The sequence below is a fragment of the Anomaloglossus baeobatrachus genome, chromosome 3 (genome assembly GCF_048569485.1).
Source record: "Anomaloglossus baeobatrachus isolate aAnoBae1 chromosome 3, aAnoBae1.hap1, whole genome shotgun sequence".
In the NCBI taxonomy this organism is placed as follows: Eukaryota; Metazoa; Chordata; class Amphibia; order Anura; family Aromobatidae; genus Anomaloglossus; species Anomaloglossus baeobatrachus.
The window spans coordinates 451992441-452064529 of record NC_134355.1 but is presented as its reverse complement, the minus strand read 5'-3'; the positions used below and the strand labels follow the sequence as shown (position 1 = coordinate 452064529).

Below are 72089 nucleotides of genomic sequence, written 5' to 3'. Positions count from 1 at the left end.
GCTGATGCTGGGGGAGGCTGGAAGGAGAGAGGCTGATGCTGGGGGAGGCTGGAAGAAGAGAGGCTGATGCTGGGGGAGGCTGATGCTGGGGGAGGCTGGGAAGAGAGAGGCTGATGCTGGGGAAGGCTGGGAGGAGAGAGGCTGATGCTGGGGACAGAGAGGAGAGGCTGATGCTGGGAGGAGAGAGGCTGATGCTGGGATGAGAGAGGCTGATGCTGGGAGGAGAGAGGCTGATGCTGGGGGAGGCTGGGAGGGGGAAGCTGATGCTGGGGGAGGCTGGGACGAGGGAGGCTGATGCTGGTGGAGGCTGATGCTTGGGGAGGCTGATGCTGGGGGAGGCTGGAAGGAGAGAGGCTAATGCTGGTGGAGGCTGATGCTTGGGGAGGCTGATGCTGGGGGAGACTGGGAGGGGAAGGCTGATGCTGAGGGAGGCTGGGAGGGGGAGGCTGGGAGGAAGGAGGCTGGGAGGAGAGAGGCTGATCCTGGGGAAGGCTGGGAACGGGAGGCTGATGCTGAGGGAGGCTGGAAGGAGAGAGGCTGATGCTGGGGGAGGTTGGAAGGAGAGAGGCTGATGCTGGTAGAGGCTGATGCTTGGGGAGGCTGATGCTGGGGGAGACTGGGAGCGGAAGGTTGATGCTGAGGGAGGCTGGGAGGGGGAGGCTGGGAGGAAGGAGGCTGGGAGGAGAGAGGCTGATCCTGGGGAAGGCTGGGAAGGGGAGGCTGATGCTGAGGGAGGCTGGAAGGAGAGAGGCTGATGCTGGGGGAGGCTGGAAGGAGAGAGGCTGAGGCTGGGAGGAGAGAGGCTGATGCTGGGGAAGGCTGATGCTGAGGGAGGCTGGGAGGGGAAAGCTGATGCTGGGGAAGGCTGGGAGGACGGAGGCTGGGAGGAGAGAGGCTGATCCTGGGGAAGGCTGGGAGAGGGAGGCTGATGCTGGAGGAGGCTGGAAGGAGAGAGGCTGATGCTGGCGGAGGCTGATGCTGGGGGAGGCTGGAAGGAGAGAGGCTGATGCTGGTGGAGGCTGATGCTTGGGGAGGCTGGGAGAGGGAGGCTGATGCTGAGGGAGGCTGGGAGGAGGGAGGCTGGGAGAGGTAGGCTGAGAGAAGAGAGGCTGATGCACACACACACACACACACACACACACACACGCGCGCACTGCACAACACACCACACACCACACACACACACACTGGGAACCACAAACAACTGCCCTACACAGACACATACACACACAGACAACGCTGCACACACCCAACACACAAACACCGCGGCACACACAAATATACGCACATACCGCACAACACACACGTTGCACAAAACATACCTCCCCCCAAAACACACCACACACACACAAACCGCGCAACACACACACAACGCTACAGACACACAGCGCTCCACAAACAACGCAACACACGCAACACACATACACCGCTCTCACCCCCCGTCACACCCAGACAACACCCAGAACATGTACAGCGCCTACACAAACACTTGCTAACTACACACAACAACATCTATATATATATATATATATATATATATATATATATATATATATATATATATATATATATATATATATATAACAAAAATCATACATGAACTACACAATACGTAAATTCTAGAATACCCGGTGCGTAGAATCGGGCCACCTTCTAGTCTATATATATAATTGCCTTATTCTGTCTGTCTGTCTGTCTGTCTGTCTGTCATGCTCCAAAATTGTGTCCTTACGGTGACACAAAGCTGATTGGCCGCTGGGCTCGCCATGGGCCTGCCCCCCCACACGGATTGACCTCTCGCCCCGGCTCTCTGCAGGCCCCCCCCCTCACGCAATGCACGCTCGCTCTGGCCCAACTGACACGGAGCTCCGACTCCCAGGTGAGTACACACACACACATCAGATCACACTCACTCTCACACACACCTCACACATCACATCCACACATTCACAACATCCTGGGATATCGCTTGCTTCTACACCGGCTCTGTCACGATCCCAGCAGTGCCAGACATAACCTTGCGATGCTGGGATCTTGATGGAGCCCGTGAACGCTGGTAACCATTATACACATCGGGTAACTAAGGTCCCTTGGTTACCCGAAGTGTATCATAGTTACCAGTGTACACCGGCTACGTCACGATCCCAGCAGCGCCAGACATAACCTTGCGATGCTGGGATCTTGACGGAGCCCGTGAACGCTGGTAACCATTATACACATCGGGTAACTAAGGTCCCTTGGTTACCCGATGTGTATCATAGTTACCAGTGTACACCGGCTCCGTCACGATCCCAGCAGCGCCAGACATAACCTTGCGATGCTGGGATCTTGACGGAGCCCGTGAACCCTGGTAACCATTATACACATCGGGTAACTAAGGTCCCTTAGTTACCCGATGTGTATCATAGTTACCAGTGTACACCGGCTCCGTCACGATCCCAGCAGCGCCAGACATAACCTTGCGATGCTGGGATCTTGACGGAGCCCGTGAACGCTGGTAACCATTATACACATCGGGTAACTAAGGTCCCTTGGTTACCCGATGTGTATCATAGTTACCAGTGTACACCGGCTCACACTCACTCTCACTCAATTTATGTGTAATAAAATTTGTAATTTTGTAATGCGCAACTACTCCGGTGTTTCTTTGGTTCAAATATTGCAGTGGAGTTAGCATAACATTGATTTATGATGCAAATCTGGATAAATGTACTAATTGTCATATTTACTGTGTTTCACACAGCATCCAGTATTAAGAAAATGGACTACAGAGCCAGAGAGAAAGTGTGGCTCTCTAAAGTCAATGAAGTGTTCAGTGACGAACCTACATCGGTGTCTCTGGAGAGCAGTGGAGAGATGCAAAGCTGCATGTTTAGATATAAGGAACTGCTGCACAAAAGAACCAAAGTTTGGTGGAATAGGGCATTTTTAGAAAAATATTTGGAAAAGAATCTCATACCAAGAGGACTCAGAGTGCAGGTGTTTCCTGCCTTTGAGGTCCCGGATGATGTATTCAGGAGCAGGTGGGAACAGGCGGCCACCACCTGTTCTAGAGAGTTTATGGAATTACTGGTGCAAAACAATAGACAGACTGTCAATGAGATGGACACTGAAATTGAACAACTGCAGAAAAAACTCCAGGACGGTCTGTCTAGTGAAGCACTAGTTAAACTAAATTCCGAGATTGAGGAGGAATCCATTAAATGTGAAAAAGAGATCTGTGAAATTAAAACTAAAAAGTTCCAAAGAGATACCATGGACCGTAACTCTAATAATATCTATAAGTGGCGCAGAAAACAACGGGGCAAATGGAGAAATACAGGCTCTAGATCTGGATCACTCACATCCTGTACGTCCAATGAGGAGTCAAATAATCAGGAGTCGGGATCCAACAGTGGTATGACTTTAAGATCGGTAGATAGAAGACAAAACAACCCTAATAGGGGTATGCCCTCAGGAGCACATAAGAAGGGCTTTAAGAAAAATAATGCTGACAAACTTCAGGTGATTAATTTATCTGATCACCCATTGACAGTTGATCAGACGAGGTTGCTTGAGAGGGGGTTGACTTTTGTACCCACTAACAACTTTGATCTTTTTTCAGTAATCAGGGACGTCAACCTCTTCGCAAGGAAGCTCGTCTTGAAGAAGCTCCATCATAAAAACTGTGATGACCTCACTACCTTGACTGACTCCATGATAGAAGAGGATGCTCTTAGAAATTTGAATTCCTTGTTGGACGAACAGGATGGAACACCTAAAGGCAAGTATCCAGAATATCTGTATCCCAAATCCACAACTTACCCCCCTTTGTCGATGTGTCCTGCGGTGGAGATCTTCACCGAATTGGTCACTCGTGACCTAGGGGGGATCCCCACCGCACGACGTATCGACAATCTCACCAGGGCTGAACGTAAAGCCCTGAGAGAATTGCGGGCATTTGATGACATAGTCATCAAGCCCGCTGACAAGGGGGGTAATGTGGTTCTATGGCCTAAGGTTTTATATGAAAAAGAAGCACAAAAACAACTTAGGGATAGGACCACATACACCAAATTACCATCTAACCCGATAGTGGCGTTCTCAGCGGAACTGGACCTCATATTATATGATGCTCTCATTCAAGGAATTATTCCTAAGAAAATTTATGAAGGCTTAACTATCAAGTGCCCCAGGACACCAACCATTTATTTCACTCCTAAGGTCCACAAAAATGCCACTGAACCCCCCGGCAGACCCATTGTGTCGGGGATGGAAGGTTTGAACGATCCGGTGTGCAAATTTGTGGACTTCTACTTGAAGCCATTAGCGGAGGCCCTCCCTTCATACGTTCGCGATACCACCGATGTGTTGAAGAGAATTAATGGCATATCCCTGGAGGATGATATGTACCTCGTGACTGCGGACATCGAATCTCTTTATACCTGCATAGACCATCAACAGGGGTTGGAGGCGGTCCGTTTCTTCCTTGTGAACAGCAACTGGGATGGCTCCACATGTGAGTTGGTCCTGGCGCTGCTTGAGTTCATCCTCACTCATAATTTTTTTACGTTTAAAGAACAATATTATCTTCAGCGGAGGGGCACCGCCATGGGAGCGGCCTGCGCGCCTTCGTTCGCAAACCTCTTCCTTGGATTTTGGGAGAGGGGTTTGTGGGGGGATGAGGGCGCGCAGGCAGAAGATCATGTGCCCCTCTGGCTGAGATATATTGATGACATTTTGTTTATTTGGCAAGGGAGTGAGGATGGACTCCGGCAGTTCATGGGACGACTCAATGGGAATAATTATAACATCAAGCTGACCTATGTGTGCAGCAGGGTTGCGGTGGACTTCCTGGATATCAAGATTGAGGTCGATATTCATGGTCAGTTGCAGACGGATCTCTTCAGGAAGCCCACGGCAGTGAATTCCCTGCTGCATGCTGGGTCTAGCCACCATCACTCAACCATCAAAGCCATCCCAGTTGGCCAATTCATGAGGACGAAGCGGATCTGCTCCACCCCACAAAAATATGAACATCAGGCAGAGATACTTAAAAAGAGATTCCAGTCACAAGGGTACAGTAATAGAGCCATAAAACAAGGCTATAATAGGGCCAGAAATTCCACTAGGGAAACCTTACTTCAACCTTCGACACGAACCTCTGGGGATAGAGATTGTGTTAGGTTTATTACAACCTTTAATTCCCAGAGTGAGGAAATTAAGAGAATTTTGCAGCGGCACTGGTCTGTTCTCCAAACAGAGCCAACTTTGAAGAACTATCTAATGGAGTATCCCCAGATGTCTTATAAGAGAGATAAGAATCTAAAAGATCTGTTGGTCAAAAGCCATTATGTTACGACCACCAACACACCATTCGCCGCAGGCCCACCAGTTAGGGTTTTTTTTCCCTGCGGCGGATGTAAGGCTTGTGCCAATATGAGTAGAGCGAAAATGTTTAAGTCCTCTGGGGGAGACAAAGAGTTTGAAATCCGGCAGTATATAACCTGCTCCACTACGCAGGTAATATACTATGCGGTTTGCGGATGCAACCTGATTTATATCGGGCTGACATCTCGCCAACTGCGGGTCCGGACGAGAGAACATGTCCGTGACATTTTAGCTGCAAAAACGGCCCTCAACGTAGACGACCTTAAGACGATCCCACGCCATTTTAGATCTAAACACGGCTGTGACCCCCGTACCTTCAGGGTTATAGGCATTGAACGAGTGTCAGTGGGGATTCGTGGAGGTGATATTCACAAAAAACTTCTACAGCAGGAATGTAAATGGATCACCCTATTAAAGACAGAGTCACCCATAGGGCTAAATGAAACAAAGTCATTTGTATGTTTCCTTTGAGCAGATTCACCTGATAGATCATATGAATGGGGTGTCCATTTTTATCTTTGGATCTTAGCGCAGCATGCTTGTTAGAGATTTTTCAGTAACTTTAGCAGCCTTCTCTCCGCAGCTCTCCTACACTGCTTTTAATCTATTTTTTTAAATGTACAATTTTTTGTTGTCTTTTTACAGTTAACTTTTCTCCTATCACCTTGTGAAGAACACTATTTACGAATATGATCGCTATACAGTCCTGTTTACCATCTGGGGACATCTAGTCTTGTGAAGAAAATAAGCCATCACGAGTGTGGATAATTTTGGATATGCAGTGCATTCTATTGTATATGCACATTTTCTTTACATGTTGTTATTCATATGATGTTATGTGTATATGTGTCCCCTTATAAGGATTTACTGCATCCCAGGTGCATCCCTGTGCGCGTTTGCGTTGTTCTCCGCCGCTCCCCTGGGTGGCGCTGCTGTCACAGGCGACGCACGTGCGTCTGGCATCACTGCCTCAGTACGCACTTGCGTCGCTGACGAGCGGCCCTTCCCCGGGGGGCGGTGGACGGCATCGCACATGCGCCGATAAGGGATTGCAGGTGAGACCGGGCACCGACGCATGTGCGTCATGACGTCACCGCCGTGCACGCACGCACGCACGCGCGGTTGCATCGCACATGCGTCGGCGTGGGATCGCAGGTGGGATCTGATTCAGACACAACAGTTTAAAAGGTGAGGGTGCATGGATTAATGGCAGCCCCCTGAGGAAGCGTCTTTATCTGCGAAATGTACATTGGGGTAGAGGACTTACAGTGCTGATTCACCACTCTATAATGGGTAATACTATGCTGCTATGTCTAACTGTGTGAATTGGATTAAATGTGCTTAGTGTTGATTCACCCCTTTAATGGGTAACACTTTCATTGTTGTGTTATACTGCGTGGCTTGGACCACATGTGTGATAAGTCCATTGTATTTAATGATTGTGGATTCAATGTGGATACATGCTTTACCCAGTGATTTGTCCAATCTGGACACTGGTTTTTACACATGGTGATTGCATTTCACACAGTCCGTTATCTTGATTGGATATTATGGATATATTATTCTATGGATAATACAGCAACCCTTCATTGCTTAGCACTTTAACCATAGCATCTGGGTGAATCATTTCTCTGCTGCTTAATGTGGGTAGGAGGAATAGACCGACGTAGGCCCTCCTAGTGTGTTACACTAATCGTTGTAGGCAGCAGAGATTCAGCTTGTAATCTTGTCCTTTGCATCTGTGTGTGTTTTGTACACTGTGCAACACTTCATTTTTTATCTCTATGTATGGTTTTTATATATTGTCTAATTTATGTGTAATAAAATTTGTAATTTTGTAATGCGCAACTACTCCGGTGTTTCTTTGGTTCAAATAGTTACCAGTGTACACCGGCTCACACTCACTCTCACACACACCTCACACACACATCACATCGCATCCACACACTCACAGCATCCGGCGATATCGCTTGCTTCTCGGCCTCAATACTGTGCTGTTGTGACCTTCCAGGACCTGCCGGAGGATCACATGGCCAGAAGCATGTGGTATCTCCGGATGTTGTGAGTGTGAGCGTGGATGTGCGATATCGTCAGTGTGTGTGTGTGTGAGTGTATGCGATCGGGTGTGTGTGAGTGTATGCGATTGGGTGTGTGTGAGTGTATGCGATTGGGTGTGTGTGAGTGTATGCGATTGGATCTGTGAGTGTCGGCAGAGGAGCACGGCGTGCTGGAGGAGGCTGGGAGGAGAGAGGCTGATCTTGGGGAAGGCTGGGAGGGGGAGGCTGATGCTGGGGGAGACTGGGAGGGGAAGGCTGATGCTGAGGGAGGCTGTGAGGGGGAGGCTGGGAGGAGGGAGGCTGGGAGGAGAGAGGCTGATCCTGGGGAAGGCTGGGAGGGGGAGGCTGATGCTGGGGGAGGCTGGAAGGAGAGAGGCTGATGCTGGGGGAGGCTGGGAGGAGAGAGGGGAAGGCTGATGCTGAGGGAGGCTGGGAGGGGAAGGCTGATGCTGAGGGAGGCTGGGAGGGGGAGGCTGGGAGGAGGGAGGCTGGGAGGAGAGAGGCTGGGAGGAGAGAGGCTGATCCTGGGGAAGGCTGGGAGGGGGAGGCTGATGCTGGGGGAGGCTGGAAGGAGAGAGGCTGATGCTGGGGGAGGCTGAAAGGAGAGGCTGCTGCTGGGGGAGGCTGATGCTGGGGGAGGCTGGGAGGGGGAGGCTGATGCTGGGGGAGGCTGGGAGGAGAGAGGCTGATGCTGGGGGAGGCTGATGCTGGGGGAGGCTGATGCTGGGGGAGGCTGGGAGGAGGGAGGCTGGGAGGAGAGAGGCTGATGCTGGGGGAGGCTGATGCTGGGGGAGGCTGGGAGGAAAGAGGCTGATGCTGGGGGAGGCTGATGCTGGGGGAGGCTGGAAGGAGAGAGGCTGATGCTGGAGGAGGCTGATGCTGGGGGAGGCTGGGAGGAGGGAGGCTGGGAGGAGAGAGGCTGATGCTGGGGGAGGCTGATGCTGGGAGAGGCTGGGAGGAGAGAGGCTGATGCTGGGGGAGGCTGATGCTGGGGGAGGCTGGAAGGAGAGAGGCTGATGCTGGGGGAGGCTGATGCTGGGGGAGGCTGGGAGGGGGAGGCTGATGCTGGGGGAGGCTGGGAGGGGGAGGCTGATGCTGGGGGAGGCTGGGAGGAGAGAGGCTGATGCTGGGAAGGCTGATGCTGGGGGAGGCTGGAAGGGTAGAGGCTGATGCTGGAGGAGGCTGGGAGGAGAGAGGCTGATGCTTGGGGAGGCTGGGAGGAGAGAGGCTGATGCTGGAGGAGGCTGGGAGGAGAGAGGCTGATGCTGGGGGAGGTTGATGCTGGGGGAGCCTGGAAGGAGAGAGGCTGATGCTGGGGGAGGCTGATGCTGGGGGAGGCTGGGAGGAGAGAGGCTGATGCTGGGGACAGAGAGGAGAGGCTGATGCTGGGAGGAGAGAGGCTGATGCTGGGAGGAGAGAGGCTGATGCTGGGAGGAGAGAGGCTGATGCTGGGAGGAGAGAGGCTGATGCTGGGGGCAGAGAGGCTGATGCTGGGGGCACAGAGGCTGATGCTGGTGCAGCATGGGGGATGGAGCACGATGGGGGGGTGCGCAGCATGGGGGATGGAGCACGATGGGGAGTGCGCAGCATGGGGGATGGAGCACGTTTGGGAGTGCGCAGCATAGGGGATGGAGCATGATGGGGAATGCGCAGCATGGGGGTGCACACAGCTACACAGCAGGAGATCAACAAGCAAAAAATAAACCACCACTGTCGATTTGCATAGTTACCCAATTTGCACTCTGGTTAGCAGCTTAACGACTTACGCAGGTAACAATGGTATACAATCCTGTAACTATGGAAAGCATTTTCAAAAACGAAGGAACTTCAGCTCTCCCCTCTTCACTCCCAAATCTTACCTCCAGTGCACGGAGACACCCTGACCTGGGTGAGAACACATGAAGAAAAGGAGAAATTCCAGCAACTTCAGGAGAAAGTAGAATTTTCTTTAAAAATGGATTATTTATTGATAATAAAAATATTCCATCCAAGCAAGACAAAAAAAATTTTAGTGAGGCAAGACAGAGGAGCCGTTTCCTACGCGTTTCAACCTAGATAGGTCTTAATCATGGAATGCCATGATTCCAACCTATCTAGGTTGAAACGCGTAGGAAACGGCTCCTCTGTCTTGCCTCACTAAAATTTTTTTTGTCTTGCTTGGATTGAATACTTTTTATTATGAATAAATAATCCATTTTTAAAGAAAATTCTACTTTCTCCTGGACTTCCTGGAATTTCTCCTTTTCTTCATATGGAAAGCATTTTGGTTTGTTAGCCAATGTGTACTATGGTTACCAGCTTACCCCGGCTCACGGTACACGTGTGCGGGAGTCGGCGTACGCTGGTAACTATGGTACACATTGGGTAAATAAGCAAAGCAATTTGCATAGTTATTCCATTGTGTACCATGGTTACCAGTCTACGACAGTTTCCTGCACATTTAGATCGATGGTTTCCCGCTGTCAAACACGCTGATGCGTGCTGCACAGCGGAAGACCATCGAGCAAAAAATGAAACATCATTATTCAAGACTTTAACTCACACACACTGCTATATACCTTGAACAAAATTCAAACAAAAAAAAAAAACAAACAGGCCGCTGAATACATACTTCTTGCCTGTAGTCTACCATATCATTTACCATGTCTTGCAATTTTCGTGTCTTTTTCAGATTACGTCTAGCACGATTTACACTGATTGCCTTATAATGGGGCCGAAGCGCAAGTACACCACCGACCAGGAACGAAAAGCAGCTGCAGCAAAAAGAAGGCAACTACAACGTCAAAAACAAAGGCAAATACAACAAGAGGTCAACAGACAACGATGTGATGCCAACACTAGCACACAGCCTCCAGAACAAGACACACGTAAACAAACTGCCTGCACAATAACCCACGAGGGTACGGATCACACACAACAGCTACACCAAGATAATCTTCAAAAAAAGGACAACAGACAAGCCTTGAAAGTATCACCTCCCGCACTTCCACCACAACAGGAGACACCACAAGAAATTGGAAATGAAGAGGTAAGTCAGAAGAAGAAGATAATGGACACACACAAAATACACATAGTAACTACCAAAATCATCCCACCTCACTAACATGTCTTTCCTCCATTGGCTCCAGTTTGCATCTGCCTGCGCAGATAAATTAATTCCCCAATGCATTCTCTATAAGCCAACGCCCCCTTAGCAACGGGACAAGTACTGTCACATCAACTGCCTTATATTACAAATGGAAGCAATTAACACCTCTAAAAACTAACGAGATTTCAACCCATCTCATGCCTTGCTGTATCGTAGCCCCCAAGGAAGTTCACTACACAACGATAAACACTTCCACACTTCTAGAGTTTTGTGCTTTCCATACTTACCTGATCGTTTACCATAGTTACCAGTATATGCCGGTTCCATGCCCATTCAGATAGATGGTCTCCCGCTGTCAAACACGCTGATGCGTGCTGCACAGCGGAACACCAACAAGCAATAAATGAACCATCATTATTCAAGACTTTACCTCATAACCACTGCTACATACCTTTGTCAAAATCCTATAAAAAAAAAAAAACTAACATGCTGCTGAATACATACTTCTTGCCTGTAGTCTACCATATCATTTGCTATGTCTTGCAATTTTCAGATTACGTCTACCACAATTTACACTGATTGCCTTACAATGGGGCCTAAGCGCAACTACATCATCGACCAGCAACGAAAAGCTGCAGCAGCAAAAAGAAAGCAACTACAACATCAAAAACAAAGGCAAATACAACAAGAGGTCAACAGACAAAAATCTGATGTGAACACTAGCACACAGCCTCCAGAACAAGACACATGTAAACAAACTGCCTGCACAATAACCCACGAGGGTACGGCTCACAAACAACAGCTACAGCAAGATACTCTTCAAAAAAAAGTCAACAGACGAGCCTTAGAAGTACCACCTCCTGCACTTCCACCACAACAGGAGACACCACAAGAAATTGAAAATGAACAGGTAAGCCAGAAGAAGAAAGAAATGGACACACACAAAAGACATATAGTACTTACCAAAATCATCCCATCTCACAAACATGTCTTGCCTCCACTAGCTCCAGTTTGCATCTGCTTGCACAGAAAAATTGATGCCCCAATGCAACCTCCATAACCCAACGCCCCCTTAGCAATGGCACAAGTACTGTCACATCAACTGCCTTACATTACAAATGGAGGCAACTAACAACGCAAAAAACTAACGAGATTTCTACCCATCACATATCTTGCTGTATCGTAGCACACAAAGAAGGTCACAACACAACGATAAACACTCCCACACTCCTACAGTTTTTCCACGTGGAACACACACATAATGTAAACCATGTAGTAACATACTTTCAGCAACATTTGTAAAGACCTGCTCACTAACACAGTGCAACATAGCTCTCACAAGTCAACTCAACACCTTCTCTCATGCACAGTACTCTAACAAAAAAATCCTTTACTTGACTCGACAATCTAACTGTCTTATTCCGTCTATCTGTCTGCCTTTCACAGCTTCACCCAAGAACACTTGACGAGCTCTGTCTTACAAGGGAACGTAAGCGAAAATACACCAGCGAACATGATAGAAAAATAGCAGCAGCATCAATGCGACAACAACGTCGCAACGTCGAGACACTTCAACAAACTACTGAAAGACAAGCCAGAGAAGTTAATTCTCAAAGACTATGTCGACACAAAGCCTCACCTAAACAAACTTCCGATAGACAAGCCCACGATGCTCAAGCTCACACACAACATAGAAAACAAGAGACACTTCAACAAACTGCCAAGAGACAAGCCTACGATGCTCAAGCTCACACACAACGTCGAAAAAAAGAGACTCTTCAACAAACTGTGGACAGAAAAGCACAAGATGCCACAGCTCACACACAACGTAGAAAACAAGAGACTCTTCAACAAACTATGGACAGACAAGCACAAGATGCCACAGCTCACACACAACGTAGAAAACAAGAGACACTTCAACAAACTGTGGACAGACAAGCACAAGATGCTACAGCTCACACACAACGTAGAAAACAAGAGACACTTCAACAAACTGTGGACAGACAAGCACAAGATGCCACAGCTCACACACAACGTAGAAAACAAGAGACACTTCAACAAACTGTGGACAGACAAGCACAAGATGCTACAGCTCACACACAACGTAGAAAACAAGAGACTCTTCAACAAACTGTGGACAGACTAGCACAAGATGCTACAGCTCACACACAACGTAGAAAACAAGAGACACTTCAACAAACTGTGGACAGACAAGCACAAGATGCCACAGCTCATAAACAACGTCGCCTACAAGAGACACCACAACAAACTGCTGCAAGACAAGCTCAGGATGCAGAAGCCCACAGCCAACAACGGAGACAGGAATCCCCACCTTCCAAACTAAAAAGACAACAACATGATCGCCTAATTCATCACAAAAGAATGCTCTACCATCTCAGCCAAACTCAACACAATATTCAACTTTTTACAGCCAGCAGAACACATAATAAAAATACAATTATTCAGCATTACTGTGGAAAGATGAATTCACTCTGCTCCAAATGCAACTCGCACAATTTTACCGATGAAAAACCAGCAGACAATCTGTTCACTCAATGCTGCCAAAAAGGGAAAATTCAGTTGCCCATACCTCAATACTCAGATCTGTTAGAGCAATTGATGAAAGGAAGTCATCCACACAGTAAAAATTTTATGGACAATATCCGAAGCATCAACAGTTCACATGCATTTGCTTCATTTGGAGCCAATATTGCACCGCCGCCAGGATTTGGCCCGTATTGTTTTAAAATTCATGGTCAAATTTACCACCGCACAGGGACACTTCATCCAGAAATGGGCCAAACTCCAAAATATGCTCAATTATACATCTTGGATCCAAATGAAGCAACAGAACAACGGCTGACTGTGCACGAAAACAAAAAGTGTAATACTGAAATGATGCATCAAATTGCACAACTTTTACAACAAATCAACCCATTTGCAGCTGCATATCGCATGCTAAAAGACGTAGAAGCCGAAGAAGAACAGAAGGCTATCACATATGGAACTTCAATGCCTTCTATTGTCATGGCCATTAAACAAGAACGTGGACAAGATCCACGGCGATACAACAAACCACGCATTAGTGAGGTCGCAGTAGTTTTCCAAAATGATGATGGAGAGCCTCCTTTTAACAGGGATATATTAGTTCATCTTCACCCAGACAAAAACAACCCTTTACTTCCTAAAACACAGCGGATTAGCATTTTACACAGCAACCTTGATGCTCTTCTATATCCGCTTTTCTTTCCAAGAGGTGATCAAGGCTGGCATGAAAACCTACAACAACAAGGTACTACTAGAAGAATAACACAACTGCAATACTACAGTTTTCAACTCTCTGTCCGCAATCAGTTTAATCCAATTTTAAACAGTGGAAAACTAACACAACAGTACTTAGTAGATGCATATGTTAAAATAGAAGCTAATCGCCTGAATTACATAAGACAAAATCAAAAAATCCTCAAAGTAGAAGACTACTGTGTTCTTCAAGAACATTTGCAACAAAAATCAATTGAAAAGGGAATACCTATTGGCAAAACAGTTATTCTACCATCGTCATTTGAAGGAAGCCCCCGCAACATGCAACAACGTTATCATGATGCAATGGCAATAGTCACTAAGTATCGAAAACCATACATTTTTGTTACCATGACCTGTAATCCCAAATGGGTTGAAATCACCGAGCATCTGGAACCATGGCAACACGTAGAACATAGGCCTGACTTAGTTGCACGCATATTTCGGCTAAAACTAAAAAGCCTTTTACAAGACATCAAAAATGGCCTGTTTGGAACAGTCATAGCAATGGTTCATGTCATCGAGTTTCAAAAAAGAGGTCTACCACATGCACATATTCTCCTTATCTTAGACACCAATTCTAAGATTCACACTGAGGAAGACATCGACAACATAGCATGGGCTGAGATTCCTAACCAACAACAATATCCAGAGCTCTATGACATTGTAGTGTCTCATATGGTTCATGGTCCATGTGGAGTTCTTAATCCAGCAAGTCCATGCATGCAAAATGGAAAATGTACTAAAAAATTTCCAAAGGACTTAAAACAGCACACTGTTAAAGATTTAGATGGCTACCCATCATACCGACAACAAGATATTGAGAACATTGTTCACAAAAATAAACATATCAATAACTCATGGATAGTCCCATACAATCCATACCTACTAAAACGCTACAACTGTCACATCAACGTGGAAATCTGTGGTTCATTCAAAAGTGTAAAATATCTTTTTAAGTACATCTACAAAGGCCATGACAAAGCTAATGTCGAAATCCAACAGAAAACTCTGAACCATGATGAAGCTTCAACTTTTGTAGACTCAAGATATGTCAGTGCTCCCGAAGCTGCGTGGCGAATATTTGCCTTTCCAATGCATTCACAGTCCCATGCCATTATACGATTAGCTATTCATTTACCACATCAACAACAACTTTATTTTTTTGAAGATGCTCAAGTCGAAGATGTGTCCAAAACTTTAACCACAACCTCAACATTACTAGAATGGTTTTTGCTAAACCAACGAGATGAAAATGCAAGGCAATATTTGTATCGAGAGATTCCAGAGCATTATGTTTGGAAAAAAACTTGGAATCCAAGACTACGTGGAGTAAGCACAATAATTGGACGCATGTATACTGTTAGTCTCAAAGATCAAGAAAGATATTGCCTTCGCCTCTTACTACTGCATGTCAGAGGAGCTACCAGTTATAACCATTTAAAAACCGTTCATGGAGTATTACATGATACATTTAAAGCTGCAGCTTTGGCTTTGGGACTTCTATTTGATGATACAGTTTGGAAACTTACTTTACAAGACGCAGTAACCCTACATATGCCTAAGCAACTTCGTGAATTGTTTGCCTACATCTGCGTGTTTGGCCCCCCTACAAACCCTGATCAACTTTGGACACTTTTCAAAGAAAATCTAATTGAAGATTACTGCTTACATCTTCACAACCAAACTGGTCATTGTTGCAAATGTGAAGCTTACGCCATGCAAGATGTCCAAAATATTTTATTACTACATGGAAAAACTTATGCTGACTTTAATTTGCCACACCCTGAAATACAACTTCCACAAGCTCCGCAGTATAATGAATCTTCAGAATTATTGTTAGCAACAGAGCTGAGAATCTCCTTAAATGAACAACAACAAATTGCATATGACACCATTTTAACTGCCATTCTTAACCAAGGAAATGCTAACCCTAAATGTTTCTTTATTGACGGTCCCGGAGGAAGCGGCAAAACATACCTTTATGATGTTTTAATACATCATGTTAGAGGGTTGGGAAAAAAAGTGTTGACATCTGCTACAACAGGTATTGCAGCAAATCTATTAAACGAAGGTCGCACTATGCATTCACTATTTGGCATCCCAGTTCCAGTCAATGAAATATCCGTTTCACGAATCAAACAAGACACAGTAGCAGGAAAACTTTTACAAAATGCAAGTCTTTTAATAATTGACGAATGCACTATGGCCTCAAAATATGCTTTGACCTTAATTGACAGACTTCTACGTGAAGTAATGACCACAAAGGTAGCAGAAAAAAATGTAATTCCATTTGGTGGAAAAGTGTTTGTTATTGGGGGAGATTTTCGACAATGCCTTCCAGTTATACCAAGTGGAACAAGAACAGATATTATTGAGTCCAGCTTAAAAATGTGAGAACTTTGGAAAAACTTTACCAAACTCCAACTAATTAACAACATGCGATCTACTGATCCAGATTACAGCCAATGGCTTCTGAAACTTGGTAACGGTGAACTTACCAATCAATATAACCTTGGAGAAGACATTATAGAAATACCTGCAGACATGTTATGTAAAGACTGCATTGTAACTGCGGTTTTTGGACAACGTTTTAACATTGATATTAACGACAAAAACAATGTTAACAAAGCCTCTTCCTATGCAATTCTCTGTGCCAAAAATGAAGACGTTACTCTACTAAATTCCCGTGTAATGGATCGCATGCCAGGTGAATATAAGTTGTACAAAAGTGATGATTCAATCGATGTAGATAATGAAGATGAACGTGAACATTATCCCGTTGAATTTTTAAACAGTGTAACACCATCAGGAATGCCATCCCACATACTTAAACTTAAAATTGGAACCATTGTTATGTTGCTCCGGAATCTAAATACCAAACAAGGACTATGTAATGGAACGCGCCTTATTGTGACTGGAATGTATTCACACCTTATTCAAGCAAGAGTCATCACTGGATCAGCTAAAGAAAAGGAAGTGTTAATTCCACGCATTGATATATGTCCTTCAGACACTCGCCTTCCATTTAAACTTCGCCGTCGTCAGTTTCCCCTAAAACCTGCATTTGCCATGACAATAAACAAGTCACAAGGCCAAACTCTACAACGTGTTGGCATATATCTACCTGAACCAGTTTTTGGCCATGGACAACTGTACATTGCGTTTTCAAGAGTGACAATGAGATGCAACGTCAAAGTACAAGTTCTTGACACCCCTTTACAAGGAAAGTTACTTAAAGAGAGTGAAAAGATCTTTACACAAAATGTGGTGTATAAAAATATTTTTAATTAACTTTACACTGTTCATAACCTTCTTTCATTACAAGCCATGGACATCATTAAACATTAGACTCATCTATTAAAACTGTTCATATTAATCACCGATCATAAAAATATTTAACATGAACTAAATAAGCAGGAATGTTTCCACAACCTCTTTCCATAGTACCCACTTACCTCATTGTTCCCCTGCTTTCTCCCCTAATAAAATATTCTTACCCCTCTCATCCCTCCCATCCTTTCATTTTCCTCTCATACAAAAAAAATTGTAAGCATTTATATTATATGAAATATATGTATTGAAAGTTTGAAACCAATTCATTATCTTATAAATTATTGAAAATAAAATTGTTTGTTCTATTTGTCATTCTTAAACCAATAAACTATTTTAAGAATACTAAATTAAAACTAACCCATCCAAACCATTTATTACATTATTATTCAATCTGCTAACCAACATACACATTTTAGACTACCCGATGCGTTAGAATCGGGCCACCTTCTAGTATATATATATATATATTTTTTTTTTTTTCATTAATATCGGTAAAATTGAGGCACCACCATGATTCAGCTCGACTTTAATATTTCTCCAACTACTTTAGTTTTGGTTATTCTTTGCTCTCATTATATGAAACCTTGAAGGTCACCCATACATTTATAACATAGAACACTTTGTGCCCAGTGTGAAGACAATGGGGGTCAGTGGGTACTCTTGTCTGCTAGCCTGGCCGCCTTTAGAAAGACCGCATGGACCAGGGCTAATCCCAACTGAACGCCCAAACTCCTTACCCATGAGGAGAACACTATACAGACAACACAGAGTGCAGGAACCACAATAATTAGATTTTATTGGTTCCTCAACAGTCAAAGCACATTACATAAAACCATGCAAATCACACGATATAACAGGCAACAGAATCTCACCCTTCCGCTCGCTCACCAGAGATTAGAATATTCATGCCTTCGGAGCTTTAAGGGCCACATACCTCAAACCAGCAGCACCCTGCTTTTGGCAGTCTCCCACAGGGAACAGGATAATGACAAGCGTAGGAAGCTTCACAAGCATGGCAAAGTCTGTAGCCAGGTAACCGAATCGTCCCAACCTGGGTTTCTTCCAGCCGAATCCTAGAATCCTCGCTGGTGCTCCTCCACAATATTTTCCAGTTTTTGATCTCCTAGCCGGCCCTGAAGTGCCTAGGTTAGGTAAAGGACTTTGAACCGGGAGCGAAATGCCTAGATTGAAGCCACGTAGCAAAGAACACCCTGGTGACTTAAGCAGTCACTTTTTAGATCTCCTGGGTACTCATCCCAGGGTATTGTGATTGTACTGGAATAATGGAATAAGACTATGCTGGAATTGGTGGCATTCCAATCTGCATAGTTAATTCTCCTGTAGCATTCTCCTCTGAGTGAGGTAGACAGAGAGGCTGAGGAGATTTACATTAAATTAGCAATACACAACCTGAGACAATGGAAGGCTCCGATGAAACAATGACTTAAAAAACACAAGTTGCCGCAAAGGATCGCCCAAATCATGTGATCTGTAAAATTTGTCGGCAATCTATAAGTAGAGGCCAAAACCTCACCAGTTTGACAACTTCTTCCATTAATTGTCAGATGAATAACAAGCATATGTCCCAGTGGGAACCTCACCATGCTGCAATGCGGCCTAGCGGAGTGGGCCCTCCACCGCCTGCCCCTTCCAGTGCATCCGCACGCTCTTCATCTTCTATGACTGTGGGGACAGCTGTCAGACCTGTTCTTCCACGCAGACCTTCCACCACTTTAACCACAACTCTGTGTGTGACCGGGTGCATTTCACCACCGATACTTGGACCAGTAAGCATGGACAGGGGCGTTACATGTTGCTGACTGGGAACTGGGTAACTATGGTGAGAGATGGAGATGGGTCTGCTGAACAAGTCATGCCGTCCCCACGACTTGTGCGTCAATCCTCTGTATGTAGAAGTTCCTCCACTGCTTCTGCCTCCTCAACCTCGTCTGGGTCCTCCACCTCCCCCCCAAGCCTGCCTGGTCAGGCCACAAGCGTTGCAACTGCGCACAAGGAATCCTGCACACCTCCTTACTATTCTGGCAGCAGAGCTCAACGGCATCAGGCGGTCTTTACCTTGAAATGTCTTGGAAATAAGAGTCACACAGCGGAAAAGTTGTGGTCAGCTCTGCAGTCCGAGTTTCGTAAATGGTTGTCTCCACTCAACCTGCAGCCAGGGAAGGCCGTGTGCGACAATGCCCTTCGCCGGGGTAAGGTGACACACGTGCCTTGTATGCCTCACGTGTTGAACCTTGTTGTCCAGCAATTTACTTCTGGCTAAATTAAAAACATTAACCCCTGACAGACATTGAACAGGACTATATTTTCACAACCAGTATCTCTGCATACCTTTGAAAAGGTAATTTATAAACTTCACATATCATATGCTGATTAGCTCCCAAGAGTCCACTGGGCATGTACAGATCATGAGAGCTAAGCCAGCTCCTCTTCCTCCTTTGCAACACCTATCTTTCAAAAAAGTGTCCCATGTTTGCCATGGATAAAGCAGTGACCAGTGAGGAAACTGATGATCTGGAAGTGACCACGATTGGTGCATGTGGGGAACAAAGTTCATTCCTCTTCCAAACACAAGCAAAATAAAGTGTGCATGTTTTGGACATGTTTCAATAAAAATGTGAAGAATGTAGAGGTTGTCATCCATACTTAATGAAGAGGGGACAGTTAATTTCTAAATTAATGTGTAAGGGTCCATTGTAGCTTTAATAATGACTATTTTAAAGGCATGCAAGATATGAAGAAATACGTATTAAAGGTAATTCAGCAGGTTTCTTCTACTTTATGTAACAGCAGCATTAGGCAAAGAGATCTTGAATCTAACGATGTATCACTTAGATTACTGGCTGCAGCCGTTCTGACACAATCAGATTTTTTTAGATTTAGTCATGTAGCAGAGCTGAAAGAGCTGTCCTGCCCACACCAGGTTCTCAATAGACATTGTCAATGACAGTGAGGGGTTAATTACAGCAGGTAGAGTGTTGGACTGTCGTGCATGTGACATCGTAGTCAGAGCAATGATAAGGGTCCTGCTGATTAAATAACCATATAAAATAATATATAATATTTATAAATAAACAACAGATAAGAGCTTGACAAGACAGGCATTCCTGAATTCTGTGTTTTAACCCATGCAGCATGCTGCCTTCAGATTACATAGCAAAAACCTGCCGACAGAGCCACTATAACAGATGGTTATTTTCAAACCAGAAAGCATGATGACAGAATTGCTTTAAAAACTCATATCCTGTAATTGTTTCATTATCCTTTAAATGAAATAGTGGCAGTAGAAATTTTGAAATTTGACTTGTTTTTAATTCTTAATTGTATATCTTATTATGTCCAGTCTCCCTTATAAATGATATATAGAAGAAAGTTTGTTATTCCCATCAATTAAAATGTAATTTCTTTCATTTAGCTTATGATGATACACCTTTTTTACAAAATATATGGCACTAAGAAAGTTTTTATGCTCATTTTAAAAGTTAAGATATTTTCTATTTTACGATATCTATCAAACATAATTTTGTTCACATATTTCCAAGCCAGCTAATCTCCTCATACTTGGGCAAAAAGACTTAAGGCTACTTTACATGCTGCGACATCGCTAGCGATCTCATTAGCAATGTGAAATTCTAGATCGCAAGTGTGATCTTTTGAGATCGCACATGCGTAAAATGACCTATGTGCGATCTGAAAAGATTGCACTTGCGATCTAGAATTTCACATCGCTAATGAGATTGCTAGCGATGTCGCAGCATGTAAAGTAGCCTTTAGGCCCCATTCACCCAAAGCCATCTTTTCTGATGAGATATGTACAAATTAAATTGTATGTATATTTTTTCATGTGCAGTTTGTGTTTTCCTCTGATGATCACTAGCATTATGGGATTGTTAATCTGCACATGGGTAATGATATATAATTATAATTGATACTCCTTTGATCCTTTTTTCTTTACATGTCTTTGTTCCTATACTGCTCTTTATCTTTTAACTTCTAGCCTGGTACCTTGATGTTTGTACAACCCTAGAGACATCCAGTTATTACATATACTCTCAATTACCTCCGTCTCATCCTGTGGTGTCCTCCCTGTTAGCGACCATGCTGCGGGTGCGCGCGCGTCTCCCTGGATGACGCGTCCCTGGGACCGGCGGCGCGCCCAGCAGTGTGATATGCTGGTGGCGGGGTTGATGTGCTCAGGCTTTGCCATGGCGCACCTCCCCTGCCTGGTCGAATGCTGGGATAGGCCGCGTGGTTTCCGGGGTGACACGTCTCCGACACCACGTGTCTGTTCCTGACTGGCCATGGGGCGGGACTTCCGGGAATGTCAGGACACTTTCTATACTGTTCATGACTTCAGTATTCCCCCCCCTCCACCCTCCGCACCGTTGTAACAACAGCTAGCTCATCGCTATTTGTGTACCAATCTGTCATCTGGCGCTTCGGCTGATATATTTAGTCCTTTGCCGATATGTGCCCTTTTCACTTATTTTGACCCTTTACACGAACCATATGGTTGCACGACATGGGTCCATTATGGACCACCTTCTGGGTGGTTACTCCGGAACTATTGTACTTCTTATTCGCCCCTCACTCAGCAAGCACCCTATCATGTGAGGAGTGGGCGTCATTATTATTTGTACTATGCCTTTTCTCCTGGTGGTGAAATCTACACCTAACGGTAATTACAATTAATGGTGAGGCTACTTATACCTACTGGGATTGTCTTGCCATTAGGGTCCTACTCCTTGAGAAAGCAACAGTACCTCCACGAAACGCGCGTTGGTGGTGATCCTGCATCTTTTATGGGTATTTTGTACTGATGTTGTGACTAAGCCTGGGTTCCTCTGTGACTGCACCTGCACCTTAGGTAACTATTGAACCCCTTTTGTCCTTGTATGGCTATACTGATGACCCTGTTCAGCCATGTGCATTTGCACTTTATTAGGTTTTTTGGCAGATCTTTCTAACGTTTCCACAATTTCTGCCTCTTTTCCTCTTTTCTCCTTATCCTTTATCTCAATCCTCAACTTTGATGTTTATTCCATTTTCCACTTACCAGTATTTTTGGATTGAGTAGAGGTTAATGGGACTCTTATACCAACTAATAATTATCTGCCCACTATACATCATGTACTCCCCCTTTATTCTATGGTAGATTTTATCTTGTGATATTGTGTCATGTTGTGAGTGATCTTCTTAAATAAAAACCTTGTATTTTGCACAATTACTCGCTTTCCTCCTTGTCTTAAGTTGAATCTTGAGTAGTGCAGACACGGATTCAGCTTATTTACGCTGATACCGTGTCCACCCCTATGGCTCATATATTGAGGATTTTTCTCATTTTATGGCAGAGTGGCCTGATGGAAGCTTCTCCTCAGTGCAAGACATATGAAAGCCCACATAGAGTTTGCAAAAAAACACATGAAGGACTCCCAGACTATGAGAAATAAGATTCTCTGTTCTGATGAGATGAAGATAGAATTTTTTTGGTGATAATTCTAAGTGATATGTGTGGAGAAAACCAGGTACTACTCATTCCCAATACAATCGCAACAGTGAAACATAGTGGTGGCAGCATCATGCTACGGGGTGTTTTTCAGCTACGGGAACAGGATGACTGGTTGCAATTGAAGGAAAGATGAATGCGGCCAAGTACAGAGATATCCTGGAAGAAAACCTCTTCCAGATTGCAATGGACCTCAGATTTGGCCGAAGGTTCATCTTCCAACAAGACAATGACCCTAAGCACACAGCTAAAATAACAAAGGAGTGGCTTCAGACAACTCTGTGACCATTCTTGACTGGCCCAGCCAGAGACCTGACCTAAACCCAATTGAGCATCTCTGGAGAGACATGAAAATGGCTGTCCACCAATGTTGACCATCCAACCTGACAGAACTGGAGAGGATCTGCAAGGAAGAATGGCAGAGGATCCCCAAATCCAAGTGTGAAAAACTTGTTGCATTATTCCCAAGAGGATTCATGCTGTACTAGCTCAAAAGGGTACCATCATGGGAATGTAGCCTTAGGGGAGAATACCTTTGATACCTAAGACTGGCCTTCTGTTGTTGTATAATGATTAATATTTCACCCCTTCACCCCAGCTGATTTATTTTTGTTTTTTGTTTTTTTTACTCCCCTGTAAACAGTTACAGCTGTAACTTTTTTATTTTTCCATCAATCTTGCCATATATGGCCTTGTTTTTTGCAGGACAAGTTGTACTTTTAAATGAATCCAGACATTTTACCAAAACATGCATTGAAAAACAGCAAAAAAATTCCAAGTGCAGAAAAATTGCAAAAACGTGCGAATGCATGATTGTTTTGGGGATTTTTTTTCACACTGTTCACTCTATGGTAAAACTAATGAGTAGTTGTGATGCATCAGGTTGCTTTGAGTTCGTAAACACCAAACTTGTATAGGTTTATTTTTATCTAAAGGGTTAAAAAAATGTAGAAGTTTGTCCAAAAAAGTGGTGCACTTTTTGTGCCATTTTCTGCAACCTGTAACTTTCTCATTTTTCAGGCTATGTGGCTCAGTGATGGCTTATTTTTTGCATTTCAAACTGACATTTTTAACGGTACTATTTTTGTGCAGATGATACTTTTCGATTGCATGTTATTGCATCTTGCGCAAAATTTGTGACAACTAAAAAAACATAATTTTGCCGTTTGGAATTTTTTTTGGCAATACGCCAACTAATAAAGTTAATTGATTTTATATTTTGCTAGATCAGGCTCAGATCAGAAGAAATGATTGTCTTCTGTAACAGCCAGCGCTCAGCTGGCTGAAGCAGGAAGTGAGTCATAATACAGAGACGTATCTGGGGGGAGGCTGGTGGGGCATTTGCCCCGGGCGCAGCTGTCAGGGGGGCGCTGTCGGGCTGCCTGATGCTGCACTGTGAAAGTCTCCCCGGGGGCTGTGTTTGCCGCTCTGCAGTGGGAGCCGCTATTCTCTGAGCGCAGCTGTCGCGCTGACAGCCGCACTCATAGAAACTAGAGCGCGCGGCTCCCACTGCTCAATTGTCCTTATCTGTCAGACGCGAGGACAATTGGAGCGGTGATGCCGGTGCTAACTTCCGGGTCGGAGTGACAGTTGTAACGTGATCAGGTCAGCTGATCACACTGCTTACCCTGAAGTCAGGGCCGCAGCGCAGAGTCGGCAGAGAGCGCTGTTAAGTGTTCCACTGTGGAGCTGAAGACATGGAGGAGGAACATTATGGGGTGAGGGGGGAGGTATCTATGCACACGGAATGGGGGGACAGAGGGTGGGGAGAGGGAACTATCAGTGGACACATTATGAGGGGATAGAGGTTGGGGAGGGGGCAGTATCTAGAGACAGTATGGAGGAGAGAGGATGAGAAGGGAGCAGTATCTATAGACAAAGTAGGGGTGAGAGGAAACTATCAGTATGGTGGGAAGAGAGGATGGGGAGGAGGAAGCATCTTTGGACACAGTATGGTGGGAAGAGAGGATGGGGTGGGGGAAGCATCTTTGGACACAGTGTGGGGAGAGAAATGATGAGGGGTGATGTATGGGGAGGGACAAGATGCGGGGTGATGTATGGGGAGAGGGAGGATGCGGGGTGATGGATGGGGAGAGGGAGGATGCGGGGTGATGTATGAGGAGAGGGAGGATGCGGGGTGATGTATGGGGAGAGGGAGGATGCGGGGTGATGTACGGGGAGAGGAAGGATGCGGGGTGATGTATGGGGAGAGAAATCATGAGAGGTGATGTATGGGGAGAGACAGGATGCGGGGCGATGTATGGGAAAAGGGAGGATGCGGGTTAGGGTGATTTATAGGGAGAAGGAGGATGCAGGTTAGGGTGATGTATGGGGAGAGGGAGGATGAGAGGTGATTTATGGGGAGAGGGAGGGTGAGGGGTGATGTATGGGGAGAGGGAAGGTGAGGGGTTATATATGGGGAGAGGCAGGGTGAGGGGTGATGTATGGGGAGAGGGAGGGGGAGGGGTGATGTATGGGGAGAGGGAGGGGGAGGGCTGATGTATAGGGAGAGGGATAGTGAGGGGTGATGTATGGGGAGAGGGAAGGTGAGGGGTTATATATGGGGAGAGGCAGGGTGAGGGGTGATGTATGGGGAGAGGGAGGGGGAGGGGTGATATATGGCGAGAGGTAGGGGGAGGGGTGATGTATGGGGAGAGGAGGGGTGGAGGTGATATATGGGGAGAGGGAGGGTGGGGATGATGTATGGCGAGAGGGAGAGTGAGGGGTGATGTATGGGGAGAGAGAGGGGTGACGTATACAGACATGGTATGGGGAGCAAATGGGAAAGAAATTTTGATGACACAGAATAAAGAGTGACATGGTATGAGAAGCAAGTGGGCAGGATAGGTAGTGAGGTGGAAAAGTATATGGAAACGCAGGAGGTAGTAAGGAGACAGTAAGGGATGAGAAAAATGTGGGGGGCACAGACTAGAGACTGGGTAGTGGAGGGACGTGGTATGGAGAGGGGGCAGAATTGGAGGACAGTGTGAGGCCATAGCAAGGAGGGGGTGGGATGAGAGGGCACAGTATAAAGACTGGGCAGTATAGGGTGATACAGTGAGAGGACAGTGTGAAGAGTAGTTTGGAAAGGAGAGGGCAGTGTGTGGGGCATGTACCATAAGAGGTACAGTGTGGGGTCATATTTCGTGCAGAGAACACAATTAGGGGTCATTATTTATTCTGGAGCACAGTGTAGGGCAGATATTTTTAAATAGAAGTATTCTAATCATTCTGCTATTTTCAGGGGCATCGTGTCGGGATGTGCTGCAGAAGACAGTAGAAGATGAAAATCTGCAGAGACGAGATGTGAATGTGAAAGTCATCATGGCGTCAGGACAAGGTGAAGAATAGAAAGAAACGACTCATAGTTACATAGTTACTTAGGTTGAAAAAAGACCTAGGTCCATCTAGTTCAACCTTCCTCCACCAGTTCTACATTTAGTCACTAAGTCATTTATAACCAACAATGTTTTGTGTACTGAGGAAATCATCCAGCCCTTTTTTAAAAGCTGTTATAGTATCTGCCATTACTACCTCTTGTCGTAGTGTATTCCACAGTCTGACCGCTCTAACTGTAAAGAACCCTTTCCTATTTAGGTGTCGGAATCGCTTTTCTTCCACTCGCAGTGAGTGCCCCCTGGTCCTTAGTACTGTCTTTGGAAGAAATAAGTCATGTGCCAGTCCTTTATATTGACCACACATGTATTTATACATATAAATGAGATCTCCTCTGAGACGTCTTTTTTCTAAGCTAAACATATCTAACTTTTTCAACCTGTCATCATATGGGGGGCCTTCCATTCCTTGTAGTAGTCTAGTTGCCCGCCTTTGAACTGCCTCTAACTTCTGAATGTCCTTTTTAAAATGTGGAGCCCAAAACTGGATCCCGTATTCCAGATGTGGCCTTACAAGTGATTTATAGAGGGGTAACAATACGTTGGGATAACGGGATCTAATCTCTCTTTTTATACACCCTAAAATCTTGTTTGCTTTAGCAGCTGCTGCTTGACATTGAGTGCTGACTCAGAGGCAAATTTATCTATAAGGTACCTGAATGTAAATGTTTATTTGTGATACTATGTCCCATCATTAGGCCTTGGTCCCACTTGCACATTGCTTCTGATGTGAGAGCAATAGGACCCCCACTGATCAGCTGTTTTTGGTGCAGGTGTCCGGAAATGCTTATTTTTGGATCTGCTTCGTCCTCTGATAGTGTCTGTGGCCTGGTACTGCACATCCGCCTCATTGATTTTAATAGGAGGCTGCTGCCACTATCAGAAGATGGAGCACATCCAGAACTGCGCACTTCCGGCCACCTGCCACCACCGGTAAGGCACCTAGAACAGGTGGTCGGCGGGGGTGCCAGGTGCCGGATCCCAACCAATCAGACATTGGTGACCTATCCTAAGGAAAGGCCTTCAGTGTTAAAGTAGTGGACAATCTCTTTAATAAAATCTTGTGCCATCTGACAAGTTAAGAGTAACTACTATGTTTTTATTTATGTTGTTGGGAGCATTAAAGGAGTTGTCCAAGTTTGTGATGAGTCTGCAGTCACTCTGTGTGTCAATCTATGTGACTGCAGACTTCTGAATTCTCACAGTGTGCACACTGCACGCTGTCAGGATTCTCTGGTGCCGGTGTTGACAGTGGGAAGTTACGAAGCTGCAAGTATGAGATTTACATAGATGTGGTCACGTGCTGAACAGACATGCTCAATGAAAATGATTTGACTGGGTCTGGACACATCAAACCAGAATGTGGCCAGAAGTATACAAATCTCATACTTGTGCTCACATGATCATCCATTCTCCTCACTGGCACCAGAGAGTCCTAAAAGTGTGCAGAGCATGAGTTGTAAGAATTCAGAAACCTGAAGTCACGAATAGAGTCATTGCAGATTTTCATCACTAATCTGGACAACCCCTTTAATTACAAAATTAAGTAATGTAGTATCCTCAGTTCTAACAGCGTGTAGTTTACCCACTGTCACAATTCAGCTCTGCTCGCTGCTCACCACATGGCCACCCCACTCATATGTGATTTTCATACTTGCATGTGACAATTAGCTTTTCTTCATACGTTTCTCATTGAACATTGAGAGAATTATTAAGAGAAGCTCGTTACCACATGACTGTAAGTGTGCAAATCACATATGAGTGACTGGTCACATGACGACCACCCAAATTGCATGGTGGGGGGGGCGCCAAACTGAATTCTTGCCCCGGGTGCTGGAAAGCCTAGATACACCTTTGCATAATACCACAGGGATCATCACATGACCCTGTTTTACCATGGCAACCATCAGCTCCAATGGCAGCTGGTAAAGTGTATGTTGCCAGCTCCAGGCATTTAAATCAAGATTTTGACAATGGGATTTCAGGGTTTAACAGGCGCAAGTTGATTGCAGATCCACCTGCGCCTGCAAGGCACATACTGTATGTCTGCTGTTCAAATCAGCTGCCGTGTGGAGATCGCCGCATGCTCACCGCAGCAGCTGTTGGTGACCCCTTCATGATTTAAGACATACGGGTATGTCCTCATTTGTGAAGATGTTAAAAAAGTCAGCTCTCACTAATTTCTACAAGTTAAGATCATGCACACTTATCTGTCTGCATTGGTAAAACAATCAATGTATTTACCAATGCAAGATATCAAAAAAAAGGCTTCATATACATTTGCATTTGGGAGTTCCAAAACATGAGTTATTGGAAAAGTACAATTTTTCAGCATGTCATAAAAGCTGCAGACTGCCACAGAATACACTGTGTGCAGAATTATTAGGCAAATTAGTATTTTGATCATATGATACTTTTTATTCATGCTGTCCTACTCCAAGCTGTATAGGCTTGAGAGCCAACTACCAATTAAGCAAATCAGGTGATGTGCATCTCAGAAATGTTTATTTCTAAATTTTGTGCAGTTATATTGGTTTACCTGGTGAAAATAAACAAGTGAGGTGGAAATATATTTGGTTTTTATTAAGTTGCCTAATAATTCTGCACAGTAATAGTTACCTGCACAAACAGATATCCTCCTAAGATAGCCAAATCTTAAAAAAAAAACACTCCAACTTCCAGAAATATTAAGCTTTGATATTTATGAGTCTTTTGGGTTGATTGAGAACATAGTTGTTGATCAATAATAAAAAAACCCCTCTAAAATACAATTTGCCTAATAATTATTCTCTGGAGGGATGGTGGATGGCACGGTGAAGGTGCTGTGGGCAGGTAGGGACCCGGTGCGGACAGTGTACTCACTCAGGCGCTGCAGATGTTAGTGCGGCCAATAAGCAGACTCTGACACAGGAGTAAACCAAGTCTCTGGGTATCACTGCCGCTTTGGGGAGCCCATCCGGGTGTCCATCCACACTGGGATTGCTTAGTGGTCCGAAGCCTGCCTCCATGCACAATTGTTTAGATTTTCCTAGGTGACCCGTCGGCCTGAAGCTGTCAGGGTACCACTCCCTATAGTTAGTGGAGCTGTGCTCTCGATGGCTGACACTTGGGATTTCAGTGGGGTACAGAAGCTGGAAACCCTATCCCCCTCATTGTGTTGATGCTTTCAATCTATGAGCTCTTGGGGAAAGTTGATAAAGAGACTATCCTCCACAGGTTAATTATCAGGTTGTGTTAAGCTACTCCCCGATCTAGGGTCCTGTACCCTGCCGTGCTCGGTACCGGTTTGATTCCTGGACATTCTGGTGTTGACCGTTCTCCAAAACTAAGTCTGTTACACCTCCTCCAATACCCTGCAACCGGGTCTTGGACTCCTCTGGTCCCAGACCAGTCTGCAACCCAACCTCAGTTGCTTACTCTTTGAGGGCTACTCTAAGACTGACTAATTCTCTCCCACCAGTCTGCCTAACCTCTAGGTGGGTGGCCCTATTCCAGCTAGACCGCACACTGGTGTGCCTGACAGGGTGTGGTGTGAGGTGTGGTTAGGATTTGAGTGCTGGTGGAAGCAATACCAGTGTGTAGGAACCCAGAACCATGGATGGTGGGTTCTGCTTGATAAGAAACGAGAGTGCAGTTCCCTGGGACACCCTGATAGAGTCAGGGGCGTCACATTTGTGTTAAATGGCTGTCACACAGATGACAATCACGTACACATGGATGGCCACATAAATGGTCAAAACAGAATGTGCCACACCTTTGAATTTATTGTGCGCATGTGTGAAGGGGGCCTTAGGAAGTTCCTGCATGCAGTGGATTGGATCTTTTTCTTTTACAGGTATCTATAAAGTGGGTCGAGTAGGTAGCATAGGTGTAAATGAGTTCATCACTAGGACAAACAAATGAATTTGTATTGAACATTTCTACTAGTTTTATTGTAGGCTGACACATACACAGAATCTTTTCATATCACTAGAAATGGGTTTTAAAGGGATCATGTTATGTCTGGTTAAAAGAAAAAAGTTTTGGTACCACGTTAGGCAGTTGAAAAATGATTTATTGCTCTCAGTGAGAAACAAAATTATAATCTTGTAGCTCTGATACCTTTTAATTACCTTTTAATAATTACCTTTTATTTTATTTTAGTTAGCCATTAAAAGGTATCAGAACTACAAGATTATAATTTTGTTTCTCTCACTGAGAACAATCAATCATGTAATGTCTGATAACGCTATTAACATTCATATATTTGGTTAATCTGCAGGATAACATCCTTATGAAGGTACTCGGCCATTGTACTGCAAGTGTACAGTGCCTTGCGAAAGTATTCGGCTCCCTTGAATTTTCAACCTTTTCCCACATTTCAGGCTTCAAACATAAAGATCAAAATATTAATGTTATGGTGAAGAATCAACAACAAGTGGGACACAATTGTGAAGTTGAGCGATATTTATTGCTTATTTTAAACTTTTTAAAAAAACAAAGAACTGAAAAGTGGTGAATGCAACATTATTCGTCCCCTTTAAGTTCATACTTTGTAGCGCCACCTTTTGCTGTGATTATAGCTGCAAGTCGCTTGGTGTATGTGTCTATCAGTTTTGCACATTGAGAGACTGAAATTCTTGCCCATTTTTCCTTTGCAAATAGCTCGAGCTGAGTGAGGTTGGATGGAGAGCGTTTGTGAACAGCAGATTTCAGCTCTTTCTACAGATTCTCGATTGGATTCAGGTCTGATTTTTGACTTAGCCATTCTAACACCTAGATACATTTATTTGTGAGCCATTCCATTGAGATTTTGCTTTATGTTTGGGATCATTGTCTTGTTGGAAGACAAATCTCTGTCCCAGCCTCAGGTCTTTTGCAGACTCCAACAGGTTTTCTTCAAGAATGGTCCTATATTTGGCTCCATCCATCTTCCCATCAATTTTAACCATCTTCTCTGTCCCTGCTGAAGAAAAGTAGGCCCAAATCATGATGCTGCCACCACCATGTTTGACAGTGGGGATGGTGTGTTCAGGATGATGAGCTGTGTTGCTTTTACGCCAAACCTATTGTTTGTCATTGTGCCCAAATAGTTCCATTTTGGTTTCATCTGACCAGAGCACCTTATTCCACATGTTTGGTGTGTCTCCCAGGTGGCTTGTGGCAAACTTTAAATGACACTTTTTATGGATATCTTTGAGAAATGGCTTTCTCCTTGCCACTCTTCCATAAAAGCCAAATTTGTGTAATGTACGACTGATTGTTGTCCTATGGACAGACTCTTCAACCTCAGCTGTAGATCTCTGCAGTTCATCCAGAGTGATCATGGGCCTCTTGGCTGCATCTCTGATCAGTCTTCTCCTTGTTTCAGATGAAAATTTGGATGGACGGCCGGGTCTTGGTAGATTTGCAGTGGTATGATACTCCTTCCATTTAAATATGATCGCTTGCACAGTGCTCCTTGGGATGTTTAAAGCTTTGGAAATCTTTTTGCAACCTGTCCGCAACAGTATCATGGACCTGCCTGTTGTGTTCCTTGGTCTTCATGATGCTATCTGCGCTTTAAACAGAACACTGAGACTATCACAGAGAAGGTGCATTTATAAGGAGATTTGATTACACACAGATGGCTTATATTTATCATCATCAGTCATTTAGGACAACATTGGATCATTCAGAGATCCTCAATGAACTTCTGGAGGGTGTTTGCTGCACTAAAAGTAAAGGGGACAAATAATATTGCACGCTCCACTTTTCAGTTATTTTTTTTTTTAAAAAGTTTAAAATAAGCAATAAATTTCACAATTGTGTCCCATTTGTTGATTCTTCACCATAACATTAAATTTTTTATCTTTATGTTTGAAGCCTGAAATGTGGGAAAAGGTTGAAAAATTCAAGGGAACCAAATACTTTCACAAGGCACTGTATGTAGCACAAGGAAAAAAATGAACTTTATTCCTCCCATGAGCTGCAGGCATGCCTGTAGCAATTACTGTCACAACCAGGGACGTAACGAACGCAGTCACAGAGATCGCCTGCCAGCTCCAGCCTCTGATTCAGATGGATATTTGTCCAAGGCACACATCCAGCTGAAATACATTGCATCACAGAGACCCATCGGTTCCCCACGATGTGATGTGCCGGCTGCCGATTAAGACCATGAATATTCATTGTTACCCACACACAATCCTGGGCATGGGGAGCAAAGAATATGTTGACAGCTGCCGGTGCTGTAAGTGGCCGCGTATGACACTGACATCATGTGCTGCGCCACTTACACGCTGATCACTTGCCGGCATGCTAGCATCACAGGAGCACAGGGCAGGTGAGTAAAATAATTTATTTGTTTTTTTTGCTGTGTGCGGTGTGGTGGGGGCTATATACCAGGATGGAAGGCTATATACAAGGATGAGAGGGCTATATACCAGGATGGAGGGCTATATACCAGGATGAGGTGGCTATATACCAGGATGGAGGGCTATATAAAAGGATGAGGGGGCATATATAGCATGATTTTGATTATATACCAGGATGAGCGGCTTATATAGCATGATGGGGGCTATATACCAGGATGAGGGGGCTATATACCAGGATAAGGGGGCCCTATACAAGGATGAGGGTGCTATATACAAGGATTGAGGGCTAAATACCAGGCTGAAGAGCTTTATATCAGGATGGAGGGCTATCCACTAGGATGAGGGGGCTATATAGCATGATGGGGCTATCTACCAGGATGGAGGGCTATATACCAGGATGAAGGGGCTATATAGCATGATGGGGGCTATATACCAGGATAATGGGGCTATATACCAGGATGGAGGGCTATATACCAGAATGGATGGCTATATACCAGGATGAGGGGGCTATATGTCGCGGGCGGGGAGGACGTCATCTCTGCTGTGCTCTCGCTAACGCTCAGGTCCAGCGCTGCTGCGGCTGCTTGGTGGCTCGAGCGGTGGGCCGAATCCGGGGACTCGAGTGGCACTCCTCGCCTGTGAGTAAAAGGGGTGGTTGGTTTGGGGGATTTAGTCCGTGACGCCACCCACGGGTCGTGGTGAAGATGAACACCACCGCTGCTGGTTACGGGGATCCCGGGAGCGATGGTAGGGAGCAGCTGGGATGTTGTTTTCCCCCTCCGTGGGTAGGGGTCCGTAGTCCCAGGGCCCGATGATGCGAAGGGGAGGCAGGGTCGGTGAGGTGCAGGGTTGCAGGGACAGCGGGGGCGCGGTGCCGGATGGCACGGGTGTACTCACTCAGCAAGAAAGGTACAAAGTCCTCGGTAAACCAAACGGCTGGATGGATGGGTCCCGCAGCCGGCTGCAGTGTCTCTCCCCGGACAGATGATGGCGGCTGTCTTTCCCTGCACCTTGATGTTCTCTTTCTGACTACTATGGATTCCCAACGGTAGTCCGCTCCCCGGTGTATGGGTACCGGAGGAGCCCGTTTGCCCGCAGATGCTGGCCCTTGGGTCTCTAGCCTTAGGCGGTAGCTGTATACGCTCACGGTGTGGGCTGTTGCCTTCAATTAGGACTTTTGCTGTTGTGAAACCCCTGGGGTTCCAGTCACATTCGGATCTGACTATTGTCGGCGGCTCCAAGCCTGGTCGGGGTCCGATGGCCCTGCCTGTGTGTGCTGGCTTCACTTCGCTCCCCGGTCGGTACCAGCGGGCCTTCACCCATCCCCGGTCCTATGGTTCCGCATTGCTCCACCACTCCTGCAGACGGCCACCACCGTCTGCCAACCTTGCTGTCCGGGCCTGGGCCACAAACCCAGACACCCAAGTGCTCACTCCTCTCACTTCAAACTCCAAACTTTATCTGACACTTTTCCTGCCTCCAGGCCTGTGAACTCCTCGGTGGGTGGAGCCAACCGCTTGACTCCACCCCACCTGGTGTGGACATCAGACACTGGAGGGAGGCAACAAGGATTTTTGTTTGGCTGATGTCCCTGTCTAGTGGGGGTGGGGGGGTGTTTGTATGTTATCTGTGACGACCTGGCTATATACTAGGATGAGGGAGTTACATACCAGGTTGGGGGGCTATATACCTGGTTGAGGGGGCTATATACCAGGATGGGGGACATATTTACTAGGATGGGGGACATATTTACCAGGAAGTGGCCCAGGATGAGGGAAAATTAGTACAGTATTGGGGAAATTACTACACCATGGAGGGGGAAATTTGTATGTCTTTATAAGATTTAGAATGCTACAATGTCCCATACATCTGACAAAAATATGGGGGGACCCATGCTCAAATTCTGCATCAGGGCTCATCAGACTCTAGTTACACCACTGGTCACCACTCACAGCAATAGAGGTTGGCAGCTCTAAGTTATACCCTGCAGTAACTCACAAACAGCTCCACAATGCATCACTGCAAAGCCGGCATCAATCAGTGCTTGGCGTACATAGTGCGGTGGCTGTAAGTGCTGTGAGTGGTGATTGTCATTGCACCGGGCACACCTACATGACTGAAAGCTAGATTCTCCCTGGAGAAAAGATCATTTATTCCCCACAGCCGCACTTTCAGTACAAGGGCTGGGCATCTTCGTAAGGATATTAACCTGCCCATTAACCCCTGTATCTGCAGGTTAAGGCTGAGTTCACACATCCAGTACTGTTCACACATCCAGTTCTGTTAGAGCAGATCCGGCAGAGATCGGTTGGCAAAAATATTGTGCAAAAACATCTTTTTTGTCCTTTGTTAAATAGCTTTTTTCTGAAGCATCCTTTTTTTTTTTTTTTTTTAACTTGGAGTCTATGGAGAAAGGATCTATTAACTGATTGCTATTAAGCAATCCATTAAACTTGCATTTGTAATGGATCCATTTTTTTCTTACAGGATCCGTTTGAAATGGCAGATAAATAGCAGTACATTAACGGATCCGTTTATCCATAGACTTCCATGTAAAAAAAAAAAAACCAGATCCGGTAGAAATCAGTTTTTTAACAACAGACAAAAAAGTTGTGCTTGCAGAACTTTTTTTCCAACGGATCTCTGCAGGATCTCTTTTTACCGATCAATACTGTACATGTGAACTCAGCCTAATATTGTAATCGGACATAACCGATTCCCTTTACTTGCATGTCACAGCTCTCATTTGGCATAGTTAATGACAGTATATTTCACATTATTCAGTCTCTTGAAACATGTTTACTCGCTTTTACCCTGTCTTTTGAAAACCTTTCCTTTAATGTATATACACATTGCTTACTTTATGATACATAGTAAAAAAAAACCCCAATAAATAATTAAGAATCCAAAGTTTTAAACTATACCATTGCTATTACTTCAAATACAGATAGCTGGCAGGAAAGACAGGCTCAGTCTGTATATATGAAAGTGTTTTCAGAAAAGTTCAAAACCAAGTTGGCTTAATTTCTTGTAATAATATATACCATTGCAATTATCTTTCCTAAATGTGAATCCTGGATAAGGTGGGAACTCCAGGAGCCTTTTTAATTACCATTCTGTGTTCTGATCAAAGAACAGCACTTCGACCACTACCAAGAATTGTGCTTGAAGATGACAGCCAACGTCTGCATTTCTTGAGATGGGAAATCCATTATCAAATATTAATGATGTAAACATTAAAGAGCTGTCAAATTAGATCACGGAGAAAAAGTTACGTTTTCTGTAGTGGAAATGTTGTAGAACTAGCAGGATTTACAAAGAACTAAACTTTAAAAATGCAGTTATCTGGCAAAGTTTGACTGCGAATAACTTGAGGTCTTAATATTTCCAGTCAGACGGTTGTAGGGAACAGAGTGGTATATACTGTATATAGATTTTTATTTTTTATTTTTAACGAGTCATCTAGTTCTAATCCGGGAAAATAAAAACTTATTTGAGAAATAGACTAATTGTTAGTATATATCTGACTAATGACTGGGTTGTCAAATTGCAATAATATGCCTAGTTACTAATTGAAAAGGAAAAAATAGATAAATACTAGCTGTACTACCCGGCTTCGCCCGGGTTAATAACTGCTGTTAACAAAATAGAATGTATTAACAAAAATGTATTCTGCACACAAAAACCACAAAACAAATAGATAGAAATGTAATTATTAAAAAGAAAAAACTAAGCTAATAGAAGCATTTCACAACATATATTTCAACACCACAGATATTCCACACAGATTTAACTAAATTGGCCAAATAATGCATCATAGGACCTGTGAGTTTCTGCTACTCGTTGCAAACTATTGTTCCTGTTCTGGAGCACAATGTCACGGCTTTGAAAATCATTACCTACAATCAAGATGGCTACCTCATCAAATGTGGGAGCATTGAAACGTCGCTGATGTTCACCTTGTGGTGTTTTTTCAACTCGAATGACAACCTTGTAATCGTCATTTGGCATGCATTCAAGTGCAGTCTTGAAAGTTGAACATATGGATTGTTAGAGTGAAGGAACTGCTGCAAAATAGTGACAATATCAAGGCGAGTGTTAGGAATTAAAGAGCATCTCCGCTGAGCCTCTGCGTCTGCATTTCCCATGAAGAAGCGTTGAAGAAATTGAGGTTCTTCTCCTTGTAAGGGCTCATGCGCACGTAACTGCTGATTATTCTGAAGCGATTTGACAGCACATGTGCGCTTCAAATCGCTGCAGAATGAATGCAGTATTTTTGTTAAAAAAAGCTGATTTCATGCGCTCGGGATGATGCCCCCACCATAGACAGAGTGGGAGCTGCATCCAAAATGAACAAATAATTGACATGCTGCTTTTGTGAACGCACGGATTTAGGTCAAAATTTTAGCACCCAAATTGCTGCGTTCATAAAAGAAACGTGCGCACGTGTCATGCACAATCTACATAGATTGTGCAGGGGACGCAGGATGCATGCATTTATGCTGCAGTGCAATACGCAGCGAAAATGCATGAAATAGCAATGTGCGCATGAGCCCTTATGGAAGCAGTGACCCAATTGAGTGGTAAACCTGTCCTTGAACTTTAAGGCTATGTGTCCACATTGCTTTTTACCTGCTTTTTACCTGCTTTTTTGCTGCTTTTTCAACTGCAGCGTTTAATGCCGAAATGGATGTGTTCTGCTTTTCAAGCAAAGTCTATGGGAATTTGGGTTTCCTGTGCCCACTATGCAGTTCAAACTGCAGCCTTTTTCTGGCAGAAATTTGGTCAAAAACTCTGCTTTGCAGTTCAAAACGCAAATGGCAAAAACAATTGACATGTCAATTGTTTTTGCCATTTGGGTTTTGCACTGCAAAGCTGAGTTTTTGACCAAATTTCTGCCAGAAAAAGGCTGCAGTTTGAACTGCATAGTGGGCACAAGAAACCCAAATTCCCATAGACTTTGCTTGAAAAGCAGAACACATCCATTTCGGCATTAAACGCTGCAGTTGAAAAAGCAGCAAAAAAGCAGGTAAAAAGCAGGTAAAAAGCAACGTGGACACATAGCCTAAATGTCGGCATAAATCCTGTTGTAAACATTTCTTTTGTTGCACCAAATGATGTCATTTGGAAGCAGGAGTTGTACTTCCTAATATTGTCCACAAAATGCTTTGATATTTTATTGGTACCTGTTATCAGAGACTTTAGGGGATCTGGTGGTGACAGGAGAGGTGGAAGTTTTATCTTGCCATTTGCACAGCATAAACCTGGCATTTCATCTTTCCATTTCAGGGCACTGCAGTCTATGCAGACCACATCCATTTTTCCTATCTAAACTTTAGGATGATCCTGATAGTTTATGTCTGACTGGTAACAAAAGGCAGCATGTTTCAAATCTCCAACCATTTCCTGTGCCCTGATGGAACAAATAGCAATTCTCTTAGAGGCAAGTTGGCCTTCTCTCTGCTGAGATGACTTATTGGCCCTTGAGGAAGCAGCTCTTCTTCTCCTATCTGCAAGCCTTGCATCCCTCTCCTCAGAAAGTTCATTGGCTCTTGAGGAAGCATCTCTTGTTTTCATATCTGCAAGCCTCGCTTGCCTCTCCTCAGAAAGTTCATTGGCCCTTGAGTAAGCAGCTCTTGTTCTCTTGTCTGCAAGCCTCGCTTCCCTCTCCTCAGAAAGTTCATTGGCTCTTGAGGAAGCAGCTGCTGTTCTCATGTGTGTCAGCCTTGTTTCTCGGTCTTCACATAGAGGTAATGTGACTGACATCAGATTTCCACCAATAGACCCTAACTGACATCCTATTACCTTACACAAGCTACTGAGAATGTCTTTTGTTGCCTATATTAACCAATCAGAGCTCAGATTAATTAACTGTAGCAAAATAGAAGCTGAGCTGTGATTAGTTGCTATTGTCAGCCTGATAAATCCCCAGGCAAGAGAAAGCCCTCCCCCCTGACAGTATATGTTAGCTCACACATACACATAATAGACAGGTCATGTGACTGACAGCTGCCGTATATCCTATATGGTACATTTGTTGTTCTTGTAGTTTGGCTGCTTATTAATCAGATTTTTATTTTTGAAGGAAAATACCAGACTTGTGTGTGTTTTAGGGCGATTATGTGGCGAGGTTGGTGTATGTGTGGTGAAATGTGTGCTGAGGGTGGTATATGTGTTCAAGCATGTGGTAGTGTGTGGCGCATTTTGTGTGTGTGTTCATATCCCTGATTGTGGTTAGTATCCCATGTCGGGGCCTCACCTTAGCAACTGCACGGTATATACTCTTTGGCGCCATCACTCTCATCCTTTAAGTCCCCCTTGTTCACATCTGGCAGCTGTCAATTTGCCTCCAACACTTTTCATTTCACTTTATCCCCATTATGCAGATAGGGGCAAAATTGATTGGTAAATTGGAATGTGCGGGGTTAAAATTTTGCCTCACAACATAGCCTATGACGCTCTCGGGGTCCAGACATGTGAGTGTGCAAAATTTTGTGGCTGTAGCTGCGACGGTGCAGATGCCAATCCCGAATATACACACACACACACACACACACACACACACACTCACACTTAGCTTTATATATTAGATTTAATGCTTTCGCAACTTCTTTTTAAACACTGAACCTCACCTAATAAAGATATTTCAGTACCTATATATTACAGATTTGTCTTATAAGTTCAGCTGTTATGGCTGAAGATCAATATCTATATATTTTTATTGTAATATGCTTAAATATATATATACTTTTACACTAAACTAGAGATTTTCTTGCCACTGTTATAGTTAAGTTAGGGTCCCGTTACACATAGCGACGTACCAGCGATCCCACCAGCAATCTGACTTGGCAGGGATCGCTGGAATGTCGCTACATGGTTGCTGTTGAGATGTTAATCAGGCAGATCTCCACAGCGACCAATGACCAGCCATCAGCCACCAGCGACCCGTGTAACGACGGCTCCCTGCACACTCAGAACCGGCGCTCATTGGTCTCCCATCGTCAAACACGCCGATTCGTGCTGCACAGCGGGAGACCAACGAGTAACAAATGGTCCTGATCGTTTTGTCACGATCAGCGACCTCGCAGGAGGGGCCCGCTCGCTGCTGATTGTCACACACAGCGATATCACTAGTTAGGTCGCTGATACGTCACAAAACCTGTGATGTTTCACCGATCTTGCTAGCGATCTCGCTATGTGTGACGGGGGCGTTACATTGCATTCCTAGGACTGCTCTGAGTCGTTATTATTAAAACCAGCTGCTAACCAGACAAAAATGTATGTCACATTGTGGGTACAAAGGGCATTCACTGCTTTTTAAAGCCTGGAATTGCACTTGTTGACTCGTAGATAGAAGACAGCTGAGATTGCAATCTAATTGTAATGCATGATTACTTTTTCTCTGCAGGATCTAATACTTTTAGGAATCCATTATTGAATTTACAAATTGCAAGTAAATTAGGTGATTTACACAACACAGAAAGCAATGGGGAAACTGTAATTTGCAGAGTGTGGCTCCTTTTTATTACATTACATCAGAGGAATACAACAAACAATTCACTGAAGTGCATTGCAAAATATCAAGATATGAATCATGATATTGAAATAAGTATTGGTGCATTCCAGCGAAAAATGGAATCTGATACTGAAAAATTATTTACCATATTTTTGAGAAATTTTAAGTTACTCATATTTCTAACTAGTGAGTAACAATTGAGTATTGCGGGTGCTTGAGTGCCATGCTCGAGTCCACGCCCCACATGTTTTACAACTGCTTTTCAGCCACTATACATGCGGGATTTTTTGCCAATAACGGTAATGTCATAGCCATGTTAGCTTCTGGCATTTCTGCTATTGGTCAACCACACCGCATCGCTCTACCCAAGAAATAGTGTAGGGATAGCTGCAGGAGGAGGGATAGGTTTTGATTGAAGTCATATAGACAAGGATTATAGCCTTACAATCCTTGCTGCTGCATCCTAAAACCAAAAACAGACAGCTATTCTATAACCCTAATAACACTGCTGTTTGCTGCATTCAGTGTAGGGAGAGATGCTGGAGAAGGGTAGCTTTGGATTAGAGGCATTCAGACAATGATTATTGACTTAACTGTAAAACCAAAAATCCCTTTTTAGGGCTTCATCTATTCTATTCCCTATTATTACCATGGTTTTCTGAATTCAGTGTGAGGAGATCCAATAGATGAGGGATAGGTTTGGATTACAGGCATAAAGGCAAGGATTATAGCCTTACAGTCCTTGCAGCTGCATCCTGAAACCCCTAAAACCAAAAGTCCTTTTTTAGGGCTACATCTATTCTAACCCCAATTAATACCACTGTTTGCTGAATTCAGTGTTGGGGCAACTGCTAGAAGAGGGATAGGTTTGGATTACAAGCATATAGGCAGGGATTATAGCCTTACTGTATTTGCTGCTGCAGCCTAAAACCAAAAGTCCTATGTCAGGGATACATCTATTATATTCCCTAATATTACTGTAAAGTTTGCAGGCATATATAATCTACCTAATTTCATTTTCACTAGCATGCAGTAAGGGATGGGGAAGTGGACGTGCTGCTGATGTTGGATGGAAAGTTGAGGCCATGGACCATGTGAATGCTGCAGGTGCACAAGACACATGCCCATGTACATGAAGTATCTTCAATGAGTGCCATCCATGAGTCCCTCCTTCTAATTTTTGGCAACCCCTGCATATAGTACATAGGCATTACTAGTCAAGGAGTTCCATTTCTTAATACTGGGAACATATTTTATTCTGAGGTCCTCCTCTAAGTCTTACAGGGTGTATTGGAGACCATTTTGAAATGTTTGGTAGCCATTGCACATAGTGTATGGGCTTTACTAGTATAGGAGTCCTACTCGGTAATAATTAGAAAAAAATGACTTTCCCATGCTGTTGACATTCCATTTCAGCAGTGTTTTCATCCATTTCAGTGATCTCCAATCCCCCCTCAGACCTCCTGGGGGTCTGCCCAAAAAATTCCCATTGACTTCCATTATACTCGTTACTCAAGAAAAGCACCTGAGCTTTAGAAATTGCTTGGCTTGAGTAACTAACACACAAGCATTTTAATACTCTCCATTTTCAATAATATATATATATATATATATATATATATATAATCTAATTTATAAAGCTGACTGTATGTGTGTATGTATGTACTATATGTACGTATGTATGTGTATGTGTGCGTGTGTATATCCGCTAAAGGAATCCGTACCATCGCATTTACAATCACAAAATTTTGCACAGACACCACATGTGACTCAGGGAACGTCATAGACTATGTTTTAACAAGAAAATGTAACCCCGCGCTTTACAGTTACTCTCCAAAAAACCTGCCTCCATTAAAGTGAATGGAGCTGCGATCTAAATGCTATTAATAGGAGCTGTGATTGGTTGCTATAGGAATGAAGGACATTCATAGTATAATAAGCTTATGTGTGAGGTAATAAGATGTTGGTGGAGAGACAGACACAGACACACACAGGCTAAGAGAGAGACAGACAGAGACAGACAGACAGGCACAGACAGAGAAAGAGGCACACAGGGAAAGAGACAGAGACAGACAGAGACAGATAGGGAAAAAAATCCAAATAGACAGACAGAAAGACACACTGGGAAAGAGACAGACAGAGGCAAACAGGGAAAGAAACAGAGAGATAGACAAAGACAGATGAAAAAAGAGACAGTCAGAGAAAGAGAGATGGGGAAACAGACAGATGGGGAAAGAGACAGACAAGGAAAGAGACAGACAGAGACAGACAGAGACAGACAGAGACAGATGGGGAAAGAGACAGACCTGGAAAGAGACAGACCTAGAAAGAGACAGACCTGGAAAGAGACACACCTGGAAAGAGACAGACAGAGAGACAAACAAAGACAGACAGGGAAATATGGGGAAGGAGACAGACGGGGAAAGTGACAGATGGGGAAAGAGACAGATGGGGAAAGGCAGATGGAGACAGACTGGGAAAGAGACAGACTGAGAAAGAGACAGACGGGGAAAGAAGAGACAGATGGGGAAAAAGACAGACAAGGAAAGAGACAGATGGGGAAAGAGACAGGCAAAGAGACAGACAGACAGAGACACACAGACAGACAGAGACTGGGAGAGAGACAGAGAGACAGTTACTATCCCAGGCAATGCCCAGGTACTACAGCTAATATATATATATATATATACTAGACAAAATTTGGTGACATAATTCCTGCCATAGAAAGGACGCACGTATGCAGGAGTATCAGCAGAAGCGCCTGTTGCACAATCATAGATCGGCTTTTCCAATAAACATCAGTGGTGCACAGAATGAATCTCACAGCTTTGTCATGGCTAGGAGGAAATGGTCTTTTACTTGTTCACATCTGAGGGACTGAGGGCTGGCTGCTGTGCTGAGTAGAGATGGGCCACCCCCCTAGTGCTCGAGTTCGGTTCGGTTCGTGAACGGCGGGTGTGTTCGTCAAACGTTCAACGAACCCCATTGAAAATAATGGCAGGAAAACACAAACACATACAAACACATAGAAAACACCTTCTAAGGTGTCCAAAAGGTGACAAACAACTCAGAAGACACCACAAACACATGGAAAAGTGACAAGTACATATACTCATGCTGAAAGAAAAGAGCTGGATGAGTAAAAGGAGGAGAAGACACAGATATAGGCATGTCATGCCCTTCTAAAATCATGTAAAACACAGCAAGGGGACTCCAACAAGAGTCTCCATGTTTTCCAAAAATTTTGGCCACAGACACCACTTAAGTGGCATCAATTGTCCCACAGTTGCAAACTTATCATGTTGATTTGCATGAAGCACAATCAAAAATCCATAAGCCTTTACTCTCCCCAGCGTGACACAGGGGTAGAAAAGTCCTTGCGGATCTATGATTTGTTCATCTTGATAAACGTTAGTCTGTCCACATTGTCACTGGACAGACGCGTGCGCTTATCTGTCAGCACACACCCAGCAGCACTGCTCACACGTTCCGAGAGAACGCTGGCTGCGGGACACGACAAGATCTCCAAGTGTAAGTGGCGAGCTCAGACCATTTTTTCCAGATTGGAAGCCCAAAATGAGCAAGGCTCCAGTTGCACAGTCATGGCATCGATGTTCATTTGGAGATATTACTACATCTGTGTCTCCTCCTTTTACTCATCCAGCTCTTTTCTTTCAGCATGAGTATATGTACTTGTCACTTTTCTATGTGTTTGTGGTGTCTTCTGAGTTGTTTGTCACCTTTTGGACACTTTAGAAGGTGTTTTCTATGTGTTTTTATGTTTTCAATTGGGTTCGACGGTGTTCGACGAACGTTTGAAGAACACACCAGCCGTTCAACGAACCGAACTCGAACACTAGGGTGGTGGCTCATCTCTTTTTAGGAGGAATGAGCTCCTGTCAAGAATGAACTTGTTAAGAATATATTCCTTATTCCCTAATACGCATATATCCTGCAAAATACCTTAAGTGTAGATAGATTTGAAATAGTTGTCATTATATTAAATGCTTGTATAACCCAAATACAAAATAGCGAACATTTTTTAATAAAAATGAAGTAGTGATTTACAATATGATCCCTACCACGTATGAAATCTTGTTATTGTGACAGAAGATATTGAAATAAAGCATTGAAGGTGATCTTTCTGTGCCTATTGTACCTTAAAAAGGTTGCCCACTCCTGGAAAATTCCCTGTTTAAGCAAATCAGGAGCCCAATTAAAGTAAAAAAAAATGGAGGCTTACCTCCAGCAGTGGTGGCATTTTAATACTGGTGGCACCACTATGGCCGGCGGAAAGCTTAATATTGTATTATCATGTGCCTGCCACAGCCATTTAGCAGGCCCATTTGACTGCTCAGCTCATCAATATTCCATGAGTGGCTGCTTTGACAAAATAGTATAGGCTGCAGACTAACAACGGCTGTAATTCGACTGCAAGGTCATTGTCACCCACCATGAATAGCAGCTCTGACATTACAGGAACGGCGCCAATATGCAGGATGGGCATAGATTGTTTTTTTATATTTTTATATGAACCTTTTGATTCATATTTGGAGATGAGTGAACCGGTGAAAGTTCAGTTTCGCCAGGTTCTGTCGGACTTTAGTTAACCCCTTCCTGATATTGGACGTACCCTCATGTGTCTTGATGGTCAGTGCGCTTACGACCAATACCGTACAGGGTATGTGCTGGCAATCGTGCGGGCACAGGAGCTGTGTCCAAGCGATCGCCGCTGAACTTCATCTTTCCTGATAGCCAAACCCTGGCTCTCACAGCCAGGGACAGTCAACGTGCCATCGCTGACTGTGTAACCTCCCAATGTCGCAATCGATATTGATGGAAGGGGCAGGAGTATGAAGACAGAGGCTTATGTCAGTGCTGCACTGACAAATATAATGTTTTCAATGCTAGTGCAGTACATTATATCTTCAATCAGGGCAATAAAAGGAAATGTCCCATATGGGGATTAAATAAAAAAAAGTCAAAAAAAAGTTACAAAAATATTGTAAAAATATTTTTTTAAATAAATTAGTAAGTAAAGAACAAAATAAATAAAAAATAATTATACCAATAAATATGTATATTTATGTAAAAAAAATATTAAAAAGTACAAAAGTACACATATTTGCTATTGCCACTGTCATAACAACTAGAGATGAGCGGACCAGCCATTGTTCGATCGGTTTGTGTTCGTCGACTTCACCTGTATTTGCTGATAGCACGGGATAGTCTCAAAAATGTATCACAAGTCACAGCAATTGCTTTTGCCACTTTAACTGTTGCTGCCAATGCTGCGATGACGACTCAACGTGTAGAACTGTGATGCACACTGTGTGCCTCATTGCTGTCTTGGAGAAAACCACTCTTAAGAGTGTGTACAAGTTTTGATACTCCAGCATGTGTACATCCCTTTCCAGGGAGGGAAGCGTCGGCAACACTTACTGAAGATCTACCAGAGAGTGGCAACCCAGTAGTCAGCACTGTTTCTAAACCTAACAATTCTGGAATTACGCCCAGACACGCAGATTTTTTATCGCACATAGAGGCATTTACAGTTACGTTCCCGATATAATGAGATTACCTTGCTGCTTGTTATCGAGCTCACATGGATTGGCCAATACATAAGCTAAGATTATCTTTTTGTCAATACTTTCAAAACAGTAACACAATGCCTATGTCTTTTTACTCATTTTTCACATTAGCTATGTGTTTTACATCTTTCTCCAATGTTCTTATAGCAGTAATGCAATGTCATTGTATGCTTATATTATTGAGTGCCACTAGATAAGCTTTTTTAGTTATGTTGTTTTTTCGGTTGGCACTTGTTCACATTTGTGGAAGCTGCTGGTCAGTTTTCTGATATAGTTGTAGTGCATTTGCACTGACCAAGCACTCCGCCTGTAGCCAATGTGTGTCCACCATAGTAGTGTCACCTGGTGTTAAATATGAGCAATGTTTATTCAAAGCAAACAGTGGTTGCAGTGGCAGCAATGACATGTAAAGTATGGTGCTCCTTATTTCCCTGATGAAGCTTGTCTTTACAAGCGACAAGCGTTGGGTGGGGATTTCCTAACTTCCACATCATGTCAGCACTTTTCTTTGCATTATGATGAGATGTCTTTGTCCGTCTGGTTGTGGCAGCATGGGTATCTGATACAGGTTGTATACTGAATACGTTTGGGTGATATTTGCTATGAATTATAATTACCTATCGGATCCCAGTGACAGATTATTTCCAGCCTTGATATCTTTTTTGAGGGCTTTTATATGTGGATAATCTTCATGACTGTTTATGCCTGGTGTAGATATTGTATCCACTGTTTATTTATTGCTGCATATGGACTTTGCTCATGGCAACCTTATTTTATTTATGCTGAATATATGATGGATGGCACTTTGTTTTTAATATGTTTTTATCTTTTTGTCTAAATAAACTTGTATGAAAATTTAAGTATATTAGTGAGTGGAATGCATTTCTTAGCCCAAACCTGTTTCTTCGTTTTAAATGTAAAGTATGTGAGTGTTACCTGGTAGCAGGCCAATCAGTTCTGTGTGCCTCAGTCCCCGACACGCATATCGTCACATGGGACTTTCTTGCAGGCGACGAAACGCACATCGGGGATGGAGGCACGCAGGACTAATCGGCCTGCTACCAGGTAACACTGGTATACTTTAAATTTGATTACTGCCACTGCCACCACTCTTTGCTTTGAATTTGCACTGCTCATATTTAACACTATGTGCATTTAAAAAGTATTGTGCTTTTTCTCTTATTCTAACATCATTGCATGGTTTTCAATATATAAACTCATGACTAATATCTTTTATATCTATATATAATATTGGCACTGTTCATTTTCTTTTGGTAACCACTGTATTTTGGTTCCTGCCTATTTTCAGGATATTAGTCATTCCAAAGTGATTTGTTACTGGATGCTCCTCTATTTCACATCCTGCTCTGTCTTCTCAAAAGAAAACCTTGTTTGCTATTGCACTTTATTTATTTAAACTATTTTTGAGGATAATACTTTTAATCTATTTAAATAAAAATATTTTTTAAAAAAAGTATACAGTTGTTTAGTTTTGCTTTGGCTCCCATTTGTTGAGGTTTCTTTCCCACCACTTGTGAGGGTCTTTTTGAGATTCATAAACAAATTGTATGGAGCATTTTCTCTTGTTACCCTTGTGAAAATGCAAAGTTTTGTGGGAAAAAGTAAAATTTTCATTTTTTCTTTCCATATCGCTTCAGTTCCTGTCAAGAACCTAAAGTTTTAATAAACTTCTTGGATGTGGTGTTAAGCAGTTTGAGGGGTGCAGTTTTTAGAATGAAGTGAATTTTGGGAAAATGAGAAATTGCTGATAAACATTGAATCCTACCCCCCAAAAAAGTTATGTTTCAAAAATTGCCCTGATGAAAAGTAGACATGTAAGAAATATTATTCATTTTCGATGATGTTTTTTTCTCTGTTTGATGTGTCATGCGTTAAATAAAGGTGCTTTCTTTTTTAAACTTCCTGTTGTAGATATTCCCAGGTGCAAATTATATGCATTTTTTATGCATTTACATTAAATGTCTGCGTTTTTTTACCTGCAGAATTTCCGTATCTAATGCAAGTCTATGGGGAAATTCTTCACAGAAATCTCAGTGTACCCGCAAAGAAATTGACTTGCTAAGGATTGGTAAAACGCATTGTAGGTGAGTTTACGCAGAGTAAGGAAGCACAGTGGAAATGAGAGTTACATAAATCCCATACACTTTGTTTTCCTGTATAGTTAAACAAATAGTATGCATATCTGCCAGGCAAGGAAAAAAAGAACATGCTATGACTTCCATTTGATCAAAGGTTGATTATGGTGACAATACAGCATACTTTGTATACAGCTACCAACATATATTGTAGGCTAAGTGCTAAGTGAACATACAAAATGTGCACCTAGCCTAAATCTGTCTTACTGATGATAATTGGAGCATTTTGAAATAAACTACTTTTGTTTCTATACTTTTCTGATATAATATGAACAAAAAGATATGTATTTGAGGGCGAACATCCAGCTGGAATGCATTGCAGCACAGGGACCCATCAGGTCCCTGAACTGCAATACAAGCTAATGGACAAACAGTGGTTGGCAGCTGACATTGATATGCAGATGACTGGGGGCACATGACAGTGACATCATGTACCATGGCGCGCATGCCGATGTCAGCTGCCACTCACTGGGCATGGGGCTGGAGGGAGTTGAGTAGAATTTTAGTTTTGTTTTTTTATGCATTAAAGACAAAACGGGGACAGAATATACCAGGATGGGACCAGGATGTGGACCTTATATACCTGGATTAGGTCATATATACCAAGATGGACCCAGGATGAGGACATATATACCAGGATGGGAAAAGAATGAGGAGATATATACCAAGATGGGGAACATATATACCAAGATGGGGAACATATATACCAGGATGAGGGACATACAGTACAGACCAAACGTTTGGACATGCTTCTCATTCAAAGAGTTTTCTTTATTTTCATTACTCTGAAAATTGTAGATTCACATTGAAGGCATCAAAACTATGAATTAACACATGCGGAATGAAATACTTAAAAAAAAAGTGTGAAACAACTGAAAATATGTCTTATATTCTTGGTTCTTCAAAGTAGCCACCTTTTGCTTTGATTACTGCTTTGCACACTCTTGGCATTCTCTTGATGAGCTTCAAGAGGTAGTCACCGGAAATGGTCTTCCAACAGTCTCGAACGAGATCCCAGAGATGCTTAGCACTTGTTGGCCCTTTTGCCTTCACTGTGCGGTCCAGCTCACCCCAAACCATCTTTATTGGGTTCAGATCTTGTGACTGTGGAGGCCAGGTCATCTGTCGTAGCACCCCATCACTCTCCTTCTTAGTCAAATAGCCCTTACACAGCCTGGAGGTGTGTTTGGGGTCATTGACCTGTTGAAAAATAAATGATGGTCCAACTAAACGCAAACCGGATGGAATAGCATGCCGCTGCAAGTTGCTGTGGTAGCCATGCTGGTTCAGTATGCCTTCAATTTTGAATAAATCCCCAACAGTGTCACCAGCAAAGCACCCCAACACCATCACACCTCCTCCTCCATGCTTCACAGTGGGAACCAGGCATGTAGAGTCCATCCGTTCACCTTTTCTGCGTCGCACAAAGACACGGTAGTTGGATCCAAAGATCTCAAATTTGGACTCATCAGACCAAAGCACAGATTTCCACTGGTCTAATGTCCATTCCTTGTTTTCTTTAGCCCAAAAAAGTCTCTTCTGCTTGTTGCCTGTCCTTAGCAGTGGTTTCCTAGCAGCTATTTTACCACAAAGTCTCCTCTTAACAGTTGTTCTAGAGACTTGGTCTCTAATCTGAGCTGCTGTTAACCTGCGATTTCTGAGGCTGGTGACTCGGATAAACTTATCCTCCGCAGCAGAGGTGACTCTTGGTTTTCCTTTTCTGGGGCGGTCCTCTTGTGAGCCAGTTTCTTTGTAGCATTTGATGGTTGTTGCCACTGCACTTGGGGGCATTTTCAAAGTTTTCCCAATTTTTCGGACTGACTGACCTTAATTTCTTAAAGTAATGATGGCCACTCGTTTTTATTTACTTAGCTGCTTTTTTCTTGCCATAATACAAATTCTAACAGTCTATTCAGTAGGACTATCAGCTGTGTATCCACCAGACTTCTGCACAACACAACTGATGGTCCCAACCCAGGCAAGAAATCCAACTTATTAAACCTGACAGGGCACACCTGTGAAGTGAAAACTATTTCCGGTGACTACCTCTTGAAACTCATCAAGAGAATGCCAAGAGTGTGCAAAGCTGTAATCAAAGCAAAAGGTGACTACTTTGAAAGAACCTACAATATAAAACATATTTTCAGTTGTTTCACACTTTTTTTGTTAAGTATTTCATTCCACATGTGTTAATTCATAGTTTTGATGCCTTCAATGTGAATCTACAATTTTCAGAGTCATGAAAATAAAGAAAACTCTTTAGGTCGCTTTACACGCTACGAGATCGCTAAAGCGATCTCGTTGGGGTCACGGAATTTGTGACGCACATCCGGCCGCTTTAGCGATGTTGTTGTGTGTGACACCTATAAGCGTTTTTGAATTGTTGCAAAATCGTTCAAAATCGCTCATCGGTGACATGCCCCACTCTTCCCAATTATCGTTGCTACTGCAGTAACAATGTTGTTTGTCATTCCTGCGGCAGCACACATTGCTATGTTTGACGCCGCTGGAACGACAAACATCTCCTTACCTGCGTCCACCGGAAAAGGAAGAAGGAAGGAGGTGGGCGGCATGTTGCGGCTGCTCATCTCTGCCCCTCCTTTTCTATTGGGTGGCGGTTCAGTGACGCTGCTGTGACATCGCTGTGATGCTGAACGAACGGCCCCCTTAGAAAGGAGGCGGTTCGCTGGTCACAGCGACGTCACAGAGCAGGTATGTGCGTGTGACGCTGCCGTAGCGATAATCTTCGCTACGGCAGCGATCACCACATATCGTGCCCCCGACGGGGGCGAGTGCTATCGCACATGACATCGCTAGCCGATGCTAGCGATGTCGCAGCATGTAAAGCGGCCTTTTGAATGAGAAGGTGTGTCCAAACCTTTTGGTCTGCATTGTATATACTACGATGGGGACTCATATACCATGATGGTGAACATATGTACAAGAATAAGGAGATATATACCTGGATGGAGAACATATATACCAGGGTTTGGCCTAGGACATATATACCAGGATAGGAGAATTATATACCAGAATGGGGGACATATTTACCAGGATCTGGGTTATTTACCAGGAAGTTGCCAAGAATGAGAAACAATGGTACAGGATAGGGGACATTGCTACTTAATCAAGGGGGCAACTCTTGTGTATTTAAAGGATTTAGAGTGCTACAAGGGCCCATACATCTGACTATCCTGTGGGGGAGTAGCACAAACTTTGCCAATCAGACTCTAGTTATACCATATATACCAGAATGCAGAATGAGGACATATATATTAGGATGGGAGCAGGATGAGGACATATATACCAAAATATGGAACATACATGTCAGCATAGACCAACAATAGGAACATGTATACCAAGATGGGGAACATATATACCAGGATGGGGAACATTTATACCAGGATGTGGAAATATGGGGTACAAATTTACCATAATTTGGGTTATTTACCAGGAAGTCGCCCAGGATGGAGGACATTGGTACAGGATAGAGGACATTTCTACATAATGAAGGGGGGCAACTCATATGTTTTTGGATTTAAAAGACAACAAGGGCTCATATATCTGACCAACATGCGGGCAGGGGGTGGGATCGAGACACAAACTTTGCATCGGGGCCCTTCTAGTTATGAAACTGACGGTGAGCAAATTATTATTTCCTGAATTTCAATCTCTGGTTTCTTCTCTGCTTTTTTCATCGCAGGAAAATGTTAGTGTTAGGTTATTCAATAAAGAAATCCATGCATCATATAGTTTGCATTACTTTTCTTTTCCTGTGTTTTCAATTTATATTCATAAAATAGCTTGTTATCTCCTGCTTCCTTTAAGATAAAAGCCTTTGGAGCTGTCTGATGTCTCTTTGATGTTCAGTGCAATTGGTCTTGGGTATAGATGCTTGTCAGAACAAAAATTAACAAAGTAGCATATAAGCATAACACAAGACTAAGATAAATAAAATTATAGGCCCTACAGATATTTTACAATAGGAAATACAATTTACAGTGTTGTAAAAGGTAGAATAGATAGTTTAAAAAGGAGTTTAATCTACTGAAAGGTTTTCATGGCCATACCTCTGTAACACCCCTTTAAGCTGCCTCCATGAGCAGGGTATATGGAGATAAGGTATGCACACCAGTGACTATGCAAGGGGGATACATGTAATAGCAGAAACTGCTGTGTGAATACTGACATGAAAAATTCAATAGCTATATGTAAGAATGAAATGGGAAAAATGAAACCTGCATTACTGCCATGAACATATGAATCAAGAGAAATTTAGCTACTGAATTGATCAATGCAATAGAGCCCCAACACTACACCAAAGTATTTCTCTACGTTGGGATCCCTGCCTTGTGTGTGTCCTCTCATGCAGTTAAAAAACTTACCGTGTATGGGAAGCTGAGACCCAAGCTATTTATGCGTATTATATGGATTGGCAATAGGTGTGAGTGGGGTGGGTTCACAAACAAAAAACTACTAACAAATAAGGAATAACGTTTGGAACTCCATTCTATGTCTGAACTCATATATTCATGGCAGTAATGCAGATTCCATTTTTCACATTTTCATTCTTACATATAGCTATTGAATTTTTCATGTCAGTATTCACACAGCAGTTTCTGCTATTACATGTATCCCCCTTGCATAGTCACTGGTGTGCATACCTTATCCTCATATAGTGATTTTTTTTTAGGTTTTTGCACCCAGTTCAGACATAGAATGGAGTTCCAAACGTTATTCCTTATTTTTTTCCATGAGCAGGGTGTCTGGAGATTCTTACCTCAATATGGCGCAGTACCCCCACAAATCTTTCTAGGAGCAATAGGGGAATGCAGAAGGGTCTTCCTTTTCTGCCAGAGATTGACTAGGGAGAACCTCTGTCCATGCTCCGTACACAGTCACTAGAGATGAGGTTAAAACACTTAACAGGTTTATTTACAGGGGAATAAAAGGTGCTAATTGCAGGGGGAATACCAAGGAACAGCAAACAAGTAATGTTATACAATTTTTTTATAGAAGTACAAGATGGGCATTGCAATAAGGGTGCACTCACATTAACATATATTAAATCATCCACATTCTCAGCCAGAAATGTTGGCGAGTGCCAGGCGTATGTTTAATGCATTTATTTCCTCACCTACCATTTGTATGTCCTTCAACAGAAATAAAACACACTCACATAGTACTCGCATGATATATGGATTCTAGGTGAGAAAAAAAAAGACTCACATAGCACTCACATGATATGGATGCTAGGTGAGGAAAAACTAATGACACTTGCTTGACTCTCGCCAACTTTTCTGGCTGAGAATCTGGGCGATTTTATATATACTAATGGAAGTGCACTCTAACCCTGAATTTTAGGGATGATGCTTCCCTTTAAAGTGAAAGCAAACACACTCCTAACTAACAATACTTAACTCAGTAATGGCTGCAGCTCTGCAAACAATGCAGTTCCAGGTTTGGGTCCCAGTTGCCGCAAATGTTTGCGCTCTTGTGTGGTGCCCCTGAGGCTTCAGTCACCATAGAGTATTGCATCTGTCTTAAGGTGTAATGCTTATCCCAGGTAGGAGGAGGTTAACTGCTGGTGCTTGGAGCTTACACAATACACTTACATAAACACCCAGTTAGTGAACCAGCACTTATATTACTCAGGAAGCCAGGCTGGGAAATTCCCAGGCAGGATGAGTCATCACAAAGGTGGGGGCTGCCTGGGAAGTGATCGAATACATTTAGTTTCACTTTAGAACTGGGTGTCCTTGCAGTTTGCTTTCTCCTGGTCATATATTGCCTCTGACCACCAACCAATTTGTTATATTTTCTTGAGATTTTTTATATATATATATATATATATATATGTATATATATATATATATATATATATATATATAGATATAAATATATATATATATATATATATATATATATATATATATATCGTACCTGGACAATTTATTATTTTATGTTTTCGAGTATCTGCCTCTATGTATTGTATTGCATGTGATGCCCTCCTCTTCTGGTCCAAACTGCCATTGTGGTGGTCATTACTTTTAACCAATAAATATTTGTTTTTTGACCTTATCATTTTTTGGTAGAATTTTTTCTACAATTTTGTGTCTCTAGTGCAATTTTTCGTAGGTCCTTTTTCATCCTTACAAGCCCATACACCTCAGTATTCTGCAAGCGCGACATATCTATTTATTTATGTTGGTGTTATGTATGGTTGTCTCTTTTGAACTATTTCGGTATTCACTTTAGAAGGAGTTTTACCTCAGAACAGTTTGGGAGCAGAAGAGAGCAGACAGCCTTAGGAGAGCAGCGTTTAGCAGACTGGTCCTGGGGACGGGAGGCTGGAGGAATTAATCCCAGGACCAGGGGCATAACACCGCACTGAGTTTGCACAAACGGACTGGGAGAAGCAGGAGACGACCAAGTGGGGCTGTGAAACAAAGGAGCATCTCGGTAACTTGAGGGTGAGCCCCCAACAGCCCCTTCGGGACCGGCGCCAGTCAGGGTGCACAGCCCCTGGTTAGGGGAAACTTCATGGACTCTAACAAATCTGCAGGGAAAGGGAATTTCACATCCCATTGCCCACCACCAAAAGTCCTGGGGCACAGCAGCAGATAGAGACAGGAGCCATGGCCACGGTCAGGTCCATAACAAGTTTCGCACTGCCTGCATACAGGACGGCAACTAAAGCCAAGGACACTGGGGTTTACAAGTAGCTCACGGGGATTCACACTACAAGGTGCAAGGAGGAAAGTCTCACATGCTTCAAACACTGGTGGTGACCTCTGCTTCATCTGGGATCAGCTGGGGCCCATCACGGCAATGACCAGTACTCTATGGGTGCAGCACAGGAACTGTGAGTTAAAACACCTGAAACCATAGCCCCTGTGTGAGACTATGATTTGCCGGTGCCACTGCCCCTCGTTTTGGTGCCAACGTCCCTTCCACCATCACCACCACCCTCCTCGTGGCTCGCTCCACCTATGGGGAACTGGAATATCTGAGCTGTGGTAACACCGGGCCCTAAGGAGAGCAACATCTCGCAGCGGCGGCTAATCCCTGGCTGCTCACCACGGGTGGCACTGCAAAGCAACCCCCCCATCCCACCTTTTGACTCTCTCTTTGCCTGTAGCCGTTGGGGCCATGGAGCCGGGTCAGGCCATTCACAGCAACACCACAAACCCAATGGCCCACTACTTTCCCATTATTGAGATAGGAGATGAGAGCTGCTACTGATTCTATGATGACGGGAGGAGGGAGGAGCTAGAGGCAGAGGGAGGATCTAAAGACAGAGGAATTAGCTAAAGCTCCTCCTATGCCTTCTATCCACATAGAATCTCACCAACTGCCATATCCTATCTCAGTGATGGGAAAGTCTTCACTGAATTCAGATTTTACCTCAGAATTGAGAATTTTGATAATGACTGATCCATTCTGGCAGAGAAAGAAGCAGATTTGTCTGATCAGATATAATACATAGTTGCTTTTTTTTCATGTAGAAAGTTGATTTATGAAATAAAAATTAAAATGACGGTTACTTTTTAAGTTAATTACAGCAGTTTTCAATAGGTTGTCCACCTTTGAGGCCAATTTTTTGTTTTTACTTAATTACATGTATATTTAGATTAAACTAATTTTCCAATTGGTAAAGATGAGCAGATTAATTAGCAGCGGATGAAGTTTAAATTGAATTTCCTGAAATTTGTAGTTCCACTCGAATTTAAATACTGTGATTCGATTCATTCGATTCACAAGGATTGTTAAAAAAAAACTGTAAACTGTGTATATATATATATATATATATATATATATATATATATATAAAAAAAATTTAATTTGTATTTGTAGAATAAGGAAGGGTGTGACCTCTGGATATCATCACCTTTTTGTCAAGGAGCGCAGAATTATTTGACAATTTGTTTTCCTTGGGTAAATGGGTCAAAAAAGAGATTTAACTGATCAGAAAAAATAAAAAAATAAAAAAAAATCTTACAAAGGGTAGGGACATATCTTTGGGAGGCAGGCAGGGCATTTGCCCTGGGAATAGCCAACTGGGGGTCACCATCGTGTGATTTGATATGGTGGTCCGAGTCGTCTGCCCTGCATTTTGCCAGCCCCTGTAATAGGATTCCAATGAGCCAGCTGTCGAGCTGACAGTCGGCTCACAAAAGCTTTAGCTCCCTACTCCAAGCAATCAATTGTACTCATGTCTATCAGGCACATGTATAATTGAAGCCCTGACCACTGGCACCTCCAGGTCACGGAGATGTCAGCAGCATAATAATCAGCTCATGTGATTATGCTGCTGACATTACTCGCTGACTCCACTCTCTGAAGAACAATACAAACGATTGAAATTGGGTCAGAGGGGGGATATTTGAGGATAAATTATTGGGAGAAGAGTCTGCTAGGGAGAATGTATGAGGAGACAATATTAAATGTGAGGTGGGGATATGTATAAAAAAACAGTATGGTGAGTAGAGGGATGGGTGTAGACACAGTATGTGAAGTGAGGGTGTAGAGAATGTGAATGTGTGAGGAAATAGTATAAGGAGTGATAGGGAAATGCATGCGGAAACAGTATACAGAAGGGGTGTGTGACGACAGAATATGGGGAGCGGGAAGAAATCTTTGAGGAGATAGTATGTAGACTTTGAAATGTTTGAAGAAACAGTATGAGACGTTAAGGGAATGGCTGATGAAACAGTTTGAGGGGAATGTATGAGGAGACAGAATGGAGAGTGAGGAGGGGAAAGTGTTTGGATACAGTATGTTTATTGAGGGTGGACTGGGGAGATAGTATGGGGAGGAACTGGGAAATGTGAGGAAACGTTTTGAAGACGGAGAGCAATCAGTGCGGAAACAGTATGGGGAGCAGGTTGATTTATGAGGAGACAGTATGGAGAGTAAGGGAGTAAATATCTAAAGAAATAGTATGGTGAGTGGGGTGGAATGTGTGGGGGGACAGTATATGGATGGGGGCAAATGTGTGAGGATACTATTGAGGTGAATAGTGTGAGGAGATAGTGTGATCTTTGTCCTGGTGATATATTCATGTAGTGATGGTGGTTCTGGTGATTTATGCATGTTTAGATGGTGGTTCTGGTTATGTATTTCTGTATTGATCATGGTTTTGGTGATGTATTCATGTACTGATGGTGGTTCTTGTCATGAAATTTTGTATTTAAGGTGGTTCTGATCTATTTCTGTAATGATGAGGGTAGCGATGTTGTGTTTCTAGACTAATGGGGGTTCTTCTGATGTATTTCTATACTTATGTTATTTTTGATGATGTATTCTGTATTCTTGCGCTGTTATTCGTTCTAAACCTGTACACATGTAACAATTCATAATTTGTAAGATTAAATGATATATGGTTTCGTTAATAAAGTGTTGTGCCATCTGAAAAGTTAAGGGTTTCTATGTTTTTATTTAAGTTAGGGGCATCAAAGGGGTTGTCCAAGTTTGAGATGAAAGTCTGCAGTCACTCTATCTGACTGAAGACTTTGGATTTGTCATAGTGACAGCAATGCATGCTCTTAGGAGTGGGAGGTCATAACAACGCAAGTATGCAATTTACAAACATGCGATTGCATGCCGACTCGATCAATACAATTGAGTTGAGCAAGGGCGAATACGTCTAGTTTGAATGGGGCAGAAAGTATGCAAAAAGCATACTTTTGCTCACATGACCATCCACTCTTGCTGCCGATAAAGGAAAATCCTGAAACTACAGTGCAGTGATTGGTGAAAATTCAGAAGTTTCCAGTCACCTAGAGTGATTGCAGACATTTATCACAAACCAACGCAACCCTCTTAATTATAAAATTAAGTACTGTAACATGCCCAATTCAAGACGTTATCACATAACCACTCATATGCGATTTTCGTATTTACTGTCAGGTGACAACAAGCTTTTCTTACTGCTTTTCTAAATGAAATGGGGCTGTCATTTTTCACAGAACATTTAGAGAATTATGAAGTGTAGCTAGTGACCATGTGACTAAGTAAGCAAATCACATATGAGTGGACAGGTGGCAACTACTCAAACCACTTGAGTGCAGGTAATGGTTAGGCGCCAAATTGAATTCTTTCATTGGGTGATGTAAAACCTAGATCCGCCTCTTCAGAGGAATGCAGGACTTTTGAAATCACTAAGATAGTGGGTCGTGATCACAGAACTATCAAAAGTTCATTGCAAATAATCACAAAGTTGCAAAAAAGTGTTGAAAAAAAGATGCACATTAAAGCTGTCCACTACTTTTACATTAATGGCCTATCCTAAGGATAGGTGATCAATGTCCGATAGCAGGGTTCTGATACCTTGCACCCCTGCTGACCAACTGTTTTTGGGCTGGCAGAGGCAGTAGGCAGCCAAAAATGCTCAGTTCAGGATCTGCCCTGTTAACTGATAGCGGCCGTGGCCGGGTACTGCATATCTGCCTCCAATTCACATCAATAGGAGGCAGATCTGGAATACCCGGCCGCGACCGCTATTAGAAGATGTGGCAGCTCCGGAACTGAGCATTTCAGGCTGCCAGTTGTCACCAATGGCTCCCTAGAACATCTGATCGGCGAGGATGCTGTGTGTTGGACCCCTGCCGATGAGATATTGATGACCTATCCTAAGGATAGGATATCAGTATAAAAGTAGTGGATGAAAACTTTAACTTCCAAAGATTTGAGATCAAACGTGCAGCAGCCAGGAACCCATTTTCCTCCTGGGCTGTCATATTCCAGAACTGCAGTCTTCCTGGAGTGCTTAGAAGTGCAATGTGTTCAATGCTCAGAGACATGGCCAAGATAAGAAAGGCTAAAATCTGACCACCACTGAACAATACAAATAATTTGAAACATCAATAATGGGCTAAGAAATATCTAAAGACAGTTTTTTCAAAGTTTTTTTTTAACTGATGACTTGAGGGTGACTCTTGATAGACCAGATGGATGGTCTTGTAGCTGGAACAGTAACGGTACAGATATGCACTTTTTTTTAGCAAAGTGGAAGTGGGAGTACTGCTATGGGCTAGTATTATTAAAGATGAGCTAGTTGGACCCATTTTTAGGTTTAAGATGGACTCACAATCAACTCCCAAACCTACAGTCAGTTTTTAGAAGACAGTTTCCTCAAACAGCGTACATCATGAACTTGTGAGCTTTTCTTAAATGGGAGATTTACGGAGAACAAAAACAGTACGCCTCTGTGAACAGTGTCTAGAAATCTGAGCTTGGTGCTGCCCAAAAATGCCAAAAAGTTGATTGTCAACAGATTAAGAAGAATGGCTACATTGGTCACTAAAACAGTGCCTTGCAAAAGTATTTGGCCCCCTTGAATTTTTAAACCTTTCCCAACATTTCAGGCTTCAAACATAAAGATATAAATTGTAATGTTATGGTAAAGAATCAACAAATGGTACACAATTGTGAAGTAGAACAAAATTTATTGCTTATTTTAAACTTTTGTAAAAGACAATAAACTGAAAATTAGGGCGTGCAATATTATTCAGTCCCTTTACTTTCAGTGCAGCAAACTCACTCCAGAAGTTCATTGACGATCTCTGAATGATCCAATGTTGTCCTATATGACTGATGATGATAAATATAAGCCAACTGTGTGTAATCAAGTCTCCGTATAAATGCACCTGCTCTGTGATAGTCTCAGTGTTCTGTTTAAAGCATAGAGAGCATCATGAAGAACAAGGAACACAACAGGCAGGTCCATGATACTGCTGTGGAGATGTTTAAAGCCGTATTTTGTTGCAAAAATATTTCCACAATTTTAAACATGCCAAGAAGCACTGTACAAGCGATCATATTGAAATGGAAGGAGTATCATACCCCTGCAAATCTACCAAGACCCGGCCGTCCCTCAAAAATGTTATCTCAAACAAGGAGAAGACTGATCAGAGATGCAGCCAAGAGGCCCATGATCAATCTGGATGAACTGCAGAGACCTACAGCTGAGGTGGGAGAGTCTGTCCATAGGACAACAATCAGTCATACACTGCACAAATCTGGCCTTTATGGAAGAGTGGCAAGAAGAACGTAATTTCTCAAAGATATCCATAAAAAGTGTTGTTTAAAGTTTGCCACAAGCCACCTGGGAGACAAACCAAACATGCGGAAGAAGGTGCTCTGGTCAGATGAAACCAAAATTAAACTTTTTGGGCACAATGCCAAACGATATATTTGGCGTACAAGCAACACAGCTCATCACCCTGAACACATTACCCCCACTGTCAAACATGGTGGTAGCAGCATCATAGTTTGGGCCTGCTTTTCTTCACCAGGGACAGGGAAGATGGTTAAAATTGATGGGAAGATGGATGGAGCCAAATACAGGACCATTCTTGAAAAAACCTGTTGGTGTCTGCAAAAGATCTGAGACTGGGACGGGGATTTGTCTTTCAACAAGACAATGATCCCAAACATAAAGCCAAATCTACAATGGAATGGTTCACAAATAAACGTATCCAAGTGTTAGAATGGCCAAGTCAAAGTCCAGACCTGAATCCAATCGAGAATCTGTGGAAAGAGCTGAAAACTGCTGCTCACAAACGCTCTCCATACAACCTCACTCAGCTCCAGCTATTTGCAAAGAAAGAATAGGCAAGAATTTCAGTCTCTCGATGTGCAAAACTGATAGACACATACCCCAAGCGACTTGCAGCTGTAATCGCAGCAAAAGATGGCGCTACTAATTATTAACTTAAAGGGCCCAAATAAAATTGCACGCCATAATTTTCAGTTTATTATTTTTTATAAAAGTTTAAAATAAGCAATAAATTTCGTTCAACTTCACAATTGTGTCCCACTTGTTGTTGATTCTTTACCATAAAATTTTAATTTTTTATCTTTATGTTTGAAGCCTGAAATGTGGGAAAAGGTTGACAAATTCATAGGGGCCAATACTTTCGCAAGGCACTGTATATTTTTTAAAATGTCAGATATGTATTTTTTGTACATTTTGAGTTGTTTCGTTATTTATTATTCTCACCATAACAGTAGAAACTAAATAATTGAGGTGGAAAAATGTAGGTATTTCATTTATTTCCGTAATAATTCTACACATTAAAAGTAGTCCAATAATTTTGCAGACCTAGATATTCTCGTAAGGAAATTAAATCCTCACTTTCAATTTTAAATATTCAGGTTTTAGGTTTACTATCTTTTTGGACTGACCAACGGCAGTATAATTGTTCAATAATAAAATAAATCATCAGAAATAGAAATGAACTAAGAATTTTGCGCACAGTATATTTTCTAGTCGGTTAGAGGATTTTTAATTATGCAATTCACTGCAAATGTATTCACTACATTTTCTGGAAAAATTTGGTGATGTACATACATTTCAATTTCAAAAGATCTGCTTATTTTTAGTAAATTAAAAACAAGAAAATTGAAGCAATTTCCAAGCGCTGTTGGTGTGATCTTCATCCCTTATTCAATGCAACGCGTTTCAAGGATCCAAAGTTCTCTTCCTCAAGCATATTACAATACAAGAAATTCTTTCACCTTTTATAGGGTTACAAGCAAAATATATGATTGGTTGCGTATTGTAACGTTGACACAGCCATGCAAATTTTAATCCATATTGCCCATTATTGTCCTTCAGCCTTGCCACACATGTTCAGTCTTGGTGCCGAGTCAATCAAATATTTTTTCTGACAATATTTTTTCATGGTCGACATTAACAACATGTTCATAAAATTAGAAATAAGAGATAACATTTCAATTAAGGTAAACTCATATATGTCATACTACTTTTCCCAATCCCAATGAAGAAAATGTTTCTGTATCTCATTGTAGAAATATACTGTATTTTTTCCAATTTTGTGTTCCATATAGCCCTTTTATTGATACTGTACCTCTAGTGTTTTTCTTTACCTTTACTGTAAGTCTAAATGATGAACCACCTGTCAACCAACATTAGATAAAGTTACAGAAATACTTATTAATCAACTTCTACAGTCAACGAACAGGTCATTCTCATACCTGACATTTGTCTCCGGCATAACAGAGGACAAAGAATTGCAGGTGCCCGTGCTGGAGCCACAATATGTCACCATCAAATTCTACATTATAATATTATGGTAGATGGTTTAACAATTAATCATACTGACATTTGTTAGGAAATGTTGATATTTGTTGAAAAATACCAAATTCTTAGCACCATGCTGAATGGGGACCCACGGATGGTTTTGTATGGCTACAAATTAAAAAAAGCTTCAGACTACTTAAATTATCAAAGACAAGTTGAGAGTAGAGATAAGTGGATCAATCCACGGAGGATCAAGTTTTGCTTGAATTCCTTGGTTCCCGGCAAATTTTCTTTTCCAATTTAAATTTTTATTGGTTTCAAAAGAAAGAAATACAAACAGAATCACTGTTCATCACATTAAGGTATTGATATACAAGGAGGCTTTACGACGGATCAAAGCCTCAGGCTCAACAACTTTACATCCGTAAATAAGAAATATTTGGACCACGAGTAATACCAAAAAGAAGAACATGACAAAATTAAGGGAAGTAAACAGGGAGGGGGGCAGATCATGGAAGAGTTGGGGATGGGGGGGGATCAGTAAGGAGAAAGACGCGGATGGGTGTGTGGTGGCCGGGACAAATGCCTCTTTCAACGAGCTGGAACCTGAAAGAGGAAAGTATATGGTTTCTGAGGGTGATGCATGCCAAGGGGCCTGTTTATTCCCAAAATTTTAGCAATCTGTGATTGAATTCATGAGGATCAGATGAAAAAAAAGCCTGGTGCAATTTTACACTTACTGCGTACTCAGAGGGCAGACTATTGGCTTTTGGCATGGCAGCATGGGCTTCCAAATAATGCTCTATAGCAATCCGATCACATGGTGTAGCTTAGCCAAACAGGGGGACTATTATAGGCAGTATAACATATAGAAGGAGAAGAGATAGAAGTTCAGAGCACATGGGTAGGAATAGAAATAGACCTAAAGTGTTTGTGGTGTAGTACTTCAGTACTGATGTACCAGATTGAAATTGAGAGTGATAATCTCAGTCTGTGAATAGAAATCTGAGATTCAAGAGATAAAAAGTGAAATCTTGTATCAGTTTCATCATTACCACTCACACACAGTGTAACTGTGAATTAATTGCTCCAATTCTATGCTAATTTTAGATGCATACATATGCCACCCGAATACAGCAGCTAATTGCGCATGCTTGCTTTTGGGATGCTATTCTAACTAGATTTCCTGGTCCCAACCCATTTGGTACAGGCATGTGGACGTTTTATTTAATTTTTTAAAAATAAAACTACATGACCCTGAAACTGAAATACAAGTGAATAAAAATGTTCATCTAATAAAATGTGTGCATAGATGGGGCTTTTGACAGTGACACTATCAGCTGGAGTCCAAGTTCTGCTCAGTGCACCTTCTACTCCACCATAACAGTTAATGTTGTGCAGAACAGAATTTCCAATTTATCAATAATACCAGTTTCTATTCTGCCCCAAAGTCGCTTAAACCACAGCAGTCTGGGGGCTAAGGAATATTTTACACCTAAACTTCTTCCCGTTGATATTTTGGAAGACATGAACAGTCAGCCTTTGTTTGCAGAAAACATGATGTTGGAGGAGATGGACAACACAATTTTAATGCCAATCTGTGTTTGGGCTCTGAGAGGCAAGGTGATAGGTACACTCTCCAGAATAGTAGTTCTCTGAATCACCACAAACCTTGTGGTGGAAATAAAGCATGGGGGGCAAGAACCACAGGCTATTACACACAAAGAGGTAGTTATCAGCTAAATAATTAGTGCTAATGAAAATGATAATAATGATGATTCTGTGTAGGACAATACGTTGAAACCAAAGTCTGAGTTGAGGTCATAAAGAAAAAGGCTGCTGGTATCGGCGAGACATCCTCTGCGGCCAAGTTAGCAATTCCTACAGTCAGCTTTGGAATAGGTAATGCTGCACTTGCTGGTGATGGAGGAAGCTTTGCAGCACAAAAAATGTCTGGTCAAGATGACTGCAAATTGTGCATGCAGGCTTTTCATGTGTGTGAGTAATTTTGCATGTTGCAGCCTGATCATTTTTTTGCAGGCTCTACAAAAGGACAATAAGTCTTTTTAAGTCATTGAAATCCTATCGCTTATAGAAATACAGCTCTTCATTAGCAGGCAAAGACTGAGTGAGCCGTGCAATCAGCAGTGACGTCAAGCAGGTAAGTTGCGGTCACACCTGGAGATTCCCACCTTTGACTGCAGGTAACCTGACCTCAGGGGACCTAAATGAACTCAGTGACCTCACCTCAGAAGTCCCCTGAGATCAGGTTACCTGCGGTCACAGGTGGAGGACCGTGGTACTCGCTGTGAATTCAGGTATAGCAGAGCTGGAATTGTAATGGGACCTCGTGTGGATTATGTCGCACCTTCAGGGGTATTTTTAAATAGGTGAAAGAGGGAGGGGTTTTTGTCTTTTATTTCAAATAAAGGATTTTTTGGTATTTGTGTTTATTTCTTTTTACCTACAGAATAGAAATGGGGAGGTCTCATAGATGACTCTCATTAATAATCTAGGGCTTAGTGGCAGCTGTGAGCTATTTTTAACCCCTTATTACCCTGATTGCCAATGCACCAGGGCATCTAATGGACACAACAATTTTGGGTGGCTGCAGGCTTCTATTTTTAGGCTGAAAGGGACCTCAATAAGCATGGGAATCCCCAGCCTGAGAATTCCAGCACTCAGCTGTCGGGCTTTATCATGGCTGGGTATCAAAATTGGGGAAGACCGCATGCTTTTTTAAAAAATTATTTATTTAAAGAATTAAAAAAAAAACAAAAAAAAAATCCACATGAGGTTCCTTTAATTTTGATACACATGCAAGATAAGTGCATGGTTGCAGCCCGTAGCCATGGCTTTATCCTTGCTGGTATCCATACAGGACGGACCCTACTGCATTTTTTATTTACTTTTTTATTTATCACCAGTATAAGGACACAGACAGCGTTTGTGTTTCCAACCTATCACAGACGCTGTCTCAGAGGGTGGGGGCCTGGTCCAATGGCAGCTGCTATGAACTGGTAACCGTGGACGATCACAAAAAATCCCATTAATCAAGAAAAAACAAAACCACAAGAGTAGTTAGAAACTAAGCTGACAGCAATCCCCTATCTATCGGACAACACTAGAAGTAGCAGTGGGATGTACCTAACACACCTAGACACCTCATCACTGCGGGAGAAACTTGCTACACCTCAAAGATAGAAATGAGGAATCCTAACTTGCCTCGGACCAGTCCCCAAAGAAATAGCAAGAAAATATAGATTAGCAAAGGTGAGGCCGGACTTACTAGATACACCAGGACAGGACAGATAACTGATTGGGACCAGCAAAAAACCCTGCAAAAAAATACCAAACTCCTGATAGAAAAAAGTCCTAAGACCATACGGTTTTCCCCCGCTATATCAGGTACTCTTGTGCCAGACACTTTAAACAGAGCTGCAGATATAATGGGAAGAAACAAAATCACAGAACAAATAATATTTTAAAGCGCAAATAATCCAAACATGAACAGGGAGCAAGCTCCCTTTCTTGCTGGAGGAACTGTACTGCTCACAAAAGCAGAGAGACAGAGCCTCACATACAAAAAAAACAACACAGAACAAAATGGAATAAGCAGAAACACCCTTAAGTGCAACTCCAGCAATTAAGCACAGAAACAGCAAACTAATCTGGAGTAGATTCAGACACAGAATAAATGGGAGAAACTAAAGGGAAAACTCCCAGCCATCTTCAGAAGCAGCAAGAAACAGCTATCACCGGCAGCCGCCAGGCAGAAACTGCTCTCTTAAATCCACAGGCATCATTATTTAAGCACCACCTTCCTAAGCCTGTTCCGCCCTCATCCATGTTTGCTGGTCTAGCACTGTGAGGGCCAGTTCTGACATTGTGCTGGTGTGTGTGGTTCTGCAAACACACACTGGCACCTGGGCTGCCTTTATTCGCAGTTGTCAGTCCTTGCAGCATGGGAGCAGTTAAGACATGTCTCGGGTAAGTGGTTTTCTTATATTGTCCTGCTCATTATATGAGACCTTATGGTACGATAATAATTTATAACATAATGTAGGGACCCCCTATAGAGATTTGCCATGATGTGGCAGGGGGGCTCAAATCATTGATCAATCATTTGCAAAAAATCTTATTGAATTGTTACAGTAGGAATGAATTTGTGAATATTACACTTTTTATTTTTTCATTGTTGCATGCCATTCATAAGCAGTGCTGGCTCCCCTCCTCTTTGCCTAAATACACTAGGCTGATCTGCAATAGGACTTCCTGGATTCCTAATTAATTCCAACACCTGTTTGAGTCACAGATTCATACTCAGCTTCATTACCATTCCTGGCCACTAGAGGGAGATCCACACCAGCACCCACTCGGATTACATTCACAACAGACAGCCAATCAGAGACGTCAGTGGCCAGAGAAAGCAGTGAATATCTATGAGAGATAATTATCAGCCCCAGAATTAGTACTGCAGCCGCATGGAGACTTGTTAAGTATGTACTGCTTTAACCCTTTTGCTTTCTTTTCTTTTTTTTTTTTTTACAGTGGCCAATCACAGTTATGCTAATACTTGACATGGCTGTGATGAGCAGAGTGAGGATGATTTTTGCCACCAAAACATTTCCGGATCCTTGGCAAGATTGCTGACTTTTGTGGTAAATGATCGGACATAAGATTCCAAGCCGATCTGCCAAAGAACATATCATTTTAACCTTTTCCAATCTTGTTAGGATCGTGCATATCTACAACTGATACTGCAGACTGTGGATAGCATCATCCCCAAGGAGCTTCCACTGAAAAATGAACAAGGTATAGGAAGTGTCACGCTCCCAGGATCATCCAGGAATCTGTATAAGCTGATAATATTTTATTTTATTTCCTTGCCCTTCTTGTGCCCTCAAATCCCCCCCCCCCAACATAAATAACTCTTTGATGTCTTTAGCTCCTTAAGAGTGCTCTTTAGGTGTGCTCTGAGTAGGCAGACAGCATGACAGCCGGCTCAGAGAACAACCAGCTCCCAATAGGGGGGATGGCAAAATGCAACCACTGGGGAAACACATCAAACTACCTCATCAGGTGGCCATATGGCACCACCTTCCTGGCTGCACCTGGTGAAAATGCACCACATGCCCTCGCTAGATAAGCCTCTGCTTTTTGTTTACTGCTCTTTAAAAGGCAACCCAATCAAGTTTCAAGGAAAATGGGAAAGGGGTTGAACATAGGAACCACAAGAATGTATTGAATGTGTTTTGAATGTGAAGAAGTAATAGCATCTCAATCAGGAGTATAAAAATAATACTTTTGTTGGGAGCCGCAACAGGTTTGTTATACACGAGGCAATTAAGCAATTACAAATCCTTTTCATCAAGCCTTCCAAAAATGTATCAATTTTTTTAGTGAGCTTGAAAAGACGATTTGTTGTCAAAGTGAAGGAGTGATGGCTCGTCAATATGTCTTTTAAAAAATTAGTTGTAATTTGTGAGCAGTTTGATGGTTATGTACCGGCTGGAAAGTACACTTTGCATCAGGAATATAGTCTATGTTTCATAAAACACCGTAGGCAGGCAGTCTGGCTGGCTATGCATTGCAGTGGCAGAAGCCAAACGATAGAGAAATAGGACGAGGAATGGTAAACGTCTTGCAGTGTAGGGCCAGCAAGAGAAACCCTTGCAGCAGCAGTACAGTCTAACACTATAAAACAAATTGAGCAAACAGGATATTTGTAGCTAGGGTGGCTCTGTAGGGGCAGTAGCAATAGCACATGGTAAAGATATAGAACCGGGAAGGCAAGAAGTGAGACAGTTTATAGCCAGTAATGGCAACCCTGGCAGCAACAGTGTTACAGTATAGAAAACATGATGGACAGAGTGTAGATGCCCAGATAAGCGTGGATCATAGGCACTGCCATTGCCTGATTCTTTTGACAAATGTTAGCTTTCCATGCTTGTGGCAAATAACCTGGTCTGCTTGGGTGTAACAAAGCTACTAGCTACACTGTACACTTTCAGTCACAGTCTCTCTCGCACTGGAAGCTGGACATGACAATAAACAAATAGCAAACAGGATCAATTCCTGCTACTAGTACAATCTATTGACCTAAGAATCCATAGGATTGGATCTCTGGGTATATTCTGAAGGAAGGACTGAAAGCAGGCACAACTGAACCTGGTTGATCATGTAATTTATATTGTATATGGTGCTACTGCTGCTTTGGTTATTTGTAAAATTGCTAAATTTTAAAGAATTTTGTTTTTATTTTTAAACAATTAAGGTTTTTTGGATTTTCTTTCCTTTCTGGCCTGCTCAGAGGAGGGGTTGCATACGCAGGGAACTGTTAACTTTGAAGGGAACACAGATTTCCCTGGTAATACAGTGACAAAAAAAAAGGGTAACAATGTTGTTATCTTTTGAATTTTAGACTCCATATATCACCATCCATTACAACTTTGATCGTGAGACTACCTTCATTTTACAGACAATCATCTTGATTATGTAATACATAAATTTCACATGCAACTATTTTGCATATTATTAGTTATGCAGATTCTTGTCATGTCACTGCATTTTTACTGTTTTGCTCCTAAAAACTTAAATTTTATTTTTTATTATTTTGTTAGTATTTTGTAAATTTCCTTTGGCTTTCAAGAGTACTTGAATCCTTCTGGGTATGCTCTAGATCAGATTCAAACATATCTTGACTGAAATCTGATACAAGGTCTTGTCTATTTGTTCCTTATCTTGGTGCACACTGGTTGACTCACTTTGGTATGTATACGGCTTTTTCTTCAACTCCACCCACAAGTGTTTGATTGGGTTGAGGTTTGGGGACTTTGGGAGACAATCCAGCACCCATACTTCATTGTCATTGAACCATTACTTCACCAATCTCGACGTGTGCTCTCAGTCTTGGAACACTATGTCATCCTTTTCATACCCATAGTACTCTACTGTATAAAGTCATTTATCTTATAGGATACTCACATATAGCTCTGCATTGAAAGTACCCTTGATCCTGGTCAAGTATCCAACACCTCTGGCTGTGAAACAACCCCAATATCATAAGGCTTCCTCTACCGAACTTGACAGTTCCTTCAATTTCTCGATCCTTTAGCCCCATTTTCCCTTGTTTCTTCCAGATCCATTTGCGCCCATCAGAACCTAATCTATTGATTTTCATCTCATTGCTCCAAATCACCCATGTCCATAAAAGTCCAATCAAAATATCAAATTAATTAACCTCATCTGTAAAAGCTGTAATGAGAAAAAAAATGAAAATGCCAGAATTGTGGCTTTTCGGCCATCGCAACGCCTATAAAAAAGTGCAATAATAGGTGATCAAAGCATCACAAAACTATATGAATAAAACCATTAGGTCAGAGCCTAAAAATGATCCATTGATGAACTGAAAATTAAAAAAATTATACTTTATAGAAAATGTCGAAATAAGCAAACTTTTTTGTATGTACTACTGATTTTTTTTTCACCACTTAAATAAAAAATATATGCATATTTGCCATCATCATCCTAACCTGTAGAGACATATTTCCTGTTTATTTTTTAACAGTATGATGAACATTGTAAAAAGAAAACTCAAAAAACGATTGCAAATTTGTGCTTTTTTTCACAATTTCTACTTGGAATTTTTTTACCTGCTTTCCTGTACATTATGTAATAAAATAAATGGAGTCCCTGAAGCATACAACTTGTCCTGAAAATAGCAAGCTCTGAAACAGCTATGTCAACTCAAAAATTAAAAAAGTTATGACTCTTAGAAGAAGGTAAGGAAGCATACTGAGGAGGGATTAAAGACATTCCACCTACCTTTAACTTTGTCATTGATACCAGTGTGCCCCATCGCCACTGCATCCCCACCAACCCCTCATGTTGTAAACCTGAACCGCAACATGAAAACTCAAGCGCTAGGAAGGCAATACATCACTCGAGAATCCCGGCCTTTGACAATCACCTAATAATTGAATCCCTCATTACGTGCACCTCTCTAGCATGCCCTGCATCAGCACTACAATGTATAGTGAAAATCACAATGTCCTATGCATGACTTCTAATCACTGGCTTTAACAGCAGTATCATAATGACAGACACAGGGGTTGTCAGCAGTCACGGCAATCCATTGGTGCCCCACGGTCACGTCACATGCCCGCCAATGGGCGCATGGAATGAGGCACCCTTCTGCCTGCATGTGTTAAATGCTGCTGTCAGAGATTGGCAGCAGCATTTAATAGGTTAACAACCATGGACAGAGATCGGCTCCATCCTCGACTGTTAAAGGCACATGATGGCTGATTAAACCAGCCATCACCTGCCAGGAAAGATGTGGGCTTGGCATGTGCGAGTATACATCAAAACCAGGAAGGCAGCATATGATGTACCAGTACATCATATGTCGTTAAGGGGTTAAAAATTTGTATTTGAAGTCAATTTCTGAACTTCAAAGGAGTGTGATTCGTCCTACTGTATATCCTGCAATACTGGATTATTGCCGTGTAACCATAAGCAATAAGATGATTGTGGGTTCAAGTTCCCTAATGGGGCTAAAAAATAAAACATAAACCAAAAATGTAAAAAAAATTCAAATCATTATCTTCTCCCTCATTAAAAATAAATGAAAACATATTTGGTATCACCACATCCTTAAAAGCCAAGTCTATCAACATTATCAAAGTATAAAATGAATTCATCTATATAGTAAAGAGAAAAAAAAATTACACTCCAGAAGCTAATTTTTTTTTTGTCACCAAACTTCCTTAAAAGATGCAATAATACGTGAATTGTTCAAAATATCATACATGCCCCAAATTGGTATCAATAAATACATCAAGTCACTATGCAAAAAACAAGCAAGCCCTCATACCCTCATACATCTTCTTGCAGAATAAAATAAGAATATTATCGGGTATCAAACAACATGAATTACAAACATTTTTTTAATTTTTTGGTTATAAAAGAAAATCTATGAAAGTTGAGTAATCCAAAAATATGTTAACAACAGGTCATTATTACATATGAATGAGTACCGTAACAGCAAAACCTTAATAACAATGATGAAATTGCATTTATTTACTGCAGTTTTATATTTTCACTTCAGTCAGCAGGAAAGCTAAAATCGGCCATGCTGGCAACACGATGTAGAATAACAATTATTTCTTTCAAACTGCATTTTCTTTACATCTAAGACACTATATTGACTTTTAAAATGACTGTATAGCTTTTGGAAATGGCATGATACACATGGGATAACTTATAGAAATGGCTAGATCAGGCTTCTTGGTTAATTAACGAAGCATGCCAGATTGTGAATGAACATTAGGAAGGAGCAGACATACTCATATAACCGTTTTTCTTTTTTTCTTTCTTTTTTTTTGTTTTTATGAAACAATTGTAATGATAATTAAAGTAATCCCAATACTAAAGACATTATCATCAAGCAAGTTATAATATGCAAAAAAGTGCTGTTGATATGACGAAGCTGCCCCTAAAGAGTTTAACATGCAATTAGATGTGTTGGTGTCTGTTACAGCACTAAAGTACATTAGAGGAAAGCAGAATTACTTTCATAGATAAGAACTACAGAATTAATGCCATAGTTTTCTTGTAGGTTGCTTCCAGTGCCAGGGTGCAAATCAGGCAAATTTTACAAACGTCAGTAGAGATGAGTGAACGTGTTCAATAAAAGTTCGCCAATCTCAAATTCGATACAAGCCTTAGCTCGTTCGGGTCGGGATAGGATTCACGAACACGTTTCTCAAAAATAGGCAAAGTTCGGCTTTTTTGGTAACTGTTTGCATTTACACTATTGCAGAAACCATCCACTTCTGGCCCTATCAGGGCCATGTCAAATATGGCTGTAAAAAAAGGAAGAAAAATGGTTAAAGCAGGACATACTTACCAGTACGCACAGCTGTAATACTACTTCTGGGTCTGTTCATTAATACTCATACGTACTCACTGCTTCCCTCGCCCACCAGCAGTCCCAGCATCTGTGATTGGTTGCAGTCAGACCGTGCCCCCACCCTGTGTGGCAGCGTCTGTGACTGCTTGGCATCACACATGCTGTCTGCATACCTATAATGTAAAAGTAAATAAATACAATGATGTAGGGTTCCTCCATATTATGATACTCAGCACAGATAAAGCATACGGCTATAGGCTGCGTGCTTATCTTGGCTGTGTATCAAAATAAGAGGTACCCTATGCGGCTTTTTTTCATAATTTTTTAAAGAAATCATTTTTTAAAAAAATGGCATGTGGTCCCCCCGTCTTTGATACCCAGCCATGATAAAGCCAACAGTTGGAGGCTGTTATTCTCAGGCTGAGGAAGCCCATTGTTATTGGGCACCACTGCCT

At 42.6% G+C, this 72089-nt stretch overlaps 1 protein-coding gene across 1 annotated transcript; it reads left to right on the top strand.

Moving 5' to 3' along the window:
- Positions 1–12897: 12897 nt before the first annotated feature.
- On the top strand, positions 12898–69694 carry LOC142297268 (uncharacterized). The gene is given in 4 exon segments (XM_075341523.1): positions 12898–17059; positions 63031–63341; positions 66455–66533; positions 69570–69694. Coding segments are annotated over 4 exon segments (4677 nt in total).
- Positions 69695–72089: the final 2395 nt, after the last annotated feature.